Source organism: Amblyomma mixtum, chromosome 2, assembly GCF_055824585.1.
Source record: "Amblyomma mixtum isolate Tamu chromosome 2, ASM5582458v1, whole genome shotgun sequence".
NCBI classification, from domain to species: Eukaryota; Metazoa; Arthropoda; class Arachnida; order Ixodida; family Ixodidae; genus Amblyomma; species Amblyomma mixtum.
The window spans coordinates 180,069,916-180,142,004 of NC_143013.1; positions in this window are offsets into that span (position 1 = coordinate 180,069,916).

The window sequence follows — 72,089 nt, forward strand, 5'->3', positions numbered from 1 at the left end:
CCACAGCTACAGCCTCTAGGGCTTTGCCTTTTTCGTTACATTCGATATGCGCTTTCAAATGCTGGTCGCCGGTAGAGCTGCCGTTGAACGTGCATTGGAGCCGCAAGGGAAGAGGGAGAAAGGCTCGAGAGTGTCGCCAATGGCAGCTGTATGTAGGTGCACATGAAAATGAGGCGGTGGTCACGCCGTCCGAACGCTTCGCTGGGTCTTGTTAGAAGGGCGCCTACGCAGCTAACCTCAAGTTCGACCTATACGAGACACCGTGGCGCGGCAGGTGCGGAAAGGCAGCTGCGGCATTTGGTGAAAGACGTGCGGCGGCCATTCGCTTCCAGGTTTGCACAGGGCTTTGCATCTATGAAATCTCACCCTCGGCGAGAATTGAGTGGTGCAGTCCAGAGGGGCGTGCTCTCAGGCTAGTTGGTAATACATTAAGGAAAGAAACTAGCGCGTAGAACAAAGAAAAAGGACGACGGAGGAGCCACACGAGGCGATTAACGAGCCCTACTAACGAGCCTGCAATGAAGAGAATATAACGAAAAACCTGAGCATGCGCAAGGACGGTCAGCAGTGCAGGCACACACATCACGCGACCGTATTTTGAGGTGGCAAAAAGGAATTTCTATAAACGCACAGAATCATAAATCTGCAAAGAAGTGTAACTGGCGCAGCGATCAGATAGACGTTTGATAAGGAACGCCTCTAGAAGAAGCCGAGCCTCTTCACTGACACTCCTGACCCCAATCTTCGTGTTTTCAAATCAGTAATAGGACACCGCTGAAATATGTTCCAGTTTTCTGAAAAAAAGCGCAGTATCCGCAAGCGTTACGTAAAGGAAACGCACACGCTCCTGAGGTATGCCAGAAGGCAGTGTACTGGCACGCAATCATCACGCGACTTCTGTTTTCTCAAGTGCTCACATGGTTTTTTGAGCGTTTCGCTTGTAGCATGGGCCTGGTATTTTTTGCGTTAAACGTTCCTTGTCACACATTCTCTTTCTGCCCACCATTTTACTGGTATGCGGGCCACTGTCCATCCCCACAGTAGTGAAGCAGTTACATACTCACCTCGTTTCTATTTCCTGCCATCCAATTTTTTATTGCTTTAAAGCGCTCGATACACATTAGTCACTTTGAAAACACAATGACCGCGCACATATGCTGACAGCGCGCTGACAGCGTGACGTGCGTGAAGAAGACGTGCTGACAGCGTGGAGATTCCGAACAGACTAATTTTATTCTCCACCAAACAGGAGCCAATTCGAAAGGAGAGCTCCGAGGCAACGAGAGAGAGAAAGGGAGAGCAGCAACGAGACGTTTTCGTGATCCGGACCACTCAGCTGTGAGGCATCTCACGTTATCGACGAGCGGCGCGGATGCGCGAGGCATCTCGTGTGTCCAACCCATGGTGACGCCGGCGCGTCGCGTCGCCTCCTCTCCTCATGGTCCACATAACCGTGCGTGTTTGGGTGTTTCAAGATTAGAAGCGGGCAGAGGCGAAGGCTCGTTCGCCAGCCAAAAACCTTGGTCAATACGCGTGTGCAGTCGTCACTACACATGAGTCATCCAAAAATTCACTGCAGCTTTCCTGCTTTTTATTTCTATCTCGCACCTAATGTCGGCGAAAAGGTACAATACATTTTTTATGCTCCAGTTAGGAATATTTTCTTCTTCTATATTTTATTGCAGTGACGAACGTACGCATGTAGCACGCGTTTGTACAGAAGTTTATCAAAACAAATTTTCAAGGCTTTTTTAGACGCGTTAAAACAAGCTCTCTCGTATTTGGTCTTTGCTTTCGTATCAGTCTGCTGAAAAAACTGTACAACTCTTCCCGGTGCCCCTATCTAGAGATCAACCTTTCAGCCTTTCAGTAGCTCACATTTTGAAGAAGCGTAGCTTTATGGGCCAGTTCGTGCATGATTATGCGAAAAAGCTGCAGAAAAAGACGCGCACACAAGAGGAAGCAGTGACCGTCGTACTTTGTACGCCTTCCTCTTGTGTACGGGCCTTTTTCTACTCGCTCATATTTTCAATTTTATGATTTTTCTCTCTCTTTTCAAACTGTTTCTCAGTAAACTTAGGTGACTGCGCAAGAGTAACGAGACCGGGGAGAGATCATTTAGGGACATCCTCTACCGGATCGACCTTTGGGTACACTTCGTACCTATATACCTCAATGTTGCACCTCCTAACAGTCGATGCCGTCGCCTTCACGTCACTCCTCTTTTTCTTAGGCTACGAGAACGGTAATAGATGAGTTACTTGTCCTCAGACCCGTGCCTGAACTTTCGGAATAGCGTGTTTCCTGACAAGAACTTCTTTTAGCTTCGTGTTTCTGCCAGAAAGAAAACTTCACAGAGCAAAGGACATTTTCCCGTGCATGTTTTCTTTTTCCTTGATCCATTACCTCTCGGCTGTAAATTTTACCGGGTTGTGATGTACAGTGCGGAACGCTTACGATGGGCTACAGTTATAGGTTAGTTCCGTTAGCCTGGGCTGACATGGCTCATTAAAGAACATAGCCTAGGAAATAAGAAGGAGAGGTTTGAAATAATTTACTAAAAGGAATTTTGTCCTGAACCCTACGTAAACATAAAGATCCCAAGACTACGTAAGAAAAAAAATCAGTTTTCCTAGACGACGAACATCAGATCACAGGAAATGTTATTTTACGGAGGGCAAGGCTAGGGGAGATTGGACGTGACCAGAAGGAGTAGTCTGTGAATGCGCAGGAGTGTGAGTCAGTATACCGATGACGACAGGGTAGTCCTCGTCTGAAGTTCTTCGCTGAATTCCTTTGCACGAGTACGGTTTCTGCCTTGTGCTGTCTTTAATACGCAAGCGTCGCACGGAATATCGTTTTTAGCAGGAATAGTTTCTAAATATTTCAAATAAAGACAGAAGCAAGCAGGTATTTTTGACTCTTATAAAATCGCGAACAATAAAACAGTGTGAATCGTTAATGCGGAGCATACAGAAGCAAGAAGGACGATCCGCATCCAGTGCTGACAGTATTTTCGAGTGTCTGCACTTTCGTGATAATAACTTTATATAATTATATATTTCACTACAAGTGTGTCATAAATTTTAACATTTACAAGGTCGTCACTAGAATGCGCATCAACCGCCAAATCTGTCATAGATACAAAAAAAACAACCGGCAGCCTTTTTTTATATGCACTCATAATTGGCCGCACGGCATTTCATTTTAGTGAGAGAAAAACAGTGGCTTGCTCGCGACTCCTTTCAAGAAAACGGGAAGAAAAAAATGGGAGCTCAAAATAAGCCCAAGTCACGCTCCAGTTTCCCCAGCCTTAGGTCACGTTCAGACACAAAGCTAAATGTTTGAGAAGTAATCCGCGTCTGGACACAGAAAAAAAAAAAAAACGGGAGAGCATTATTTTTTTTAATCGTTTTTTACTTTCCCTGTGCATTGAACCCAGCAAAGCGTGTTTGAATAATCCAGGAGTCAAACGATCGGAAATGAGTACGCCGGGTTAAAAACAAAAAATCGGTTCGATTGAAGCTGGTAGATTTGACAATTGGGAACAAAGGAACCAGAGCGTTAACGCTGATGTCTCAAAGACATCAAAATATGTAAAATAGAGGCTTGAGATTTCAAAACAGGAAGGTCATACTCGGGCTGAGCAACTGATAACGCGGAATACCCGCCAGTCACGAAACGGCACTCGTAAAGGGAACGGAACAAAGGGGAAATAAGCAATAGACCCTAGCTCGTGAATACACGGCCGTCTAGAAGACTATTCGGCATGCAAAAAAAAAAACAAAAAAAAAGCTAGGGGCCTAGGGAAGAGTTGAGAAGTTCGAATCTTCATTTCGAAAACAAACAACGAAGGAGCGGGAAGGATGAGCCTTTTTTTTTTTGTAACTGTCACGACTTTGCAAACCCTACATTTAAGGCAAGAAAAACAAAGAGAAAGTTAGCAACGCAGAGTAATGAGCAAGTTCTTAAGAACGCTAGCACAGCGCACCCGAACCTGCAGCACTTTCTGGTCTCTTCTTCCCTAGTCATAGTGCCGGTCCACTGTTTTAGGCTTACGATTAATTATAAGCGGTACAACTGTTCACCAGAGCAGCTATCAGCCAACAAGTCAAAACTGGACTAACCTTTATAGGTGCAGCCGCGCCAATAAAAGACAGAAGGCTTTCGCCGAGGAAGATTATGAAAAAGGTCGACCTTAGCTTTACAACTACCGGGCATCAGTCCAGCAGTCCGTGTCAAGTACGAAAGATAGAAAGAGACCGAGTTCCTGTGGGACAACTGCACTTACACACTCTTTTCATTGTTCCATTTTTTTTTCTCTGTCTATTTCGTTCCCCATGTTTTCTACGCAAGGCACTGAGCTTCGCTGGAACGCCATGCTGCTACTTCAGCGTGAATGCTTTATGCGGACGATATATCAAAGTGGAAGAAATGAGAACGAGGGTAGGGAAATAGGGCGGAGGAAAAGTAAAAGATTACTTCAACTTGAGCAATGGACTTTTCCTCAACTTCAGCTTTCCCTACCCCGTCCCCGACAACGGTGTTTTCAGTCGGCTACGCTGCGCAAACGTCGCAGTGGAGCCCGTCGACGTAAATAAGGACAGGAAAACAGAAGGGCGCGAAAGTTGCAAACTCCAGTGCTCTGGAACGTGGAGAATTGACGCGTCACGCTCACAGAAAAAAAAGACTCGTCAATGGTTGTTGTTCTGCAATGTGATTGTTTTTGTTCATTCTTCCTTTCAGTTCTCTCTCACGCTCTTCGATACGACCGGAGGAAGTGACCTGAAAGAGCAACGCCACTCTCTTTAAGAGCACGAAATGCATTGTAGAAAAGTTTTTTCCTGGAACTGAGGCTAGTTTTTTTGTGTCCTTTCATTTCTTTTTAGGTTTTCTTGTTCCATCTCATATTTTCTAATTTTTGCTACGCCCCGGCACAGAGGAAGCCGACGACTCATTGTGTGATTGCAATGAATCTGTGTATTGGTGTATTCTTAGGAATGTAACGAAAAGGTGCCAACTGCGAGCCGTGCCTGCGGTGCCAGAATTTTTTTCTTCTTCTTCTTCACCCTCTTGGGGTGACACTGTTCCCTTTCTGCCTTATACTCTCAAGCACCATTCCTGAATGGCTGTCTTTCTTACAGTGCTGGCCGTGAAATTTTAACCTTCGTTTAGAAGGAATGCGTTCTTTATGAGCCATTGTTCGCGCTCCACTGTTATACTCGGGATGCAAAATGAATGAGACGCATTAGGAGAAGCACGTGCCGAACGAGCGCCTATTATGAAGTAGTAGCGTACATGAAAATCTCTTCTCTAAGGAAACTTCATTAATGATCTTGGCAGCGATTACCTATTACATTATTGTGCTCCTGATTTATTAAGAACATATTTCTGGGACTTCCCGAAAACTTGTAGAGTCGGCGACTTCTCCTGCAAGCTGCTCAATGCTCATCAAGCCACTTGAAATCACGAAGAAATGTCGTTGAATCAAAGGATGTTCCCAAGAGTTATGGGGCAACAATAGGTCTTGTAGCCAGATCTGGATCGCACTATGGTATGGGACTCTCTTATGGGTCTTCTCGTGACTTCTATATTGTCATTTTTTTTTCCTCCAGGAGAGAACAGATCACGCACAGACTTTAATTTTGGCATGTAAGGACCAAACTGCGAAATTTCCTGAATAGCGAGCCATATTTTGGGTTTTGTGTGTATTTTATCCCATTCATAAAATATTTTATGTAATAACTATTTGGTGACTAATGCGATGTTTGCTTCGTGACGTGAATAAAGGGGTCATTACAATATTGCTCCTTTATGACGATCTACAGCTTACTGCACTTCATTTATTTCATTATTTTCCTTATGGGAGTGGGCGGCACAGGCTCTGTTTTTCGTTTCTTCACACTAATAACAAAAGTTGCAATAATCTCGTTCCACTATTAGGACCTGGCGTCATCCCTGTAAACATCAGGGATTTACCTTCTAAAGTGAACGCATATCTTTCCACACGAGAGCCGTATTTCATCTTTTCCTTTTTCCAGATGAGTGTTTTGAACTCTCTAACTTCAGCTGCCTGTTTCTAGTATTTGCTTTCATAAAGCAAAACAAAAACGCATAATGGAGCGAAGGTTTAGGTTGCTCTTGCTGATGGAAATCAGTTGGTTCAGCCAGCGGCGCCTATTTAAGAAAAAAGTAAAAGAACTCGTTACCCTCTTCACTTCCCTTCGTTTGTAGAGGGACCGCGTAGAAAATGAATGTTATTAGCAGATACAAGATAAAATGAAAGGAGAAGATATTGTTAGATTAGGCGATCCATGCACTGATATGCACATAAGGAAGGAAGAAGAAGAAGCTCGTAGGTTTTGGAGAAGACGACAGTCGAGTAGTGTCGGCTGGTGCCTGCAGTTAACGCCTGTTGTTTGGAAGCCTTGTCTTCCGTGTCCGCTCTATGCAATCCCAAGCGGAACTACCCCGTAACACCGTAATAGCCACGGCAGCTGTCGTCGAAGATTGAAAAACGTGAGCTTCGGTTAGCGGAAATATATAGTATTGTGAGAGGACAGGAAGGGCGAGAAAAAAAGGCGGAGCGATGAAAGTAGAGGGCGCCAAGAAGAAACACTTCTAGCTATTGTCAGCACAAGTTACCGCTGGAGAAGCAGAAAAAAAAAACAGCGGAACCTTGCTCTTGATACATACAGTCGCTGCGGAAGGAAGCTTCTACTGAGCCACTTGGTAGCTCATCTCCCTAGAGAAGTTTGTTTGTTTGTTTGTTTATGGGGTTAACGTCCCAAAGCGACTAAGGGTATGAGAGACGCCGTAGTGGAGGGCTCCGGAAATTTCGACCACCTGGGGTTCTTTTACGTGCACTGACATCGCACAGTACACGGGCCTCTAGAATTTCTCCTCCAAAGAAATTCAACCGCCGCGGCCGGGATCGAACCCTAGAGAAGTGAGGCAGGACACTACTGTCACCTTCATATTATTGGCACCACAAAAGGAAATGGTGCAGTTCACCGCAAACACAGCACGAGAAAAACAGCAGAGACGCTTGGCATTCCGTCCTATGTTAACACTATTCGGCACGAGGCTACTCTTACATCGGGCATAAATATTTTTGCCTGAGAGATGTTTCTCTCCACCAGCTCTTACTCACTGAAATTTATGTGCTTATACTGGGCTTTGAATAAATCATGCAGCGAGGACAGAAAAAAAAATGAAGCAACATTGCAAAGCAATTCTGGCGCACGAAGAATTTGGGCTGCCAAATACACTCTATAATATAAGTCGGCACGCAGAGCTATACGTTGGGCCGTCTGAGGCAATTTTTTTTCCTCCCTTCAGTAACGGACTTCCACTACGAACTCGACGTAAAGGTTACAGCAGCGGGACACGAGTCGTTCAGCGAGCGTCGTCGGCGCATCTCTAATTTCCCACGAGAGGAGTTAAAAGGGGCCCCGGGGCAGTAAACTGGACTCCCACTACGAGAGGCAATAACTCGGGACTCCTTACGGGCAAGGGAACAGGTCGTGCTGACGACTGGCTTTGGCTTCCTGCTGAGTACAGGCAAATCCGATGTGCCGAGATATTGGTGGAACGAGCGTCTCTTTATTCTTTCCTATCTAAGCTTTCGTACTGAACGTTACAATAGTGTTCAACTTGAGTATATAACCCCTGCTGCATAGCTATGCTCAGCCGGCTCTCAGCACACCCAACAGTATCTTTTGGCCGCACATTGCTGTACGAATTTCAAGGCAGGTTCAACTGCTGTCGGACTGTCAAAGACATTTGTCTTCGAATGAAGATGGCCATGCCAGCTGAGCGTGTTAAGCAAAAAAAGAAATGTTGCGGTGGTGGGAGAGGGAAGCGGCCGACGGGGTTATTGTTTGGTATGTGCCCGGTGATCTACGGGCCGGGCAGATAACTAGAGCGCTACTGTTATCTCCCCGGCACCAGTTGTGTCCTATTTTCGTGCTTGTCAAGTGGGATATTAGTTCCGCGGGCTGAAACGGCGTTTCTATAGATACATTTGGCGCTTTGTAATTCTACTTCCGTGTTGGCAGGAATTAGCATATTCACATTTCCACTTATTTTCTAAAACATTACGATCTTATCATAGATGAATACCAAAACAAGCCCAGAGGTGTATTCGTGCAGCCAATAAAACTATATGCAATTAAGGATGGCGTAACTAGAGCGAAAATAAAGCAGAAATATTTGCATGTGTTAGAGAATTTATTCCGAAGTTTTTTGGATATTCTATGCCTGGTTCTTCTTCTTACCTACGCAAGACAGGTTCACGTCAAAAATATCGTCTCAGACAACAACACTAAAATTAGACCTTCTGATACAGTTTTCAAAGCGGTTTTTTGTTTCAATGACGCAAGAAATTTTATGCCTGCGTTGATATTTTGCAATAACGATACCATGCGTTACTTAACTGCAAAATATAATTCCAGTAATGAGATTTGTAAGTTACAACATGCGGCTGGCACTTGCAGAGGAAACAACGCTGCGCAGCTAAGTACCTTTATAACGTATATATAGCTGACCCAAAAACCAAGGCCTCGTAATGTTTCGAAAATAAAAAAAATATATTTTATGTAATTGATATGCGATATCCAAGCACAAGCATTTTTTTTCTCCTCAATGGTTATTTCTGTCGATGCTTTTCTGTATGCACTGTGTCTGTTTTCATGATCCCATGTCATACCGGCTCGCCGTCATGTATTTCAGGAAGCGTTGGACTTCATATTTCTCCTTTTCATCGTCGATGAAGCGCCTACCGGGCAAACGCACTTTTAACTTCGGGTACAGTTTGTAGTAACTAGGCGTCAAGTCCGCGCTGTACGGTGAGCGGGTGATGATGAACCATCCAAACTCTGGCATGAGACCTACGCTTTCACCGGCGACGTGGCGGCGGGTGTGGTCTTGGAGGAAGCTTACGCCCTTGCTGTTCTGTTCTACGGCTGTGAATCAGCCGTCCTATTTGCTTAATGTCTATCAATATCTGTCAACGTTTGCAGTGGTCCGAGGAGCCACGAAGGCGACCAGCAGTACCACCTTTCGATCGCAAAACACAGTCAGCATCACTGTGCCAGAAGGCTTTGAATTTTTCAATTTTCAGTGCATAGGCGAAGAAAGAAGCCACCACTCACATGATTGCTGTTTGGCCTGAGGCATGAAGTGAAACCCCACATTTCGCCAGCAGCAACAATGGCGCCCAAATTCTTATCCTTTTCGTGTCCATAGCGCAGAAGATACTCGCTGGAAAGGCGAACGCGTTGTTGTTGGTGGCCGGCTGTGACCGTTCGTGGAATGTGTCTTTCGCGCAACTTTCTTTATTCCGTTTCCGGTCAAAACCTTATGTATTTGGCTTTTTTTTCACTGCAGCTTCTCTTGGGCCATGCAAGTTATCCGTGAAATTCCTATCAATGGAGAGCACAAAGTTGGGCTAGTTGGTTGATATGCATACTGAAAACATTTCGCAGAAACACGAGGACAAAGCAGGGACAAGACAAGTACAAGCGCTCCCACCAATGGCGCTGGGAGAAACCTGTGCAACGGAAGTGCAGAGATCATCGAGAATAATTCTCCGACCTTGACGCAAGGTTTGTTCAACCCACGAGACTGTCTTGTCGAAAATCCATGTCCTCCTTTTTCTTTATTGGAGGCGCATTTCAGAGCGACCAGCAGAGAACTGCCTACACCACTTGCGGAAATTTCTGACGCCAACGCACGTCGCTGTACACAGGTTCAACAACTGTCAATTAGTTTATATTGGTTGAACGGACGGTGTTCAAACAAAGAACACCTGCAGAAACTTCTCAAGTAGCTGCAGCGGCGAGCAGGAGCTCCATCACAAACGGCTGCCGGCCCAAGACTGAGCGTGCTAGCAGGCTTAACGAAGGCGTGTTCGGGAGTGAGGGAAGTAACGAACAAAGTAGCGTGGGCAACAGCCGCGCCAATAGTTTTTTTTTTTTGGCCGGAGCGCTTTGGAAACCTTACATTCGGGATTTCTCCTTAATTACTGATCGCACTTTGCACCCATCCCCTAATTTTCGCTTGTTCTAATCTCACGTTAATGTTTTAGAAACAAATTCATTCTCAATTATTGCCGCCCCTTTTTGAAATAATAAGTTGAGAAAAAAATAGGCACTACGCTGTTGTACTCGCTAAATTTTTTCACTAATTTGAAAGCCCATAGAGACCTCTGCTTGTCGGTGTCTTAAGTGGAGTTAATACTACCTGTGGTATAAGACGGCCATTAAGTGCAGACAACTTTTCAATGGCCGAGGGTAATACCTGTAGTTGACCATTCTTAGTCAAATGTTTAGGCAAGTACCCCAAGGTAGTGCAGGTTTGTAATAGAGGAGTGATTACGCATTCCCATCCACCCACGAACGTCAAGTGGAAGATGTATAGCTTTATTATTGCCATCCACCCACGAACGTTCTGTGGGAGATGTATAGCTTGTTATTTAGCCATATAACTGCCCTTGCTTCGATTCCACTGAGCAATTAGTCCCTTACTGCACCGCTCTTAAAATGTGAGCCCTGATCGCTTTCTTAAATATGCCCGCTGCCTGCAGCTTCGTCTAGATACCTTTGACACGGTGCATAGTATCGTGACAGCGGAGGAATGCAAAGTAAGGGAGGGGTATGGGGCTGGTATCGGGGCGGCAAGTGCTCTCTAGACATTTGTTCTCCCTGGCGTACGTGCCACTGGTTGCACGCCTTTCTCTTGCATATGGGAATCGGAACCTGACCTCATAAGAATGCTTCTCTCCGGGTGCCAGTGCGGAAGCTCCCTAAGCAGGGAATTTTTGTGCGGTACCAACAATGATTTTCGCAACTCTTTGTCGAGTGGGCTTTCACCCCACTGGTTCTACCTTTAATAAAAGTTGCGACAATGATTATTCTGAAAATATGTTTGGTTTGGTTTGCATGGTAGAGAGAGGGTGTGGTAGATGGTCCTTGGCGATCACAAAATGAACAAGGGAGGGGAAAACCTCAGGTTGCTTGAGCCAACGTTTTGACAAGGGGACTTGTCTTCGTCTGGGCAAAGCGTTCATCATTGGCAGGGATTAAATAGGGCATTCGCTGCGAGGAGGAAGGCCCCAGGGGTGGGAAAGGAAAGTGGTGTGAGAGGGGATGCGTGTGTCACAAAATTCGGCGCATTTTTGAAGCAAACAAAGAAAAACAGCGCCGCGCGGACGCGTCTCGCCGGCACGAGACGAACGGGAGAGGAGGAAACCCCCGCGGAGCGCCTAGCCTGTGTGCGTGTGCTCTCTCTCTCCGCCACCACCGCTCACCGACGCGGCGTGCACCGAGGAAATGAGTCATCCGTGCGGAAGATTTCTCTAGAACATCCGAGTCGCTTCTCCGGCTGACCGGGGGAAGAGGGGGAAGCCTTGCGTGCGCTAAGACATGTCCCTCTCCTCTGCACTCGGACGTCGGCGACGCCGCCACGACGGCGCCACGCTAGAACACGTTGGAACCTTCGCGAAACGACTCCTGACTCTGACCAATGGGGACGCGCGGCCGGCGAGAGAAAGAAAGGGAAACTACACTGGAGATGCTGCGTGTATGTGCGCGCCTACTTTGGCGCGTAGAACAAACAGACGTGAGAGCGAGCCTATAAAAGAAGGACGCTGACAGCTATCAGTCAGTCCGGACCGCCGTTTAAGCTTCATCGAAGCGCGCCCGTTCGACTCCCGGGAAAACACCACTCGGCCAGCATCGGACCAACGAGGCAACGTTCGCCAGTCTGCGGGACGGCGTCGTCGTGGAACTCTGGTCGTCGGACTGCCGCAGTGCCCGGTGAACAAACTGTGTTTTGTTTGTTTACCTCTCTCTCTTGTGTTAGTGCACTTTAGGTGCAATATTGCCTTTGTATTGCATTCTCTCTCGAGTTTAACTTTGCACGAGCTGCATTGTTTCTGTTAATCACTTTGTATGTGTCTGTACTAGTGATTGTGAAATCCTCTGTATCGTCTCTTTGCTGTATAAACTTTGTTTTGTTTGTGAACCTTTGGCTCCGAACCATTCTCTGGCTTGCGACCAGCGAAAGCTGGGCACTGAACGCCCAAAAACCTCTTGTCACTTAGTAGCTGGTCTCCGCTGAGCTTGCCACGCTGAGTCGAGGGCATTTCCTTCGAGTCCGAGACCGCTACCCCCACACGCTCTAAGGGTGTCTGGGAACTTCCCACGTAAAAGTGCGCGAAGTCTGGGTGACAGCGTGTAAGGAAGGGGAGGGAGGTGAATCTTGATTCGTTAAGCTGAAATAGTGGAAAAAAATTATATCCGGGGGGTGTGTAATGAACAAAGGCTTTGAAGGGGCTGCGACGGGGGGGAGGCGCTGGGTGAACCTGTAAACCTCAGATAAGAGGATTACTTAGCGACTAAACAAACACATTTTCTTTTTTGTGGCTTTAAAAAATGCGGCTAAACCATAACTATTCCATTGATATGTAATAGCGAACAGAGTGGCTATTGAAATGGTCTGGAAAAAGGACGTTGTTGAAATATTATAGTGACTCTCTCGTTCTTACAGCAGGACCTACCTTGGAATTAATGAAAAGAAAAGTAATATGATGGCGGGAATGCATAACAGTCCAGGGCGCTCCGTGCATCACCAAGTTTTTGAAATGATTTTTATTATCGTAAAGCACGAGGTTAATGAGTATTTTCTGCGCTCGGTTATAAAAACCAATAAATGAAAGAGAACTCAAAGTCCGTGTTACTCCATTGTGCCTGAAGTGAATGACTCTCATCAAATTCTAAACAAGTTCTCTTGAAATCTGCAACCCAAGCAGTGGAATACCATAGAAAGCGAGCGCGCAAAAGCATACATTAGTTGAAATCTGATGGTCGTCTCTGCGCAGGAAATTTCTACTTCACCTGATGTGGGCAAGAACACCCGACCAGGTGGGCACCGTAACGATGTGGTTTCCGGTGATTTTCAGATGGCGCACTTTCCAGCTTTCCGATGGACGATGTACGCGGCGCACTAAACTTGAAAGGGTCTCTTGGAGCGGCGGCTTTTTCAGTTCATATATTTATTTGACGACAGAGTTTGAATACAGTCGCTTGCTGTGCTCTTTTTCAAAGTTGTTTTGTACATCTCGTCCCCGCGGGCATCTTCCTGGTATCAAAACACAAAGCGAGGGGAAACATTTTTTCCAGCAGCCGTCGTCGTATGGCCCAACGAATCACAGACGCTCTTGGATCATAGTAAAAGCGGCCGCCATTCATAAAGCAAAAGTCAAAGTGCTATTACCTGTCTGTCTTCGTCATTCTGACCTGCGGCTTTCCACTCAGTTCGCTTCTATTTCCTCGTTCGCACAACACACATAATGTCATATGTAGTGCGCCTCTCAAGAAACCTTGTTTATCTTTCTCCGCGTTCCCTTCCAGGTCATAGACGCAGCTCCTAAGAATAAAACTTGCCAAGATGGTTGTGATCGCTGGTATAGCAGCGCGGAAGATGAGGGCAAAGGACAAAGCAGCTATAGTGGTATCTGGTTCTTCGTCTGACCTCGTTTTATACGCCGTGATACTCTGCGGCTTCCCGTCGTCACTTGCACGCATGAATGGCAATGAGCCACGTACTCGCTCAGGCGCACCCTCGTTTGCGCCCTTCTGGAATGCGGTCGCCTTCCGCCAAAACAATTTTAATCGCTGTGTGTGCGTACTTTTCATAATAGTTTCATTTAAGATCGCGTAAGGCTGATCATTTCCGCTCGAAGTCCTCATGCCTTGTAAACGAAACTTTGCGCAACCGAATCTTCAAAGGTGATGTTTTCTCATCATTCCTTCAAATCGTTTTTTTTTCTTCCTTACTTCCTTCTTGCCTTCCTTCCTTCCTTTCTTCCTTCTTACCTTCATTCCATTCTTCCTTCTTCCTTTCTTTCCTTCTTTCTTTCTCGCTCTCTGTCTTTCTTCTTTTCATCTATCGTTCGCTCGTTCATTCTTTTTCCTCCTTTATTTATCCCTTTCGTTCTCCTTGTTCTTTGTTTCTTTCGTCAGCGCTTTCCTTCTTTCTCTCTCTCCCTCTCTTCTTGTTTAAACGAGGTTTATTGCCTCAGGGCATCAATGGTCGATAGTGTGATGAAGGATGCAGTATTGATTAAAGTAATTCTTCTTTCATGCCTTTCTTCCTTGATTCTTCCTTCAATTTAGAGCGCAGCTCTTTGGCGCACATTTCTGCGTTTCACGACGTAGCCATCGCCGTCGCCGTTGTCCGTTGTAACCAGCAGTGGACACCTTAGTCGCGCTTTGAGCTGCGAAACCAATGGAGCGGGAGCTTGCAAAGCAGAAGGAAGGCGCATATCTGCCCTCTTGGAACAGTGGGTACCTCACTCGTGCTTTAAGCAATGTGGCGGTAGTGACAGATGTGGGCTGCATGCGTTGCCATTGACAACGTTGTGCCAGAAACCCGGCGCTGAAGGCATCGGCCATCGGCGTTCATTGCCATTGGTGCTGACAACGTTTTACACTCCGGTAGTTTTAAGGAAGTGCGCATAAATGGCTCCCTGGGTCAATTCGGCTGCTTGCGTTCGCGCTGACAACGGTGAGTGAACTCTCGCGATCAACCATTAACTGCCGCCTGCCAGGGTTGCGGGGTGGCATGATGGGTGGGGACTTTAATGACATGAGTGAAAACTGCGCGAGAGAAGCACGAAGGCGAAACGAAGAAGGGACAGGAAAGCGCGCTGAACTGACAACTGAATTTTATTGAGCGAAACCCGTACAAGCCCTGGGCCTCGTCAAGCTTACAAAAGCAGCTTTTAGCCCAGGTGTCCCACCAGAATTTTCTTTTTTCTGGAAATAAACTGAAACTGAAACTGAAAACTGATATATAGGAAGGCAGTGGCAAAGATAATCAAGCATTCAACGTCACATGGTGTAAAGAGCCATAAAAGCGACAAAAACATAACAGGGTGAAAAAGCTAAAAGTCAACCGAGTCTCAGAAAGGAGGATAAAGAATGGAAAAAAAAGTACAGAACAAAACAGCTGATGAGCTGCGCTCAATTTTCGCATTGCAAAGTAACGTAATCGCGGGCGTTTTCTTTTTTCTTCTTCAATCTTGGATTTTCTGCCTTCCTGCCTTTCTTTTCTACCTCATTATTCCCTCTTCCTCTCTGAATTGATTACCTTTTTCCATTTTCATGTATGCCAGTGTGCACAGGAACGATGAGAGAGGCGATTGGCTATTAATTTCCCCAGACAAATACAGTTGCATTGATTAGTCATTGCTGATATTGTAATAAACAGTACACCGTGCAGTTGAAAACGCGTTCGGGAAATTCGCTGAAGAGTACCTCAGGAAAACCAAGTATACAAAAGAGGCGCTAAAACCTCTCTGCTTAAATGTAAGAAAAGGTCGCTTTCACTGCTCCGCATACATACAGCGCAATCTTATTGCTTTATGCTCCTATCTTCTTTTCATTAACACTCCTTTCGATGTCATCTGCAGACTCTGAGTTCTTAGGAACTGGATGTGAGCCAGGTTCGCAAAGAGGGAAGCCCTTGTGGTTCTTTTAAGCGCAACGGCAGGTCCAGTAGTTGTCAGCATAGGATCTTCTGCAAAGAACATGTGTGGTAATTTTGCCTTGTTTTCCTGCTGTTGCAAGGAATCCTCGGGTCCCCTCTTCATAAGCAACCTTTCTTGGCAGCTTGGCAGAAGTAATCTGTATCTGGCAGCGCTAAGGGTCATTGAAACGACTGACTTCAACAAAAGGAACATCCTCATTTTCCCAGTAATAAAAAATATGAAAAACTGCATGCTTTAAGAACACTATAATTTGCGTACGGCCAGGACACTTTACATGGGACAGTGTTTAGAGCTTTTTTTTTTCAGGCCCGTCAACACAGGGACCTCACGCATTTTGAGCAAGAAAAGTGTGGCACCGCTCCTGTTTTCAAACTGAGAAGGGTCGCGTGTCCTTGTGCATCGCTGTGCTATGGTCGTGCCATTCGATGTGGCATTAGAATCATCCTCATGTCAATGCAATGATTGTTGCGGTAATTCTACGTTTAGTGGGTTTTGGGTTTAATGGTAGGCATCGTATGACCACTGGAACTAGAGAATGAGTGTTTTATTTAAATACTGTTTATTTTGCTCGTGGTTTTACCCATCGATGAGCGACAAAGCGGCAAAGTGCCGACGTATTGCTTGAATGCTGCTTTTGCGCATAGTGGGATTTTTTATATTTCAGTTTCGCCTCCTTATATGTTCACTGTAATCACTGCACGACTACTGCCTCTGTCAGAAGTTTTTGATGTTACTACGCGCGCAACAAATGCCGCCATTTTTTAAATCTTTCTACTATTTGTTCATTTGTATTTAGGGCATTCATTGGGAAGATTAAACCACAAGCTTTCCATTGGAAGTGACAAGAGTGGCATCTATCTGGAAAACAAACGCAAATGTATAAAAATATAAAAAAAACTTAGGCCAGGTGATGGCGTCCGCTTTCATTATAGTTAAGTGTCCACTAGGCGGGATTTATTTAAGTTCATAAAGATATGTTTACTGAACCACATTTCTGTCCCGACTCAGACATGTCAAGGTAGAGAAATCGGTGAATTGAAGGAAAAAAAAACACCGTGTAGTGAGGTTTCGTTGCAATGGTTGAAAACCTAGCGTAGTTTCCGTGTACGCAAAATGCAGCAGGCGTCAAAGTAACCGAGGCATTTACTTTTGCAAGTGAAAACCCTTATTCTATTTGTTATTATTTTCATACATCAACGATGCTCGCCACGCACTTTAATAAATTTCTGCCGTTAAAACGCAAATTTTAAACAAACATGATTCGTATTTCACTTCAAAATTTCAGAACAATTAATCGGTAAAAGATTTCCAACTGCACACCGAATAATCGTTTCTAGTGACACCTGCCGCGAAACACCAGGAGACGTCGCCTTGAACTACGTTTTGGACTTCTCAATACACTTCCACAAAGAGCTCGGCTTTCTGTTCGAAGCATTTCCACTCCCGGGAGAAAGGCGACATGCATCTATTTACCGCGCAGAGATGCCACACCAATTTAAACAAAAAACTCTTTATTCTGGACGCTGCAAAAAAAAAAATGAAAAAGACGGTATCTAATTCTAGTAATATCAGGGCTGGCTGTGCAGGGAACCATACAGTGCACGACATCTAAGCTTTGCCCGTATTTGTCTCGTCCAAGCCCCTGCCTTAGCCCGTTTATATCATTCGAACCAAGCATCGTGCATGACAGCCTTCGAAGCCTGAAGAAACGCCGCCATCAGTACCTCATCCTTCGGTTCAAGAGCTCGCCGTTAGCGTTGACATTTTAAAGCGCAAAAACTAACTGGCAAGAGAAAAATGAATTGCCCGATATACAGCACGTTAGGACAAACGGAACGAGATTATGCGGAGACGGCCGCGTGGTCCAAGGCATCGGAGAACAAAGCCGATCCGTTGGAACCGAAGAGGTTCCAATTCCGCTCAGGTTTCACGCTTTTTTCTGGGAAACATTATTTGGGTCCAAAAGTTTAGAGATTTTCAGATAAATATGCACTTCGAATATTGGGACCGTACTGACGTATATACGGATGGATCAGTAACCTCTACTAGTTCTGCTTGCGCTGTGGTCGTTCCTGCGCGACAGCCTCAAATTCACCACCAAATTTCGCATCGCACTACCTCTACTGGAGCAGAGTTGGCCGCACTTCTTGCGGCGGTACAGTGTATCTCACAACAATCACCTCAAAAATGGGCTGTTTTCTGTGATTCAAAAGCTGCCCTCAGTGTCTTCAGTCTGCTTTGAGACATAGCGACCATGAGCAACTTGTAGCGGAGATACGATATCTGCACCACCAGGCAATCGAACAAGATCATGAAATCATCTTCCAGTGGGTACCAGGCCATAGCGGCATTGTTGGTAACGCCTTAGCTGACGATGCTGCTCGATCGGCTCACGATACAACCAACTCTGTCCGCATACCACTGACAAGAGCTGACGCAGCAAGTTACCTTCAACTGCTCGCCCGAAACCTGGCTGTAACGTCGTGGTCTGCCCCTGGAGGTCGGACACCCCGCTCGCATCACTTCAACCTCTTGCTCCAACATCATATACCATTCGGCCTCCCCCGCGGTGATACTACGCTGTTGTGCCGCCTGTGGCTGGGAGTGGCGGTCACAAACGCCTATTCCCATCTCATCGCAATATCAGACTCTCCAGCGTGTGACCAGTGCGGTTGTAACGAAACGATCAGCCACCTCCTCTGTGACTGCCCTCGTTTTGAGCGAGAGCGCGGTTTCCTAACTGCTTCTCTGCTCCGCTTAGACTCGCGTCCTTTAACAGAGTCCAACGTTCTGGGGCCTTGGACACAACCTTCCACACAACGGAAAGCGGTGAAAGCGCTCTTGAATTTCTTAAGGGACTCGGTGTTGCATTCCCGCCTATAATCTTTAAGTTTTCAGTGCGCGCCCTCTGTCCCGCTGACATAGTGGTCGCTGGACACTTAGAAAACTCATTTCCTTGCTGCTCTTTTTCCTTTTTTCCCCTTTGTTCGCCTCCACAAGTGTGGGGCAGCCAAATGGGCACTACCTGGTCAACCTCGCTGCCTTTCCGCTTTTTCTCTCTCTCTCTCCCTCTCTCAGATAAATATGGCATCGTGTTCAGGTTCGGCTTCATGTTCAGCCTTGGGTCTCCATAGTTTGCGGACGATTGCCGTCACTTCAGTTACCCGAGTATGCCAGCTATAAAATTTTTTGGATAATATTGTCGCATTCAAGAGGTAAATTTGTAATTGAGCACTGCAGTGCACCAGGCACCAATACACCACTGAGATGTAAATCGCACTTCCAACATCTCTGTGCTTTCTTTTTATGCACTTTAGAGAATTCTAATGCGGAAAGTAAATAACTTTAGAATGTCTTCATTTTGAGGCTTTTCCGATAACTTGAAAGGCAGAATACATATGAAAATCAAATGGAACTTTAATCATGTTTAGTGTCCACACATGAGCCCTAGATAGTAATGTTTTCTATTTGAGTCTTTATATGTTAAATTCGAGTATGCTAGCACTGGAATCACAACCCGCTAACAGGCAGTTTTTGGTTCGTGTTTGATACAAAAACATTTCCTCGCCGGCTGGTATTTGTAACAGGATAGTTAAGGCTTCCCATAAACAATGGCAAGCGTTCCAACGCTGCAGCCTCCGACAATCTCTGGTATTTTAGATAGGAAATTTCCTGCCCCCCCCCCCCCTTCCTCCCGAAAACAGAGAGAAAAAACTGCGAGCTTTTAGCAGTTCCAGATTGTTCAGCCTGTCCCCTTCACTTATCAGACGGCCTGGAAGTAGTTGCAGAATAATGTTCGGGGCGGTTTTGGGTAGCGAATCACGGATGTGGCAACAAGCTCGAAATGCTTGCGAGACTAACCAGCCCTGCAAAACATGCTCATAACGGCTTTCAGAATTGCTTTGATTCCTTTGTTTGCAGGATGAGATGATATACAGCAGCCGCTGGTGGGGTTAATCGAATAAGTGAAGTCGTGACTCCGTAGAGTTCGCAAAATTTTAGTCCTGAAGCTATTAGACAGAAAAATTGAGGAAGGAAGAGAAGGAATTATTCTTCTGGTTTGCTTCTAACCACTTATTTTCACATTCACTGCTTCACGTTTCAAAGATGTGGCTAGAATACTCACAACCTCGAGCAAAACATGATTTAAGAAGTTAAGGGCTAATTAATTCGCAGTCAATTAAGCTAAATTGCAGGACTAATTAGCCCCGCATACATTGTAACGTGCTCTGTTGCGCCAATACGTGCGCAAAAACTATGCATTTCATTTTTACATTTACTGCGGCTTCAACACTAGGCGAAAATTTCATTCATACCGAAGGAATAATACCTAGTGCGCTTTATTTGTAACCTCAATTATTCGTCAGGAAAGGGCTGATATATATGTTTTTGTTCACTTATTTCACGAAACTGGGCCTAACATACTGTGTGCGGAGCTCCCACCATTGCCTCAAGCGCATCAGCGCAGCGCACCATGTTACTAAAACAGGAAATCGAGAACTGAGCCCTCAACGGCGTATCTCACGTACAGCTTTTGCACCTTCAGACCTGGTTCATTGCAATGCAGTCTGGTAAAACAATGGCAGCCTCCCTTTCACTCCCACCCCACAAAAAGTAGGAAACAAACACCACTTATTGAGAGGACCTTGCGTAACGATAAAAGTGCAAATATGATGAACCAATAGTGCGCCATAAGAAGGACAGAATGAAAAGAGAGATTGTGCATTGGTCACATGTTTAGGGGAATCCGTCAAGGTGGAGTAGATTTGTAATAAGGGAGTAATTACTCATTGGCATCCACCCGAGAGCAGCCATACGGTTACAAAGGAAAGCTATACAGCTTTCTCAGAAACTTCGTAGTTAAAGAAAAATTCGTCCTGGTCGGGGGTTCGAACCCGCGACCACCGCTTCACCGGAGCAGTCGCTCCGGTGAAGCGGTTCTCAGAAACTACAAAGTTTCTGAGAAAGCTGTATAGCTTTCCTTTGTAGCCGTATGGCTGCGCTCGGGTGGATGTCAATGAGTAATTACTCCCTTGTTACAAACTACTCCACCTTGGGGGATTGCCCCAATCATGTGACCAATACAGTTCCCACTTCGAGTTATTGATCAATTCGCTTTCGCCCTATCTTAAGCTTACCATTCCGGTTAGCTCAGTTGGCTGCCCAATGTGACCGCTACTTTTCGCTCTGTACCTGGAGCCACTTTACCGAAATGCAATAAATAACAGCTGTATTCGTGGTTTCGAACTGGAAGCATGTGAAATTAAAGTATTGGCTTATGCCGATGATGTGGCAGTTTTCTGTAGCGACCACAGTAGCATAGAAAATGCGATGTCGGTTGTTCGTAGATTTTGTGATGTAACCAATAGCGTTGTTAACCTGGACAAGTGTGCGGGCCTTTGGCATGGGAATTGGGCATCAGCGCCTTTGTTTCATGCAGGTGTAAAATGGTCACATGTTCCTTCCAAATACCTAGGTGTACCTCTTGACAAGTATCGAAATAACGATGACTTTTGGAAGGAGAAAATTCAAGAACTCTCCACGCGTGCACAGAAATGGTCGGGAACGGAACTGTCTGTATTCACGCCCGCAAACATATGCAATGTATATCTGGTTTCAAAAGTGTGTTATTTGTTGCAGGTCCTTTCATACTCTAGACTTAGCATTCAAAAGTTTCATCATCTCTTCGCAGTTTTTGTTTGGCAGTCCTCATGAGAGAGGACTAAATGTGATAATTTATTTCTGCGTTTTAGAAATGGGGGTCTTTCCTTGCCACACTTGTACCTGAGGCAGGTGGTGTCAAGATTTCTGTTTCTTCGAGATCAACGCGACCCTTTTCTTCGGACGTTTATTCAAGTGAGGCTTTCTTCGGCTTTGCCAAACTATGTTATTTCCAGTGTGGACGGGATGAGATACAGTGCAAGTAGGTTTATGAAAGAAGTGGTCTTTGCTTTCCGGTTTCTTAATGCTCGCTTCAGTTTGGAATATCTTTCTAATGTCATGCGTAAGAAATTGTTAAAAGATTTGCTGGACTCTATCTTTCCGGAGCCAATCTATCGATCTCTGTATAGTGGAGGCCAAGCAGGAAATGTTTTAAAAAGAGTACAAAAAATGGTGGTGCCAGCGGGTGTGAAGACGTTTTTCTTCAAGTTACACACTGGGACGTTGCCGGTTAAAACATGGATGGAGGAGAAGGGATTGTTTCTACCATGGGGTGCTCACTGCTTGTTGTGTCATAAACCAGAGTCAATAGAACACGTGTTTATTGATTGCTGGGATGCGCTGCGCTTTTGGGACGTGTTCCAGCGTACAATTAAGAAAGATTTACCCTTGACGCCGTATGGGATACGATTCCTGGACGTTAAGCCGGATCTTTATAAATATGATGTAATTTTCCTGCTTGACCTGCACAGTATTTGGCGAAGCAGGATGGCTGTACGACACTGTGATGAAGATGCGCGTTCTGTCCGCGATTACTTCAAAGAAAACATATTTAAGCTACGTGAAGTGTACAAGGAGCTATGTTTTGGAGATGAAGTTATCGAGTTGATGGGAGAGTTGTGTTCCCTGATACAGTTTTGATTTTCTCACGCGAGTGAAATACATGTCCGCTCTTGATGGTTGAGAGTGCAGAGCGACTGCTCCGGTGAAGCGGTGGTCCCGTGTTCAAACCCCGGACCAGGACGAATTTTTCTTTAACTACGAAGTTTCTCAGAAAGCTGTATAGCTTTCCTTTGCAGCCGTATGGCTGCGCTCGGGTGGATGTCAATGAGTAATTACTCCCTTATTACAGATTGTGCATATTTCATAGATCGTCGATGGTAGAATATTTGCATTTGATTGTGTTTGTTTTTTCAGGCATATCATCTCATTTTTTGTTTCGAAACACTGAGCTCTCCTTGTGCAGGAATTTACTCCGGCGTTTTTTGATCATTCGGTTTGTGCATGATGCCGACAAAAAAATGAAAGGAGAGAAAAGACGCTTAAAATAAAATGCGGCGCTCTCAAGTCAAAAATAACATTTTGAGTTTACCTAGCGCAAATTATCGAACATAACGACCACCAATGAGCAACACAAAAATGCCAAATGCAGCTACAGCCTCATGCTAATCTGAACATGTATTTCAAGCGGATCACATGAAGGTCCGTATTCATATTAGTTTATACCCAGGGCATGTAACAAGAATGCCTTTGTGAGAGGGTAAAAAACCCTCACGAGTTTCTTCTTTCTTTTATTACAAAAATTACTGTTGAGTCACTTTCTCTGGGATAAGCTGAGCAGCGGTCGCCACTGTAATATGTAAAAGGTTCTAAGTCCAGCCTTGAACTGTGTGCCTTTGCATATTAGTAATGCCTTGAACACCCCCTCCTCTCTCCCTCCTGACAAACGATCATTCAGAAGTGTTACCAGCTGAGAGGGAGCCGCCAAAGAAGTGCAGTAGTCTGAGGAGGGCGGGGGAGGGGGGGGGGCGCTCTCATTAGAGAGAGACATCTGCAGCCAAGTGGCCTGTAGTGAGGTCACGTTGCTTGATGCTGTCTTGTTATAAATGTGGCTCCGGTCGGTACGTTTTCATTCTCATTTCTTCGGAACAGGGAATGCGGAAACTTTTCCGTCCTTTATTTTTATGAGCGGCGCACATTCCTTCTGAAAAGTGCTGGAAGAAACGAGTCCTCGTGCACTACAACGATTCCTTCTTATCTAATAGCCTAGCTTTGCTCCATGACCTGTTCCAGGATAGGCTGCTAAAGTTATATTTGCTAAAGGAATGAAGGTTCATGTGCTTATGGGGCCACTTCTGAAAGGGCAGCAGAAAAATTTCATCCGACATGAAAAATGAAATTATAATGCTCAGAATGTGCTCAATAGTCATTCCCAAAAAGGGGGATAAAGAAGGCCAAACAAGCGACATTAGGCTTGACGATGAAACTGGACGGGGTGTGCATAAGGCTACCTAAATGCTATTAGAAAGAATGGACAAGATTTGCATTTAAACTCATCGACAAGAACGATTGCATGCGGCACGTACAAAAAGTACTTCATATTCCAGCCCAGAGTTTCCGTCAAGAAATTTCATAACGGTAAAGTGCGTTCCTGGAGGGCTTACTACTGCAGTGTCATTCGTGCAGTGGCGAATGCACGAGCTGTTTTATCGTGACAGCATTTGGACACTGGCCTGCGCCTATGCTTGGCCATTCATCACAACGAATCACAAATGCCGAGGTTGAAGGTAAGTTTTTTTTTTGACAAAAATGTTTTTATGATTAGCTAGAGCCATCATTAGGTTCAGCAAAGCCATCGTTAGAGATACTATGCTGTTGCGCGTTGAGTGCAGTTGAGCAGAGTTACACCCGAAAGGGCGACGAAAGCTTGAGTGTGCGCGGACGCCAGCAGGTGGGCAAGGTGTTCCATGTATCGATGCCTGAAGAAGTCCACTTTTCCCAACACGGGCCAAGACCGATGCTCCTCGCCCCTAGATGCAGAATGTGGCGCCAACCCACGCGTGCCGCTCTGTGCCGGTTCGTGTCTTCGCAGTGGACTACTGAGCGGAGGATACCCGAGTTTCTTGCATTTCCTTGCATTCCTAACCAGATTTTCCTTTCACTTCTGTCTAACCTCCTCTCTGCACACGGCAGTGATAGTAGCGCAGTCGGTGCCAGCCGAGAGGGCAGTTCGCCTTTCTGTTCTCACAGCCACTTCCAGGAAGTACTGCTTGCTCCATTCTGCACCATTGGCCTAACAGTATTGCAAACAACGGACGGGAGGACCTTCTACGCTACGGCTTCCCAGAGGCCCTTATTACTGGTTGCACTTTTAGCCCACACAACGCTGCCATTCCTGTTACTGTTCATTGGGAGAGATTGTAAACCAAAGCCAGTATTGCCCAGGCAAATCAAAGCCTCGAGGGATGTGCGTACCAGAGCGTCAACGATCTTTTAATTTTTCCAAATTGGGTGACGTGATCTGTGTTGAAAGCGTTTCGGAGTGTACAAGGGGCTGGAAAAGAGGAAGCAGTACATCAATTTGAAAAAAAGCAGCGCACCCTTGAGACACCGAGTGAGCAAGTTAGGACGACACAGTGTTGTGTCGTCGTATCTTGCTCATTCGATGTCTTTAGGGTGCGCTGATTTTTTAATATGAACTACCAACTAGCCTGTTTGACCACTCTTGCTCGGTACAACTATCATTGCCGGTTTTTTCGCGCTGAGGCAGAGCGACAAGCTCAAAATTCTTTACTGCATCAAATTACTGTTACTTTCTCATGTCCGGCGACCCGACCTCCGCATCACCCGCGTCCGCTATATTTCTCCCTCCGTCCGCAGATGTAGGCCGGTCAGCTATTTAGCTGCGCCTATGTCAAACGCGAAGTACGTACCGAGGTTGCTTACGCAGGCAGCGCTTAATTGTAAGGTGCCATTGGGAGTCCACATAAGCAGCACATATGTAGCCCACCAGTGCTCTTCTATATAAGAGTACCCATATACGTATTTCGGAAACGCACATGATAACCTCAAAAATTGAGTGAACCTCAATGACAACACCACTAAGGATGCCCAGCAAGAAGGAACTCAACTCTTGGAATTATTACCCTTTTATATTTGATGCAGCAGTGTCTGAGAGCTTTTAATGCGAAGAGCACGTACCTATCATCCAGGTCCCTGCTACAATAATTCACTCAGACAAGACATGATTATGTGGCGTTCAGTGGTTTGAGTAACTGATGTAGCAGCTGAAAAACAGGCTTCACAATTTTCGCTCATTATATGGTAAACCAAAGCTTATTGAATGTAACGCATTCCTCTCTTGCCAAAAAGAATTGCGTAAAGAAAAAGAGACTCATAAAATAATTGTTCTCTTCGTACCCTGATATGTTTTGTTGCAGCTGACTTCTTGCAGTTAATATGAATAACACTGGTAAAAAAATTCCGTGAATATGCGCCGTTTAATTTGCAAAAGACAATTTTAACCGAGATTAATTGAGATCATAAGCCGCGCACGCTTTATAATTTCTCTTCGCGCAATTTTCTAACAAAGAGTAGTAAACTGTACTCGGCTCAGGTGCCAAAATTTTGCGCTAGTATATTGCGACCTTTGTGCACAGCATACAGATACGCTTAAGCAGCTAATACGTCAAGGACACTATTAAGTTAGTAAAAGCAAACAGTGCAGTGTAATGTTATCCTTCGAGGTATTCATATTTTCATTTCAACATGCGAACTCAAAAAATCCACACCGCTGACAGATGGGTTTCATAACGAGATCATGTCAGGATAGGAAGGTATTATAGAGGCCCTAGGAGGATCAAACATCAGCTAAATTCTAACCCAGAAATCTACTCATCAGCGAGAAAAAGAGAAAAGAACGATTGTAAAGAAAAAAAAAGCAATTTTGTCCCAAAGAAAATAGCACGCCTTAAAAATTATTCTCCTGTCAAACGCGGTGGTCTTACACGGAGATATGCCTGGAAAAATGTTCTCACAGCAACAAAAGCTGACGACAGTCGTGACACCGTAACGTGACCGGCTAATAACCCTCCCGAACGATGTTAGCGCTCTGGAGATAATAAATATTACAGGGGGGCGCGAAATTAGTTCATTATTGTTACAACATCCTAAAGAAAAAACTTAAATCAGGCAAAAAAAAAAACGAGATACAAAAAGGAAAGTCGCGTTTGATCTAAACTGAAAAACTCCTGGCTTACATCTTGCTGAGGAGAATGGCAATCCAAGAATAAGTCACCAAAAAAGATAAATACGCTGTTTTGTCTTCGGCTTGGAAAATTCTCTTGGGATGACAAAAATAAAGAGATTATTGCAGCGCAGTCAGTTTCACAAGAACGGGAAGAAACTCTTGCAAAAAAGACGAACGTAAAATAACAAACAACTGTAAAAGAAAGCTGTCTTACACGGGGCGAAACCAAAGAAGGAATAAGGTGCACTGCCTTTGCGCGAGGGCGCTGTGGGTCACGATGCGAATCGAAATGCGTATGGGGGTGCTTCGACGGGGCGTGGGGAGTGACACCGCTGATATATCCGAAATGAAATAAGGCGGGGAGCAGGAATGCTTTTGCGGTATCTATTCACTTCTTTTGCAGAGCTTACTACTCCAGGCACAGCGGATGCAGCACGGTCAAACAGCAATATTGGCGACGACTGAAATATCAGGCACGTCATGAGCCCCTCGTCACTGTACGAAAGCTTAAAATCGTGAGATTTAAAAATTGTTATTTTCTTCTTGAGCCGTGGCCGCCGTAGATGTTTTCGGCTGTTTCGTAGATGTTCGTAGATGTTTCGGACGTTTGCGGATGTCAATCGGCCTTTCAAAAGTTCACTTTTTAAGCAATATACGGAAATGCCTGTAAACGTCGTTTACCTAATAACACACCGCATTTCAATCATTCTATATTTTGTTCCTCTCAAAACAGCCGCACAGATTGTTGCAGTCCACTTTTCAGGCTGAGCACAGATGCAGGCTCTAATAAAGTTATGTCGTGAGGAAAAGCCACCTGCCTCGTATGCACTGCGTTTCGTAAAAAAAAAGACAATAAGTTATTCATGGCATTTACTGATTTAACTATCGGCAGCTTGATCTGTCATCGCGATGAGGTTTTCTTGCGTTGCGCTATTTACCCAGTGTTGATTCCTCTGACCAAAAGATCTGAGCTACCGAACTGACGCCAAACCCCGGGGCGATTTTTAATCCTTCGGAAATTCGTCGTTTAAGCCGGTGTCTCAAGCAAACAGGTCAAAATCGAGTTGTTCCAAGCATTCAGTAACGAAGGACAAAGTCCGCATCTAGTTTTCGTCATTTTCGTATTTCCGCATGGTTTTGTGTAAACAAATTAACAATAAATGCAGATAAGAGTAAATATCTAGTATTCCACTGGAGGAGCACAAACAATCGCAATGATGTGATTAACATGTCATTAAAAAACCGTAGGATTCAGCAGGTGTCTTCTTGCAAATAGCTCGGCGTCACCTTTAATCAACAACTGCAATGGCTAGAACACATCGAATAGGTGTGTAAAAAGGTAGCTTTCTTCTGCTTCGCACTGAGTAGCCAAAGCAGTATTTTTCGTACGACGTATTCCGTTCCTTGTACATTTCGCTATTTCACAGTCACATTAGCTACTGCTGCGAATCGTGGGGCCAAACATAAAAAACCTATTTAGTTCCTCTAGACAGGCTACAGAAGAGAGCATTGCAGGTTAAATCAAAATAAATAGCTTTCAGTAGCGGATGCTTACATTCCTTAAATATCACGCTTTGCTTTTGTGTTCTATAGCTCTCAATCTTGTTGGAAAGAAGTATGTATTGGATGTTTATAAATCACTCATTTTCTGTATTAGACATTCACGGCACTCCAGAAAACCAGTAAAGTTGGGCGAGTTGATACGTACTTCACATCGCTGCAATGGTGCATGAGGCGACGTAATAAATCAAAGGCACAGCAGAACGACATGCATAAACTACTGGAAAGGGGGCATTCTTATAATGCAGCTGCTGTAAACTGCATCAAAAAATGTTGTTTCATGAAAACAGAACATGCAACAACTGTCTCTTGGATATAAAAGGATTCACCAGTATCAAAGAATAGAAAAAAAATATCAAGCAAAAAGAAATTACTCAGTGCACCCTTATAGAGTCTTAGTACGATACATGTCTCAGACCCGCAAGAAACTGCTAATTTCTTGCTACTCGGCTGCTGTACGAAGAGGGAAGGATTCTCTATTTGACTTTCTATTTGCTTTGGCAGCATCGACTTGAGATTTGTCACAAGTTCATTCGCCCACAACTTTGGCTGGTGCACTGATTTGGAGACACGCGGAAGCGACCATTACCCAATCCTCATATCGGCTTTCCATGCGCAGAGGAACCCAAAGAAATTCCTTACAAAATCTACAGACTGGGACGCATACAAGGGCGCTGTAAGCAGAGGAATTACTGCGGCAACTCGCAATGAGGAATTAGCATCAACAATGGCGTATTGCCTGAGAGCGAGTACACAAATTACAACTAAAAATGATAGCCTACCTTCAAATGATGACACATTTCAAAGGCTCTGCGCTATACGCCGGTGAGCTGAAAGGAAAGCTCTGCGCACAAAAAGCCTCGATGACCTACGTGCATGCCGACGGGCACAACGTCACATTCGACGCTATATGGATAAACTCAGTCGGCAAAAGTGGCGTGACTTTTGTTCTACGCTGGATGTGCGCCAACCAGTAACCAATATTTGGCGGATAGTTACAGGTATGCGCACGCCACCTCAACAACTCCACCCCTTCGCTGCACTCTCCCTTCACGAACAAAAATCTATAAAAGAAGTCTCAGAAGAATACTGCAGGCTACTGTCGGCAGGGTCAGGGCATTCGACACTCTCCGCAAATGGTCAATCAGGCATCCCAAAGGCGGCAGTGCCAGCGTTAGACCTGCCTTTCACAATGGAAGAACTATCCACAGCTATCGCGGAGACAAATAGACACACGTCTCCGGGTCATGATGAAGTGACCTATGAAGCCATTGCAAAGCTACCCCACACCTCCCGTCTTCGACTCCTGGAGTATTACAATTCTTCCTGGATGACTGCTGAGGTCCCCACGGAATGGAAGCTGGCGAAAATTGTGCCTGTTTTGAAACCCTGTAAGCAGCCAACAAGCTACGCATCATTCCGGCCCATTGCCCTACTGAGCTGCGTAGGTAAGTTTATGGAGCGCATGATCTGCAAACGCATAACTTGGTTCCTAGAAAGCCGAAATGAGTTCCCCAAGAAATGAACGGGTTCCGTCAAAACAGGTCTGCGACTGACAATATCATCTCCCTCGTCTCATCAATTGAGGAGTACCTTCATGCTGGGTACATCCCGACAGCCGTTTTCCTAGACATCAAGGCCGCCTTTGACTCTGTCTTTCACCATGCAATACTCGCCGCCTTTGCCAGTCTTGGCCTTGGAGGAAAGGTATACAAATGGATTGGGCATTATTTGAAAGAACGGCAAATTTTATGACCACTCCAAACGGTCCAACACGCTTTCACGCAGTAGAGAGGGGCGTACCACAGGGAGCGGTGCTCAGCCCTATCCTGTTCAATATTGCCCTTATACACATAAGAAGAAACCTTCCGCGAGGGGTCCGTATAACAATGTATGCTGATGATATCTGCATCTGGACCGCATCACGTTCGCGCTATATCACCCAGCAACGTCTACAGAGAGCGCTATTGCATATTTCGATGTACCTGGCTTCCAGAGGTCTTCGTCTCTCGCCAGAAACGAGTGTTGCAATGGCGTTTACAAGAAAAACGATGACCCGATATCCGCTGCTCCTAGGCGGACGATCGCTACCATATGTACAATCTCAGCGATTCCTGGGTGTTGTAATGGACTATAATCTGTCATGGACACCTCAGATCAAAAACTCCGCGAGAGGATCACTGCAGCATCGCAAGTGTTTAGGTTCATGGCGGGAACAAGGTGGGGTAGCAACTGCCGATCAATGCTTCTGCTTGAGAAAGCCTACGTTGAAGGAACCTTGCGCTACTGTCTACCAGTGTTTCAAAGATTATCTACATCAAGCAATAAGTCTCTCGTTGCCGCACGGAACAACTGCCTGCGAATATGCCTTGGCCTCCCAAAGGGTTCCTCTGCATCAGGAACAGTAGCGGAGGCAGGATGTCTCCCACTAGAGGTGATTGCCGCCCAGGAAACTATGCGTGCCCATCTCCACCATGTTCTTCAAGGGAAGAAGCACTTCCTGCACCGTGTCCACCTAACTCACAGCAACTCTAGCTTTGGCCAGGCAGTGCAGCTCCTGCCCATCCCTACTATTAATCAGCCACAGAAACTACTACCTCTGACCTTTCCTCCATGGACACTCTCTCCTCTAAAGGTGAAGAATTTTGTTCCAGGTGTGAATGCAAAGAGCCGCATGCCACAGGCAGCTCTTCTGCAAACTACTCTCGCCTACTTAACGGAGGAATATAGGCAGCACACCCATATCTTCACCGATGGTTCAACTACTAAAGAAACCTCTTCATGTGGCCTTTATGTGCCCTCAATAGGCCATGCCCTTTCTTAACCGGCTGCAGCGGAGGACATCCTCTACGACAGCTGAGCTTCACGGCATTAAGGAAGCTGTTTCTTACATCCTGCGCCGAACCGCCGACCGTTGGGTTATCTTCACCGATTCGAAAGCATCTCTTCAGATCCTGGCCAACCTGCTGAAGAAAACGAATCACCAGCCAGTTTCCCTGGACATCGGATATCTACATCATTTAGCTATTGCCGCAGGCCACTGCATAACATTTCAGTGGGTACCTGCTCACTGTGGCATTCAGGCTAATGAAAAAGCAGATGAAGCGGCCCGTAAGGGCCACCAACATCGGAGATACATTAGAACTTTTTTTACGAAATCTGATGCGTCCCAGGTGGCCAAAAGTTTCGCTTCCGAAGAAATATATCGGCTTTGGAGTTTGCCGACATATCAGTACCAATTTCTTCACTCAATCGACCCACATCTTAGATCAAGACTCTCACCCAGAATTCCTCGACATCTGGAAACACTTTATCATCGACTTCGTCTTAATGCTGCATATACAAACGGCTTACGATACCGTTTTAGACAAATGGACAGTCCGCACTGTGACAACTGTGCCGCGATAGAAACTGTGGAGCATATCTTGCTTGAGTGCCCTGCATATGCCAACGAGCGTGCGTACTATGAACATTGCATGCAGAAGCTCTGCTCAGTGCCCCTTACAATGGACAACGTTTTAGGTCCCTTAGCCTGCCTTAGGCAACAGAGACTTGCAATGACTTTTCTGTTCACATATTTAAAAGACATTGGACATCTTGTAAAGCTTTAAACTCACTTGCACGTCACCTTCATGCATTCTTCATGCAGTGAACTTCGTCAGCCCATTTGACGGACTATGCACTCCATCACTCCATAGGTTACATCAATTCTCGCCATTGCATCCTTAGTACCCATTTCATGGCCGCATTTTATCTTCGTTTTTTTTTACCTCTTCCACTCTGCTCTCCTTCTGTCTTTATCTCCCAAATTCCCCTCCCTACGCAGAGTAGCATGCCAGCGATTTTTAAGCGCCGGCTAAATTCTCTGCTCTTCATTAAAGAGTCTCTCTCTCTCTCTCTCTCTCTATTTGACTTCCTAGTTTCAGTTTCAAAAAGTGCTGGCATCAGTATGTCCCCTCGGCTGTCTGGATAAATTCCAATCTACACAGCATGTTTTTATTTCCAAGAGAGATCTGAATATTTTCGCCTTGGAAGAATATATTCTGATCTGGAAGACGGCATTTTTGTCGAGGAATCTATCTGAATGGCAAAAATATCTTCGTTGTTGGTTGGACACGTCACTAGAGCATAGAAAGCTTTTCCCGAGGCGTCTGGATCTCGAATATAAAATCGAATGTTCCTGCAACGCTGCGATTTTGGTTCCTGCCAGAACCTTGGCAGATTTCTTTTTTTTTGCTTCTGTATTTATCCTCAAAAAAAGTGAAGCTGCGGTTAAAATGTGAAGTGGAGCTTCAAGTTGAACAAAATAAGCAGTGCCCTGATTCCCAAACACTGCGATATGCGAGGCACGCCGAAAGGCCGCCTGTAGACTAGAATGGGCAAACGCTGAATTAGCCGTAGGCACAGCGTGACGGCGTGGAGAAGGAAAGTAATTTCACGCGGCGTTAAACTTTTCCCTCCTAGGGATTGCGGGCGCTGCGAGGCGACATCGCACCCAAATAAAACAAAGGCACATAAAGATTGTTTTTTTTTTTCCTTTTTAGCAACTCACTGGCTTCTCGCCTGGCTTACGCTGCGCATTCAGAGGCCAGCAGCTTTGGAATCTTAAGCGTCGCTGTTTTTTATATTGACGCATGAAATTTGTGTTCCTTTCGATCTCATTTTATATAAAATGCAAGCCAAGCTACCCGAATATCATTGAGTTGCATTTTCAAAAATATGCCATTCGCCTGGGAACAGCAATCAGCGATAAGGTCGCGCCAGGGATCCTTCTTTTAACACTGAGTATTGAAACTTCGGGGAAGTGTGAAACCTGACAAAAAGGTGTCCGGGAGATTGTTTCTTTTTGGCAAAGTAGTGTCGAAGGCTAAAACATTAGCTTGTTTTTCTTCTGGAGGAAAAACGTTGTGCGAGTTGGTTCCATTCCATATTTCTAGAGCGTGAAAGGCGAACACAAAAGAAAACGAGGCCATACAGACGCGGCTTTTGTATCGCCTCGCATTGTTTTGTCTAGGTCTTTGACGCTGTATAAATATTGAACCGTTTTTCTTGCGCCTACACAAAGTAGGAGGGCGGGATTGGTGATGCACTGTGGAAAGACCTTCTAATGGTTATTTAGAGTCAACGCAAGCGAGTGTCTTCGATAATGAAAGTAATGATGAAAGGTTTGGTTTAGTTTGGTTTATGGGGTTTAACGTCCCAAAGCGACTAAGGCTATGAGAGACGCCGTAGTGGAGGGCTCCGGAAATTTCGACCGCCTGGGGTTCTTTAACGTGCACTGACATCGCACAGTACACGGGCCTCGAGAATTTCTCCTCCAAAGAAATTCTAGCCGCCGTGGCCGGGATCGAACCCGCGATGAAAGGAGCTACACGCTAGGTGTAAGTGGGGAAGTTAGGCAGAAAGCGAAAATAAATGTTCATGTGAAGTAGCATACAACTTATTACACACTATGGCATTATTAGGTATCTTTACTTAAAATCTCCGTAACGGAGCTTTTTGTTTAGAAGTTGTACTCGATAGAGAGCAATAAGTCAATTAGTCTGAGGTGTTATGAGGAACAGAAAGAAGAAAAGCAAAACTTAAAAAATTTTGTCGAAACAGTTGTGTAATAAGGAAGTAATTACTCATTGACATCCATCCATTGACAATTACCCATTGTATAACTTTTCTTTGTAGCCGTATGGCTGTGCTCGGGTGGATGTCAATGAGTAATTACTCCCTTATTACAAATCTACTCCACCTTGGGGGATTCCCCTAAACATTTGACCGAAACAGTTGTGCCTCACTGCAACCAAATAACAACGCACCATCAAATAGTTGCCCATGCATATAGACATACATACAGCCATAATCGCTAAATAATTGGAGATTCCGACAATCCCTTTCCTTTCCTCGGTCGCCGCGAAACGCCTTGCGTTGTCGTTGCGCGCTTCGTCAGTCGAGCAGAGCGTCGGGCATGTCCGCCTGGTACGCCACCGATAAGCGGATCGCTCGCCGCTGCAGCGCGCGCGGCGCTGGCTACGCCGCCGCCGATGCAGCATCACATAGTTGCCCAAGCATATAGACATAGATACGGTCATAATCGATAAATAATTTGTGATTCCGACAATGTGCTTCTATCATCCAGGAGCAAATAGCATGAGAAAAAAGGGGACGACAGCGGGTCTCCTAGTTCTCAAAAAGACACTATTTGACAATGTCTGCGAAAAAAGAATGGCTGACACTTGTGTAAAACGAAGCAAAGGAAATGATTACTGCAAAGGTTCAAGGTTCAAGGTTCGTTTATTGCATGCTTATAATACGAGAATAAAAAACTGCTGTGAGAACATTTATATAAATGAATATACAGACAGCAGATGCAAAAATTATAAATATGTTGGCATCAGTAAAGAGGAGTGAGCGAGATATGAGAAAGAATGCGAACACCTTTTTGAATGAAAAAAGATTACACACCTTAAAGCGTACAGAACAAAACAGAACCAAAATAATAGAATGATAAATGTCAAAACATGTACCGTTTACCATAAGATATACTATTAGGGGGATTGTAAAAATTGACTAAGAGCGCATTTTAAGGCACCGATATTTGATGATTGCTTAATGGTAACAGATAATGAGTTTCATAAAGTGCTAGCGGAGAAACAAACTGTATGTTTACTATAATTAGTGTTACGTTTAGGGACTAAGAAGTTATTGTGATTACCAAAATGTGCGTCATTGCGACGCGGAATTTGGTCACTGGTAGTTAGAAAAAAAGGAAGTAGCTCTCTAAGAGATTTGTACATAAGGGTGCATAATTTGTATTCGATTATTCTGGGCACAAACAAAATATTGGGTGATAGGAGCAGGCGAGACGCATTTACAGAGTAGTGACAGTAAGTGATAAAGCGAATTGCTTGGTTTTGGATAGTTTGCAGAGATGATACATGCGGATGGTATGTGTTTGGCCAAGATGAAATGCAATACTGAATGTGGGAGTGGATGAACGAATAATGGAGGGAAATGAGAAGGGGACATGGAAATACGGACGAACTTTAATTAGTCCTCTAATACTATACGCATTTTTTTGGAAATAGATGTAATGTGGGTCTGAAATTTAAGATATTTGTCCAGTACTACACCTAGAAAGGATACATGATCAGCTAAAAGTAACTAAATGTATCGACAAATTCGTGTGTGGATTATTATCATTGCGGCGAGAAAGACCATCTATCGTAGCGGTTCAAATATGACGTTAAGGAAAATATGTGCTGTATTACTGCCACTCTTATTGATGCACGCCATCCCCTAGACGGCCATGACCGAGAAGTGGAGCCGATACAACGGTAAAATCACGACCCTAGCATGACGGCAGCAGAGTGAAACCAAAGTAGAAAAATTGGCGACGACACTTTGACTCCGCCTTAAGGGTACAGCACTCATGGCGTCGTTTGCAGCGGTTAAGCGGTGCTCCACTCTCCAGCGATGGGAGGTGCTGCCAGTAGTGGGGCTTGCACGAAATGATTGCTTGTCCCGGGCAAGCTCTCGCGGCCAATCATTAATCTGCCACCGTGGGTTACTTCTCCGGGAGTTTTTCGTGGATTTATCGCTCACAGTGAACGACACGGACTCCGACTACGACATCGATGCCGATGACGATGACAACGCCTGCTTTTCTGTGGCACGATCTCTTTAAAGCAATCGCGTGAATAAAGCAAATAATCTGAGAAACACCGTTAGAAAACTTTAATGAGAACCACAGCGAAGGACGGACGAAGGAAGGATTTCAGGTTTCCCAGTAAAAGGAGCTCGATATATAATTCCTCCTTCCCCATGCATCCGTTTGCGGCTTCATTTCCTCAACTCAATACTTCTCACTGTCTGGACCGAATACTTTCTTTATTTCCTTCTTTCTTCTTTTCTTACCTTCTGCCCTTCTTTCATTTCCTTTTTTTTCGCTTCCATGCGTACTTTCCGTTTCCCTCCTAGTTTTTTCTCTCATTTCTATTCTCACGTTTCTAAATGTTTCCACTAGAATCAAAGATAAAGAAGCTTACTGGTTTTTTGAAGAAGGCTAAGGCTTTTCCTGACAAGCAAGATGTTCACTTTGTGTACTAGATAAAATTCTCAGCCATCGAAAATATTACAAAAGTTAAGTAAAGAAGAAAAGAATATAGGAAGACGTCTCTGATAGAGACAGACAACCTAATTCATGTTAGCACAAATCAGAACAAATACCTTGATAGTGAAATCGTGCACATGATATAATGTTATTACAGAAGGATATGAAGACCACGAAAAAAAACACTATCGAGGTCATTGTAGAGTATAGAATAACACATACCTACATATACCAGCTCGCATTACCCGCAGCCTGCTTGTTCTCGGAGCATCGGTCTGGGAAGCGTCTATTCAGCAATCAAAACTGGCCCGGCGCCGAATGTTCTGCGTTTCTGCGCATAGCCCAAGACCGGTTTAGTCGTCTTCCAGCCTCTGCACCAGTTAATTGCCTCCAAGGTCGCTTTTAAATCTCTCATCGAAAATCACATCGCGGTGAAAATGGCTCGGCCGTGTCCCCTCGTCCCAAGTTCCTCCCCTGCGCTTCACGTCTTCCGTGTGAAGTGAAATGAACCGTCTTCACGAGCGCTTCCTTCCGGAAGTACCTCAATAGAGAAGCTTGGTTTTTGAAGAACGTGAACCCACCGAGCTTCCCGATCTAATTAGGACTGCTTTCGCATCGGGGCGTTGTTTTAGACGCTCCAAGTATTATCGATTACTAGAGGAAAATCCGCGAGCAAACTAGTTATTGATATTTCTATTTTTGCACACTTCGCTCAACACTGTGTTCTTCTTTCTGCTTCCGCTTTTATGCATGTGTCCTTTGCTCTTGTTTTTGCAGCATTTTCAGCGTCTACAAATTTTCAACACCATGCGCTGCTTGCTAGTTCCCCAAAAATTTTTTTAAAGAGTAGTTTTTCCTTTGAATCGGCTGGAATTCTTTGTTTCATGATTTTCTTGGCCTACTCTTCGTTTCCTGGTGGAAAGGCAGCAAATGGTGATATAATGGCCACGATTACTTGATATTTGTGATTTTGTGTTCTTTGTTTATCGCTGCCGCCAAGCGGCTTTATTACTTCCTCTTGCTGCACGAGACGTCACGAGATCACTGTGGGACAATCAAGATTAAGGGTGACAACTTCTGCAATTTTCTAGATTGTTGTTGGTGGTAGACGTCGAAATTGCATTCAAGTGGTTCATAATATTGCCACGAATCATTGTAGCGTCCGTTCGTTCGCGCAAGGCCGCAGAAAGGGGGTGTTATCATTTTTGTTCCTGACGCGAGAAGCGACCGGACTAATCTCGATTGTTCACAGCCATCAACAGCTTCTCCTACGTGTTTCTAGATTACTCTAGATGATCTCGACATTTTATCTCGAAGTTTCCTAGCTGGCTTTAAATTGAACGATGCCACGAGCAGCGGGCATTCGTAGTTCGACGACCGCCGAGCACGCCTGTTGCTTACGCCGCCGCCGAGTGATTCAGTTCTTTTGAGGGCGCAAGTCAGCCCAAATAAAGAGCTTCGTTTGAAAGTCTTCCCTGCTGTCTTCCTGACCGCTGGACTGCCGTCACTACAACGTGACATCTGGTGGAGGTGCGGGGTAGCCTTTCATGTACCGGACACCCCTAGCAAGTCGCGACGCCAGCCCTTCGAGTCATTCATCGGAGGACTTGACTCCAGTCTACCACGCAGCCTCTTGGAGCCTCCAGCCATGACTTACGCCGCAGCAGTGCGCCGTCCTGCACCTTGACGACGGCACCTAAGCCCCTATCGCCATTAGCCAGCTGCGCTGGAGCGCCGCCCTCTCGCCCCAACTCGCCCGTCCTACGAGCGTCGTACACGGCCTAGGAAATGCGACGAGTGAAGAACACCCGACCAGCGCCGCCAACTATGCTTCCACTGCGGAGAAGCCGGTGACATTCTCCGGTACTGCTCATACAGGAGAATGGGCATCCGAGGATTTTCTTACGACGCCCCATGACCCCGACCTGGCCTGCGACCAGCCGCAATCGAAGAGTTCTTGCGTCGGGAAGAATACTCATCGCCGAGCCGCCTATCTCGTTCTCCGTCGCCATCGTCACCGCGCTATGTATCTCCTAGCCGAGGCTACGCAGTGCGTGGACGCTCCCCCGGCCCCGAGGGTCAAACTGAATAAAGCAGCCTCTGGAGGTGAGGTTGCTTCTGAGCGCAAGAACTAAGACCGTCCATCGACGAAAACACAAGACTATGCCTCAACTACGACGACGGCCCCTACGACGACGGCCCCTACGACGACGACCCCTACGACGACGACGACCCCTACGACGACGACGACCCCTACGACGACGACGACCCCTACGACGACGACGACCCCTACGACGACGACGACCCCTACGACGACGACGACCCCTACGACGACGACGACCCCTACGACGACGACGACCCCTACGACGACGACGACAACTACGACGACGACACAGCCAGACTTGAAGCTTTCGCGCTGCCCTTAAACCTTATTACGAACGCTAAAGGACTCGAAGTTCGCATTCTCTGTGTTTATTTTCATTTTAAAGCATCGAGACGATGCTTCTTTGCGAAGGGGGTAATGCCACGAATCATTGTAGCGTCCGTTCGTTCGCGCAAGGCCGCAGAAAGGGGGTGTTATCATTTTTGTTCCTGACGCGAGAAGCGACCGGACTAATCTCGATTGTTCACAGCCATCAACAGCTTCGCCTACGTGTTTCTAGATTACTCTAGATGATCTCGACCTTTTATCTCGAAGTTTCCTAGCTGGCTTTAAATTGAACGATGCCACGAGCAGCGGGCATTCGTAGTTCGACGACCGCCGAGCACGCCTGTTGCTTACGCCGCCGCCGAGTGATTCAGTTCTTTTGAGGGCGCAAGTCAGCCCAAATAAAGAGCTTCGTTTGAAAGTCTTCCCTGCTGTCTTCCTGACCGCTGGACTGCCGTCACTACAACGTGACAATATGCAGTCACACCTCTTCCACTGCATGTGAAGACTCCTGTAGTCTCATGTTATACAAGGTATATATGAATGAATGAATGAATGAATGAATGAATGAATGAATGAAAAACGTTATTGTTCGCCAAATGATAGGTTAGGGGGATGAGGATCTTCGGGAGGTGGTCACCATTGGCGGTGGGCGGCGGGAGGTGGTCACCAGGTGGTCCAGTAGCTCTTTGGCCGCCAATGAAGCTTGAATACTCTATTGTACGCTCGTAGTTTGATGGCTGTTTGTGCTCTTGCATTGGAAAAAGATGTCAGAGACTTGTGACGGAAAACGGCAATTACTTTTTTTTGTCTAACTGTTTATTTGCTCTCCCTTCATACTCTCTAAAACCCACAAATATCATTTCGACAAGTACAAAACGTTCAGCGAAGTCTTACAGGAATCGTGGCATTTTGAATTCGACGCGCATGAGATGCGCAAACAGTGAATCAAATTCTCAGTACCATAACTCATATGTCTCCCTTAAGGCGAGAGGAAAGTAATGCAAAAAATCATCACATACTTTAGGAAGCAAAGCAAAAGACTTCCTGAGTGAGAAGTGTGGAGCCAAACATGCTCACAAGCAACTCCCCGGTCGCCACGGAATGCTGAACGGAGAGAATTTAGGCAGTAATAGTTGGCTGTCTGGGCACTCCGAAGACAAAAAAGAGGTCAGCAAATCGCTAAATAGATAATGGTCCACCAAATCCTCCTCCCCCTCCCCCCCCCAAAAAAAAGAAATCATAGGAGCTACAGTGGCTGTTTTTCTGTCATATAGAAGAAAAATATAGATAACGTGATATTATTCTTGCCTATTATTTAAATAACTTAATTAACAAAATATTGCCAGCCTGGCACGAGCTCTAGTAAAATTAGTGAAAAAGGAGGAAAAGTGTAAAGCATAAATATCCCACCGAATTAAATTTACTCTTTTGCAGTGTAAATAAAGTATTGTTAACTCGGCACATTTACGCACCAATTGCACGCAGCAGCATTAACAACAATGCAAAAGGAAAAACTGTATATAAAGATGTGCTGGCATTAAACAAAAGGAGAATAATAAAAAGAAAATGGATTTCGCTGTTAATTCCTGGTTTTTGAAACAGGCCTGTCTCTTATTCTGCAAGATGGACTGCAGCCGTCTCGGAAGCCATTACTCTCTGATAAAGTTCAAGATTCAAGTCAGTATTTTAATTCATTTGCCCTGGCAAAGGAAGATATTAAATGAAGCTAATGAGTATCTCGTGTCTGCTTTGTAATGAGCGGCGTTCATTACGGACAGGGGTCAAAAGCTAGTTTGTTGTTAAATAAAAGGTAGAAAAGGTAGTTTATGCGTAGAAACTTGCCCCTGGATTTTAAAATATGCACTTTTTTGAAAGCCATAAAAGCATATATGGAATCGGTGAGACCGTACCTCGACGGAATGGTTTAACAGAGCGCACAAAGAAAACACTCACCAACATGCCTTCCATGTACAGCGTTTGCGCAAAGTAATCGAGCAGCCACGCCAACTGCCGGAGCATAGTTGCATCAGTGCGTAGGTGAAGCATTGTCGGGAATCGGGCAATCCTCTGCGGCTGCGAGTCTCAACTGGCGGACTACAGCCTCAGCCTCACTGAGTATGACAGCGTTCCCAGCGCGCGGAACAACTCGCCGCACGTGCCACCTGCTGACTTGTTATAATCGAAGGAACTACAGCGAGGACAATGGACTAATTCATTTAGTTTACACATACATTCGGGCAGCAGAAGGCAGTGCCTGGGGCCGCAGCGGCCAAGCGGCGGCATCATGGCTACTTTGTTACTCTTGGAAAAGACGGTACGTCAGCTCTAACCAAAAGAACTGGGACTGTGCTCTGCCGCTCAGCGCATGCGCACCCAGCACCGCCAGACATGACACCACATGCTGCAGTAAATTCTTCATCTGTTATGAGCAGTACCCCCGGCACACTGTCGACACCATCCTCTTATTCTTCGCCGACGACGATCCGTGGATAGTGGAGACTTCCCGCCGGTTGAAGAGGCGCGCAGGCCTGCCTGTTTGAAGGCTATACTGTATTGCTTCCAAAATTCGCTCTAAAGCTCCACAGGACGGCCACCATCGCCATATCATCTACCTCTGTAGTGAATCAATCGTGCTAAAGCAGCCAATCAGAAAGCGTGAATCATTGATAAAGGACCATGCAATGCATCACTTATATAGGAAGGGCGTAGGGTAAAATTCGACGCAATGCGTTTCAATCAGTTGTAGTACATCGGGCTTTGCGCGAATGCGTGCATAGCGGAATAGCGGGTCCTGAGTGCGCATGTGGGGAACGCTAACACGGAAATAGCGCTGGCGTACGCAAGTCACTTTCTGAACTTAGCTTTGCGGCGGCAGAGGCTTCTGCGCACTAAGCGTGAAAACAGGGCGGCGTCCTTCCAAGCGAGAGCCGCCCGCTTGAGACGAATAAGGAGACCTTGCCGTTCTGGTTGGCACCTTGCGGGTAGCTACTGGCGTTACTGCCTTTCGCAATGACGAACCTTGGTTCGACGATAAAGCTAAAGCGGCAATTCAGTCCAGTTTTAGAGGTACAGTCTCGGTTCTGCTGCGCTCAAGCTTAATGGGGCTTCCCGCTGCGCTGCAACCGTGTCACATCAACCGGAATGGAACATAAATACATTTGAAGCTGTTTGCACGGTGCTTTATGTGTTTTAATAATTTAACACAGCAAATATTAGTAAATTTTCATGAGCATTTCAAGCATTGTATGTCATCTAATAGAAAATATTCTTGGTCGTGTGGTTTGTAGTTCGTATATCCCTAACTGAATGGCGCCCCATAGCCTTTCTTTTTTCACATATTCTTATTCGCCGAGACCAATTCATGCGCAGGCGGAAATGATCATTACTGTATAGATAGGCTGTTACAGACTCCGATATATATTCTTATGGATAATTATAGGTTGTGGCAACTATTTGAAAAGCGCCTCCTGTCTCCATGTAATGTACAGCTCGTCTAGCCTTTTCTGTAGGCTAGGCTATAACTCTCAGTGGGCATAAGTAACTTACAGCACGATAAAGTAATTTTCCTTACCTCCACTATCACGGCAACGTTATACCACCACTCGATTTTGCTTTCTTCTCTTGGGTTATTTTTTCAGGGAGATTCTGGGTGCTATTACAGCGGTTGGTCGGCTGTATGCGCTGTGGGCAGCTGCTGTTTACAGTCGTGGTCTGAGTGTCCGTGAGCACTGCGCCTAGAAGCTGCTGCTTTGTGGTGCCTACACGCCGTGCTTTCGACAGTGAATTGAACATTTGTACCACGGTCACAGCTTAGTCTTTTACGGTTTTTTTGATTTGTGAAGGCGCTGCCTTAGAAGATAAGCTGCCTGCATTGCTTCAGTATTTGTGAAAAAAAAAATGCGCGAAAGCTTTGAAAATAGAAAAAGACATTAATAAGTGAAGACACACAGCACAAGTTACCACAAGATGGGTCTAAATTTGACAACGATTATCCTAGTGCTTGGCATCATTTTTCATGGCAACTGCCTTTCCTTTTTTTTGGCAGGGAAATGGTACGAACAGTAAAGAGAAATTTGTTGCTCACAATCACAAGAATCAGAGCGCTGTCTTTACTTGTCAAGCTTAGTTAATACATTAGACTGCATTTAAGAGGCATTTATTATCAAGTTCTATTCACACATTCTTGTTTCTTTGTCTACACCGGCACTTGAAGGAGATGACCCTTAAGAAGTGAAGCGAATGGCTGAACGAAAGAGTTGGACAAAAGTACATTAGTATACAATGGGAGGAGCTAATATATAGTAAGAAATCAGAGGTGGCCGAAATAAAGGTCGAAAAAAGAAATTTAAAAAAGAAGAAACTGCACTGCCAAGCAAAGAGGAAAAGAATATCACTCAAAATCATAAAGCACGCAAAATCATAACAAGTAGCCGCTCCTGCTGAATTCTTCACTGCGTCAATTAAGCAGTATTTTCGAAATTCTGTACCAAGGAAATTACATGCTCTGGAGCCGGAAAAAAGAAAAAATAAAGCGCGCAGTAATGCAGGCAGAAATTTTGGCCGCGATGCTGCGGATACATCAAGAGCAAATATGGGTAGGCCATGCGAGGCAGTGATTCCCTCTCTATCAATATAGCAGAAATATGCTCCCATTATATCTGCGTACGTTTGTATTCTGCACAAAATAATCAAGCGAGAAGAGCAAGGCATCGAAAAGGGAAGAAATAATAATCAGTGGAGGCAAAAATTAATTGTAAAATCTAAAGCTTGTGCTGCAATACCTACGCGTCTCTCGACAGCATTTACAGTTAAAGGAAGAGAGAAAACAAACTACTGATGAGAACTGATGACTTTCTAAGGTAGGTAAAGTGGTGTGGTGACATCTTTAAGGGAACTATTTTCAAGGCCACTCTTTCCGAAGTGTCTGGCGTTAAACTCGTTCCGGTATGGATGCGAACAAATTACTTGGATTGCTGTCGTGAATAGCCGAAAAGTAAGAAAACAATGCGTATTTTTGTATTTTGTAAACTGCTTTTTTTTCAGCGGATAATGCCCCGGACAGATTTTCATATTAATTACAAGAGTAGCGACAGAATTCACTCTTGTTCTGGCTTCTTTCATTTTGGAGTACCTGTAGGCACTTGAATATATGATATGTGTCCCCGAGCATTCTCTGGGCCCTCTTTGGCCAGAAGGTTATGTGCCTTTATGCATGCTCGGCACCCTTATTGCGATCGCGTGCAGCCACGTATTGCTGCACTTTCCCAGCATCCGGTCACTTCGTGATAGGACATCAAACCCACGTCGAATTCCGTTTTGCGGATACGTTTCGCGAAGTCTGAATAATATCGCTGCAGTGCTACTGTCGTGAACCACATGTAGGTGGTTCATGTGTACAACTATCGTGAAAGTTTAAACCAGAGCGCACGCAGCCTCCAGTCGCTTGCCGAGAAGAATCAGGCGTACGTGATAGACTTTTTTTTCTCTCTCTTAGATAAGGCTATGTCTTCTTCTTTCAGGATGATCGAAAACACACGACCGCTACATAACAGCGTTTCCAGCAGGTGCATATTTCAGGTGTGTACTATACTGAAACACCACACTCAACCACTTCCTCCTGTTCTTTTTTTCACTTTTTCGCACCTCGACCGCTTGGCGCGTCACAGTGCGCCCAAGGATGCATGCCAGTTTTCTTGTTCTTCCGTATTTCATGCCGCGAGTGCTATGAAACACTTGGGTTTTGCGCTCAGAGGGCCGACTTGCGTTTCCAATAGCCCTTGCGACTACAGCGGTAGAAAGAAAAAAAAACACCTAGCATGGTAAAGTCAGCAAGTGCCAGGTCACTCGTAGCCGACATCTCCGACCAATACGGCGATGGCGAAATTTGCGTCAAGCTCCCAGTGAGCCTCGTTTCCTGCGTATACACATTATCGTCCTCCTTCGTAAGAATTTTGTTTCGTTAGTTGCTTCACTTTTTACTATTTCATTGGATTCACGGACGCCGGTGCGGTGGAAAAGTAAACCGTCCAGAAATCTTCACAGAATGGATGGCAAACGAACGCTACTTTCACTGGCAGAAAATGATGTGGAAGGGCAAGCGAATCTCTAAGAATGTTTTCACTCCGTTGACTGACACCAGAGCGGCATGATGCGAACATAAAATTAAAGCGGAAAATTTTAAGCACAAAGTGTCAACGACGCCACGCTTGGAACGGGAAGAGGTGGCGATCCGCTGTGCCAGAGGTGTTGCGCGGCATTTTTGTGTTGAGGTTCTGAGCTTCCCCTTTTTTTTGTCACTTCTACTATTCTTTTCGTGAGAACGATTCCCGTCGCCTCGGTTCTTAGCTCCAATAAAAAAAAATAAAGAAAACTGCGCTTGCCAATCGAGCGGCAGTGGGCGCAGAGGACTTCGCTTCCTACGAATAAGGTTTACTGCTCTGTGCTCCTATGTTGTTTCTTGCTTTTTAAAGCCTCGCAAACAACAGCTTAGGTTAATCTTCTGATCACAGTGCTATCAAGACGTAACCGAAAGCGACGGGGGAAAATGCAAGTTCGGAACGAGAGATGTAGTCTTTCACCTATCTTTGCTTTTGATTGGGTTAATCTGACTTTGTGCATCGAAAAGGAGAACGTCATGTTTGAAACTATCGAATGGAAGAGTGCAGGACACTTGTCCGTACACCACCGGGAGCTACTCTCGCTGAGACGGTATGTGAAGATGCATAACTTGTTGGGCTAGTTCGAAAGCATGCTTTCAGAGGAACCAGCGCAAAAAAAATAACAGCAGACGGGAAAGAAGAACGACGAAACGCACAGAGGCGCTGATACAGAGGCGCTGAAGTGTTCCCTCTTGGCCGTTCTTCGTCACATTGCTTCATATATTTCCTTGATATGTAATAGGAAACAGCTGGGTAGTTTATGCACGCTTGTTGCCATACTTTTTATATCTTCAGTCACTGACCTTTTAAAAAAATGGTGTTGCGCTTCTCATGCATTATTGTAGCTGACAAAAAACTGTATATATACCTTCGAACAGTTTTGCCACAACAAAGTTTTAATATCAACGCCTCTGTCCGTGTCGTCCTTCTTCTTTCTTGTCCGTGCTCCTTTTTTGCGCTGGTTCCTCATAAAGCATGTAAAGATGGGTCCGCATAAAAGAAGAAGAAACGTTCTATTCAGACAGGAAGGAAATATTTCGAGCCAAACGCGCGAAGCGGAGGGAGAAACACCTGAGGGGGAAAAGAAAAGTGTTCATTAAAGAGTTCAGGTAGGGGCTATGGTGCAGCGGATCAGGTGGCGCAGCGAGTAGTCGGCATAGTGCGGTTCCGAGCTCACACGGAGGCTTGCCTGCACACTAACACTAAGTAGAGGAATAACGCATCATCCTCATCATCAACCTGACTAGGCCCACTACAGGGCAAGGACCTCTTCCATGTCTCTCCAATTAACCCTGTCATTCGGCAGCTGCGGCCACTATATCCCCGCAAACTTCTTCAACTCATCTGCCCACCTAACTTTCTGCCGCCCCCTGTTACACTTGCCTTCTCTTGGAATCGACTGCGTTACCCTTAAGGACAAGTGGTTATGTTTCCTTCGTATTACACGTCCTTCCCAAACACATTTCTTCCTCTTGATTTCTACTACAATGTCCTTATCGCGCATTTGTTCCCTCGCCCACCCTGCTAGCTCCCGGTCTCTTAACGTTACTCCTATCATTTTTTATTTACACAGCTCGCTGCGTGGTCCTTAATTTAAGCTGAACCCTGTTCGTTAGCCTCCATGTTTCTGCCCGATGAGTGATTACCGGTAAGGTACAGGTGTTCTATATTTTTCCCTTGACGGATATTGAGAAATTGCAACTCATTATTTGAAAGAACCTGCCATATGCGATCCACTCCATTCTTATTCTACTTATTTTCTCTCACAATCCGGATCAGTGGTCACTACATACCCTAAGTAGACTTCTTCCCTTACCACTTCCAGCACCTCGCTACGAGCTGCGAACTGCTGTTCATTACTATGGTCACTTAGTTTTCTGCATGTTAATTTTTAGCCCCACCGTTCTGCTCTGCCCGCCTAACTCAGTGATCATGCTTTGCAGTTTATGTCCCGAGTGATTTAGCAAGGCAATGTCATCACCGAATCGCAAATTACTTAAGTGGTCCATGAACTCTTATCCCCCTCTATTCCCATTTCAGGCCCCGGAATACCTCCTGCAAATAGGCGGTGAATAGCATTGGCGAGATCGCGTCTCCCAGCCTGACGCCCTTCCTTATTGGAATTTGATTGCTGACTGTATGGAGGACTATGGTAGTTGTGCAGCGCCTATAGATATCTCCCAGTATTTTCAGATAACGCCCTGGTAAACCACGATTCCGCAATTCTCCATGAGTGCTGTGGTTTCTACTGAGTCAAATGCTATCTCATAATCAGTGAATGCTCTAAACAGGGATTTCTTGTATTCTGCGGTTTCTATATCACCTCACTGATATGTAAACCTGTTATATTGTGGAATATCCTTTACGAAAGCCTGCCTGATTGTTTGGTTGATTGAAGTGTCAGGTGACCGTAGCTCTATTAGCGATTAACTTAGTAAAAACCTTGCAGGCAACGGACAGTAAGCTGATCGCTGCGCAATTTTTCAAGTCCTTCTCGTCCACTTTCTTTCGAATTAGGATAATCTTAGCAATCTTTCAAGATACAGGTACGCTTGGCGTTATAAAGGGTTGCGTGTGCGGGGTGGCTATTTTTTCTAACACAATCTCCCCTTCGTCCTTCAGCAATCGGCTCTTACCTGATCCTCACCAGCTGCGTTTCCCCATTGCATTGCTCCTAAGGCTTTCTTTGCTCACTCTTTCGCTATTGATGGGATGACGCATTGCTGTGCTCTAGGGTCTCTCATTAAATTTGTGATTACATTGGCTTCTGTATAGATTTGTGTAGAACTCGTCGGCAACCGTAATTATCTTATCCATATTAATAATGACATTGCACTCCTGCTCTCTTAACGCATGTACATCTGGCTTTTACCTATGCCTAGCTTCCTCTTCACCGCTTTTAGCTACCTCCGTTCTTTAGAGCATGGTCGATTCTCTCATATTAGACTTCCTTATGTCGGCTGCCTTGCTCTTATTTATCAAAGTCGATAGCTCTGCTAGTCCTATTCCGTCAGCAGCGTTAGAAGCCCTCATGAATTCGCGTTTCTTAATCAGACTTTTCGTCTCCTGGTATATCGTGCTGGTTCGCTGTCGGACCATCCTACCGACTACTTCTGCGGAGCGCGCCGTAATGATAGCCATGAGATTATCGTTCAATGCTTGAACATTAAGATCGTCTGCCTCACTGAAAGCCGAATATCTATTTTGTAGCGAGATCAAGAATTCCTGTACATTCCCACTTACAGCTAACTACTTAATGCGCTTCCGCTTCACTAGTTTCTTCCGCTCCCTCTTCAAATCTAGGCTAATTCGAGACCTTACAATTCTGTTGTCGCTACAATGAGCCTTTCTGAGGAGCTCCACATACTGCACGCTGCCAGGGAAAGCGCATAGTGTGATGTTTAGTTCATTTTCAGTACCACCATTGGGGCTCCGTAGTGTGATTTTGTTTTGTTCATTGTCGATTCCACGTCTGATTAGAAGGTTTAAACAATCTGGTCATCGTGGCAGGATGTAGGCGCGTAGGCCTGCATCACCTTCAGCTTATGCCTCCTATTGAGCCTAATTACAATAGCTGCCACCCTCTCGTTAAAGCTATACAACTCCTGTATGTTGCCAGCTATATTGTGATTAATGAAATATCCTACACCTAATTCTCGTCCGTCTGCTAATCCGTGATAGCGCTGTGTGTGCACAGGACACGTGGTAGGGGTGACAATGCGTTCATTCGCCACTAACTCGTTAGGGTTCCACATGCAGTTCGTCACTTTGCTGGACACGTCTCCCGTGCGAAGCTACAGCGGTGTCACCGGTGAAGTATTTATCGGCATCGACTTTCGACCATGGTGGCGTGTGCTATTTTCTCTGCATGGATAGCGAAGTCCCTACAATGAGCGAATGGCCAGCGGCATCGTCACCGCCAGTCCCATCAGGAGACTAGAAAAGCGCTGTGCTTCGTTCCCTTTTCTGTCCGTCCTTGTTTCGTGTGCGCTGCTAACACCTACATCATGAAAAACCAACTAGCCCAAGAAAAGATGAAATGACAAAGTCACACATAAAGTCTAATACAGTGTGTTCAAAGAGAAGTATGATTTTTTATATTCTTACACATTTGTGGCGCCATTTATGAAAGCCTTTACTAGCGTCCAGAAAGAAGGCGTCCAGAAAGAAGGCCAATCTACGGACACCTAGGCATATTGCCGACTGACTGCCGGCCTAGCCATCGAGCTCGACCTAGCTCGTCACCTCTCCGCCGGGAACTGAGCTCCCAGGGACCTGCAAAGATGGAGTAGGCCGTGGAAGGCGAGAAAATATCAGCGTCGGAGCTCGAGGACGGAAAATGGGAAACCATTCTTCGGTACCGCGACCGACAACGAGGCCTGAAGAATAAAGGGCCCGCATCAACCGACGACGAGCCTGCGCAGGGGCACGGCCAAGGCAAGTCTAATTCCAATTTTCCATCGCGAAAGAACGGGAAAAAGCTACTTGCACTCAGCAAGAAAGCACTTCTCCCGCGCTTACCGACCGATGACTACAAAACCGTCTGCCGACCACAAGGTTGGAATCTGAGGGGCTTTGCGCCCGGACTACTACTCTTCTGCGCCTGCGAGGTGGCCAGGCTGCCGTATGATACGGTGAAGAATGAAGACATTATCAGAGTCAATACGGCCAACAACACTTTCACGCTATGCACGCCCGATCGTCAACGGGCGACTGCATACGCCAAGATTGAAAAATTGAACCTCCAAGGTCAAACCTACAACGTTACGTCGTACGTGGCGGCGCCCGAAGACTCGGTAAAAGGGGTCATTTACAACGCCTACGCGGGAGACTCGCCCGAAGTGGTTCGCCAAGGCTTCGGAAACAGAAACGAAGGAATAGAAGTTGTGGATGCCCGAAGGATCGGACAGTCCAGAACAATACAAATCACCTTTTTTGGAAAGAAGCTACCCAGCCAAGTAATCTATCAGTGCGGCGTCTTTCGGGTCCACCCCTTCAGGGAGCAACATGAAGTATGCTACAACTGCAGGAGGGTAGGACACCGGGCCGACGTCTGCTGCAAACCTACAACGAACCTTTGCCGCCGCTGCGGAGAAAATCACTCGCCTCCACCCGAGGGAGAACAGCCAACCTGCCAACCCGTCTGCATCGTCTGCAACGGGGGCCACAACTCAGGCAGCCGGAACTGTAAATTCCGGCTGATAAACAAGAACAAACAAGGAACGCCCCATGGCAACCAGGCACCCAAGCAAGGGGACAACAACTCATCACTACACGGACACCAATCTAGGCCCAGGAAGAAGGAACAGGGTGCTACCGGAAAAGGAGGCAGCCACAGCCGGAACAACTCCAGCTCCTTCCCGCCCCTGGGGAACCCTGCAGGGAACGACAAGAGAAGCTCGAGCCGCGGACGCAGCGATAGCCGCTCCAACAAAAAGGTGAGCTGGCCAGCAGAGGCCTCCCAATCTATTGACGCTCGAGAGAAGGAGTTTCAGATACACCTACAATCCCGAGACAGAGAAATTGCCAGCCTTAAAAAAGAGTTGGCTGACATTAAACGCCTGTTACAAGCGCATCAGGTACAGAATGCCACTGCGGCTAGAACGCCACCCACCGCGTCCCAGGCTTCGACCAATAATGCGATGGAAACAGACGCCATTTGCCACACTCCCTCCACCGCGTCCCAGTCTTCGGCCCATAACGCGACGGACACAGACGCCAGAATAGCAACTAAAAGAGCGCTTCCTACAAAAGAAGGCGAGGAATCCAAACGAAAGGCCGAGGCTTCAGAAGCCGACACCCCGCAGCCGTCGAAAGCGCCTACCAAACTCAGGGCAGACATCAATACTCTGTCAGAGAGAACTAGCGCTATATCAACAGAACAAGCAACCTTCCAAGGCCTCGTTACTACCAAATTTGCAGAGATAGATATTCGCTTTGCAACACTAGAGGGACAGGTATCCCAAATAGCCACGTGCATGCAGCAAATAATGGATAGGCTTACAACTATCGAGGCCCGCCTACCCCCCATCTTGGATCTGTCCACGATGCCACAACCATCTATAACCCAACATGGCACCACGCGAAAAATTTGAAATTTGGCAATGGAACTGCAGAGGCTTCCGCCGCAAGCGGGCCCACATGCAGCTCCACATCCAACAAGCACCGTCTGTTACAACCCCAGACGTGATTGCATTGCAAGAAGCTAGCGGCAGGGATACACTGCCAGGCTATAAAGCATATCTGCCACCTCATTATGATACTAGTAACGCAGCCGGCTCCTTCACAGCCACTCTGGTGCATAGAAATATCACCGCAATTCAACATTTTATAAATGATTCGGAAGAAGATTACACCCTACTTGAAATAGTACCAAGGCAAAAAGGAGACTCAAATCTCTTCATCCTTAATGTATACAACCCACCCAGAAACAAAGGCAATGGACTCCCACACTTGTTGATAAACACAGTAAAGCTGGCTGCTAGGGCTCAACTAATAATTGTGGGAGACTTCAACGCTCAACACCCAGCATGGGGATATACCAAAGCAACTCCGAAAGGGAACCTGCTCTGGCAAATCATACAGTCACTAGGGCTCACAACGCTAAACAACCCGAGCGACCACACACGCATGGGTAACAGTGTATGTGTCGACACATCTCCAGACTTATCCCTCTCTAAAAACGTCAAGGACGCAAAGTGGGTCAACACCGGGCAAAACCTTGGTAGTGATCACTTCATCCTTAGCATCACCTTCCCCACGACAAAACATAAAAACAAAGCAAAAGAAATACGAACCACGGATTGGGACAAGTTCAGGCAACTTCGCGACAAAACAGCTCCAAAGGAGATCTCTAACCTTAGCGACTGGGTTATCTCCCTGAATGAGGATGTCAGCTCCACTAGCGTTGTGGTGCCAGTTGAGAACGAGGATCAGATTGCAGACTCAAAACTGTTACACCTGTGGCAGGCACAAAAAGGCCTCCAAAAACGCTGGAAGAAGCAAAAACACAACAAGCGACTACGCAAAAAGATCGCTGAAATCGAGAGGCGAATCGAGGAACATACACTTACTCTCCAAAAACAACAATGGAACCAAATATGTGAAAGCGTCAAGGGGCAGCTCGGAAATAAGAAGACATGGCATCTTCTAAGACACCTGCTCGACCCAGAACAAACACGTCCCGTGCAACAAAGTCAACTGTGCAGACTCATACATAAATATGAGGGTACAACTGAAGCCCTAATCAAAGAGCTAGCAGAACGTTATCTAAACACGGATGATGGTACCACTCAACCAGACTACCGGGGGACTCCTAATCCAAATTTAGACGCAGACATCACAGACGCAGAGGTCTGGTACGCAATTGGAAAACTGCGGACAACATCTGCGGCAGGACCAGACAAAGTAACAAAATAAGACTGTCAGGAACTTAGACGCAACGTCGATCGCGGCGGTTACAGACCTTATGAACAAATACTGGCATGCAGGCAACATACCACCAGAGTGGAAACACGCGAAAACCACTTTTATTCCTAAAGCGGGTAAGAAACTCAGCACTGAGAATCTACGCCCAATTTCATTAACATCATGCCTAGGCAAACTCATGGAGCATGTCATCCTCAATAGGCTCCAAAACTATGCGGAGGACATGAACCTCCTATCTGAAACAATGTTAGGATTCAGGGCCCAACTATCTACCCAGGACATACTCTTGCAGCTTAACAAGGACATAATTGAAGCTGACGAGGGAACAGGAACGAAAGCAATATTGGGTTTAGACCTTGTTAAAGCTTTCGACAACGTCACCCACAAAGCCATTTTGACAAACTTGTCAGAAATCAACCCCGGAGAAAGGACGTACAACTACATCCGATCCTTCCTCACTAACAGAACAGCAGTAATAACGGTCGGAACAATAGAGTCGTCCCCAATCACACTAGGAAGTAAAGGAACGCCACAGGGCTCCGTCCTGTCCCCTTTCCTTTTTAACCTCTCCCTCATCAAAATTCCCCCCAAACTGGCACAAATACCAGACCTACATCACACGTTCTATGCAGATGACATCACACTTTGGGTAACCAAAGGATGCGAAGGCTACATAGAAGACACACTCCAAGCAGCAGTGGACATCATTGAGGCATGCGCATGGGAATCCGGCCTCACTTGTTCTGAGCAAAAATCTGAACTCTTCGTGATCCGTCGTAAACAAAGAGGTAGGCGTACCACGACATCCCCCCCGCAAATAAACGTCTATGTTAATGGACGATCTGTCAAAGAGGTACAGACCATGAGAATACTGGGGTTGTATTTACAAACAAATGGAAAGAATACTGACACACTCACTAAGCTAAAACGTACGGTAGAAGCGACGGCGCGATTAATCCGCCGCATAGCTAACCGCAGACAAGGGGTGAGGGAAAGAGATTTATGCCGACTAGTGCAGGCCTTTGCGCTAAGCAGGATACTATATGCCACCCCTTATCTCAAATTTTCGAAAGCAGAAAAGGACAAATTGGATAGTATGATACGGCAGGCCTATAAGGCTGCGTTAGGACTCCCACTAAATGCCTCAACTGAAAGGCGTATGAGGTTAGGAATACATAACACCTACAATGAACTGAAAGAAGCCCATTTAATGGCTCAAACAGCGCGATTAGCCAATTCCAGAACTGGCAGGAGTATTCTTACCAGGCTTGGAATTAACTTTCAACCTACCAATAACGATGCTAAAGTAGACTTACCCCGCGACTATAGGACGGCCCTACTAATCAAACCACTCCCCAAAAACATGCACCCCTTACACCATGAGGGTAGAAGACAAGCAAGAGCCAAAGCTTTACATAACAAATACAGACAGTGCGCTGGAACACTGTATGTAGATGCGGCAGAATACAAAAATACCAATGCCTTTGCAATTGTGGTTGTGAACGAGAATGGTGACCACATCGTCTCGGCGACAATCAAAACGAAATCCTCTGAAACGGCAGAAGAGGCGGCTATAGCCCTCGCCCTAGCGCATACCCAAGGGAGCATCATCTTCAGCGATTCCAAAATGGGTATCAATAATTTCGCTAAAGGGCGAATTACAAACACCTCCCTTAGAATCCTTAACGCAACCAAATTCTCACCAAATTATTCCGAGTTGATATGGGTCCCAGCCCATTCGGGGAATCCGGGGAACGAGGCAGCCCACAATAAAGCCCGAGGTTTCGTCGACCGGGCAGTGGATGAGTCTGGCTCCCTGAATTTCACGAAGGACTCCATGATCACATATCATGATCTCACCAATCATTTTAAATTAGAGAGGAGAATTTTCCCCCCTCCAGACAAAAGACTTACTAAAGAATAAGAGGTTATGTGGCGCCGTCTACAGACGAGATCGATACGCACCCCATCACTCCTCGCGCACATTTATCCAGATCTTTACAACCCAAACTGCAAACACTGTGGCCAACGTGCTACCTACGATCACATCCTGTGGGACTGCAAAATAGAGCCACCTCCGGGTGATCTAGTTACAGCTCCTTCTCTCGAGCGGTGGGAGACCGTGCTGGCTAGCTCTGACCCCAGAACGCAAGTTTTGGCGGTGGAGTGGGCTGACAAAGTCGTCGAGGGCTATGTACTCTCGACCACTTAACGCGACCTCTTGCCAAGCTCTTCCCGGCGAAAAAATGTTTTACAATCAAAAAGAAGGCATCGTCCGGAGTTTAAGTAGCCATGGTTCACCAGGAAAATACTGGCGACATCATAAATCCTTGCACCCGTGTATCAAACATAGGAATAGATGATAGTTGTCAAAGGTGCCGAGATTATTGGAAATTACTTCACAAAATATTTTCAGTCTGCCTTCATCCCCGAGCCAGCCACAAGTCTTTTAGCTTTGCCCTCTTAAAAAAGATACTGACTTCAATCTTAAATGCCGAGAACATAACAATTTTGTGGCAAGCCTTATTCCCAGAAAACGATCCCAGCCGGTTCGCTCGAGATATAGCCATGTCTGGAAGGGAAATGTCAGATGCATCGACAGTTTGCCCCGAACTCAAGTTTCCGAGTCTGCCTAAGTTTCTAGCATTATCAGAGACTCCGTGAAAGAGCAGGCTATCCTTTCTTAATCAATCTTCGAGGTCGTCAAGGCGGTAAATAAGGACACTATCCTCATTTCTGTCTGCTTCCTAGACTGCTCCCTCGATTTGAGCCGTAGGTGGACATTGCTAAAAATTATAAATGAAAGATTCTACCTTGGTAAATTTTGTCATCAAATCAGACTCGGTTTGAGCGAGCGCCTCTGTATTTCTTTAAGATCACCTAAAGCACTCGTAACTTCTGCGTGTTTCGCGTCAAATATGGATGATAGGTTGTTTACGGTTGCAAGCATTTCGTTATACTCAGTGTTGGAATAATTGGGAGGTCCCGGATTCACCTCAACATCGCCACAAACCTGTAATGGTTTCTGGACTAGTACACGAAAGCAGCAAAAGATAAGCAGAAAGCAAAGACTGTTCGATCACTCGAGAAAAAGTGACGCTTGTTTGCCAAGCTGCATGGAGCAAAGAAACCGGTATGTGAGGGATGAACGCACTCTCGTCGCTACCTGGTGCACTGAAGGCGGAATCCGTATCCTTGGTGCGTTTCTAGTTTCATTTCAATTATCTCCCGTTATGTCGGGCGGGCAACAGAGAGCTGTTCAGGGTTTGCTTCTATTATAACTAATATTACCGCTCATCCTGCCAAGCCAGCTGAAATATTGGGTTATGCGCAGATTACAGAGTGATTTACCCCTCTATTCAAAATATATCAAATTTCTCTGGTTTTCACTCTAACCTTCATCCCGTCGAAGCCGGGCGGAAAATATGGCTATTATATTCAAATACTAGGAAATCATATCTTGTCTCTTTTCTTCGCAGGAAGTATTGCCAGATCATAAAGTACACTTTTTGGCTCTGGCATCCTTTCCGCAACCACTAGCAGACACTCGGGAATGAACTTGTAGCGACCCGCGCGGACGACAGTGGAAGTGGCCGAAGACGAAGAAGAGGGGCCAGCACGCGCTGGAGAAAGCTGGCTCTGGCTGGCTCGCGTAAGAGAGAATGCTTGGACCTCAGCCTCGGCCGGACGCTGCCACCGGCGCTCTGCCGCTGTCATCTCTTCGGCAGCCGTAAATAAACGTGGCCGCGGTCGCCTCCTGGGCAACCTCCACGTCGACCTCTAGAACGTAGTGACCCGGAGAACCGCCCCTTCTACACCTGCGGCTTTCTATGATGGCGTACTGGCATGACCCAGGCTTTCACCCGCCGCTTCCAGCGTTCCGGTCCCAGGACGCTGGCGGGTGGTTCGCTCAGTACGAGGCTGCACTGTACACGAACGGCGTCACTATCCAGCCGTTCAAACACGCAGTCCTCTGCGATATCATCCTGCCCGGCCTTCTGCGGCGACTCGCCTGCTCTGCCTTGAGCTGCCGGCCATATGGTGAACTGCATGCGGCCGTCTTGGCGGTCGTACGACGCAGAGGACCCACTTTCTCCGCCTCCAGCCTTCGGCCCTGAACCGGCCTTGCTAGCGCCCACGCAGCCTTCATCAGAACTCGATGCGCCACAGCAGCCCCTCGCCGCCTCGCTGCCACTCCTGCCCAGCGTCTCCGGCCTGGCCGTCCGTGTCGACAATACACCAGGTGGGCTCAACACAGGCTTTGGAGCCCGTCCTGCCCCACAGTTATCGTCTGCGCACGCGTCTTTGAACCTGCCTCCTTGCACTTGTTCCTTGCCGCCTGCGACACCGTCGAACGATTCCCCTGCTGCGGCTCAGTGCAAGAGTTTCAACCCAGACACAAATTGTGCCTAATCACCACGACATCGCCCTTCATTGACATCGTCGACACAGCCACCTGCAGCCAAGCAAGACTCCGCGGCAGCAGCCGTGTCGTGGCTTCCGGCACCACCGTCTCCCTCTTCACTGCCACCAACTGCTCCACAGGCCTCTGCAGCAGCGTCGACGCCGCTGCCTCCTGATTCTAAAGAGCTCTCATCAAAGACCAATCCTGCTAGCCACCACACCAGCCCCTACAAAGGTGGGCACCACACTGGACATCCCACGAAAGAGCATACGACGGCCAAACCGGTAACAGCAGCCCCATGCCTGGCAATTGTTGCTGGCGCTACTTTTCCTGAAACGGATCCTGAACCGGCGCCAGCGCCTGACCTCAAGCACGACCAGACCACAGATATGGGCCCTTCTCGCTCCCCACCGGTGTTAGCATCTCTACAGAAGCCTGACAACACTGGCTCGGCCAGCACCCCGCACCCTCTCGCCCGCAGCAACTTCAGTTTCCACCTACGCTGCAGCTTGATCAGCCGCTATCTTGGGGATTTCTAGGCTGACCAGGCCAGCTCATGTGCCCCCGGTTGCTGCCACGGAGCGGAGGGCGCCTTGGACTGCCGCTACCTCGCCGGCGTTCCCTTTCATGAACAGATCAGCGCCTGTGGCAAGGGCGCAACTCGTGCGGCCGTCCGTCACGTTAACGCCAATCAGTGAACGGCTGTCTGTGAGCCTATCCCAGCAGCCACTTGCAGTCCACCACAGCCATTCATCCACCTTGTACCTCGCTGCGCCTCCCGTGGCCGCCCACCTTGGTACCGGGCAGCTTCGCCCAGCAACAGTTGTGCGATTATCACAACCCGCAGGACGCCTCGTTCCTTCTGCTGCGCCGTCCATAACGCGCCAGCCATTTATTGCTGCCCCACGACCAGCGACGCTGGGTCCACATGGCAGGCCTTCCCAGAAACCTCACCTGCCACTACGTGCCCCTCGCCGCCCTCCGAAAGTTGGGCCGCTGCGCCTCAGCCTGGGCCTTTCACCTGAGCCACTTCTTCGGACCCCAGATGCTCTGCACGATTATTTTGACGCATTGGGCAGTAGTTTGAGGCAACCCCTTCCTACATCACTGATGAGCATACCTGTTTTCCATACCGACTTATCGTCTAGTGGGGGAGTCCAGTAGAGAGCCGCGCGGCCGACAGTGGAAAAATGACGAAGAGGAAGAAGAGTGGCCAGCACGCTCAGGAGAACGCTTGCACGCGCAGAAGGGAACACTTGGACCTCGGTCTCGGCCGGACGCCGCCGCCGCTGCTCTGCCCTTATCGTCTCTTCGGCAGCCTTCAAATAAACGTGGCCACGGTCGCCTCCTGGGCGACCTCCACATAGACCTCTACAAACTCTGCTTGCAACTCTACAAACCTCTACACCGATGGACCATCCACGCAACTAATCAGACCCGTTATGCCAGCCACATTGTCGGTTATTCTTGCCGCAACGTTCAATGAGCCCATCCTTCCGTAGAATTGCAATCCTACTGCGCCTTTCTTCCAACGAAACTCTACCATGCATGTGCTGAAGAGACACAGAAAGAGACAGACAGACAAACGCTCTTCAATGTGTCTCTTCCTGTGTCCGTTTACAATTTTAGCGCTTGAGAAATGGTGCGTGCTCTAGCGGAAACCCCAAAATGCTGATCACATTAACCATTATAAACACTTATTCAAATGCGTACGGACCTTTCCTCTTGTTTAATTACTCATTCCTATTAGTACGTGTCAAATCTAAGCCCAAGCGGACGTCTCCAACCTTTATATCGACTAAATTTGTCCGTCTGTTGATTTTCCGAAAATGGACATTGACTCCGCTCATAGCTCCACTTATTTTGCCAGTCTAACGCCCTCCTGCAACGTCATAGATAACGCGATCACACACCTACCTTCGGCCTGGTCGTCGGCTCATTTTCTCATTTTTGCACGAAACGCGTCCGAATGAAATGAGCTTTACGTTGCTGCTCCCATTCATCGCAACCCTAACCACTTCAAGTGCTTCACTGAACAATTGTTCTATCATTTGAGACTCTGACCCCTTATTTAAAGATCCTTCAGATGGGCACTCCATGAAGTGAAAATAAAAAGCTTACAAAGTAAAGAAATTTGTTCGCTTCTTTTGTTTTGTTGATCTAATATAAGCAAAATAATGGCCTCCTTGCGCGTACGCACCTGTATGCCTGAGCTAACTGTGTCAGGGGTTCTAAAAAAATTTCAACTGCTTTTCTGCCCATAGTTGTGGAATAATCAATCCAAGATTAAATGATGGAACACAATACTCATCGACAGTCGGAATTGCACACGATGGGATGGAGGTATACAAACAAGTGCCAGTTTGACAAATCTCAATACCTACAACAGTCACTGAGACAAGACCCTTCTTGCATGTCAGACCCGCCGCGGTGGCTCAGTGGTTACGGCGCTCGGCTGCTGACCCGAAAGACGCGGGTTCGATCCCGGCCGCGGCAGCTGAATTTCTTGAAGGCGAAATTCTAGAGGCCCGTGTGCTGTGCGATGTCAGTGCACGTTAAAAAACCCCAGGTGGTCGAAATTTCCGGAGCCCTTCACTACGGCGTCTCTCATAGCCTCAGTCGCTTTGGGACATTAAACCCCACTAAACCAAACCAAACCAAACCTTCTTGCATGTTACTAGATAACTTAATTCCCTTATTTCCCTGTACTGTCAAAGTGTGCTCTTTCCGTGTGTCTGAAAACTGCAAACCGAAAAACGCTTTATCATGTAGCGCTGACAACATGCCATACTAAAGAGGCCGAAGAAACACGCCAATAATGAAATCCTTGTTTAAGGTTGTACCGGATCGTATCGGCGTTATGCATTACAGGGTTTTTTTTCTTCTCTTTGCATCGCAGGAACTATGAACACTTCCGTTTTTTTTTTTATTGAGAAAACTGCAATCTACGAGGCGCTTGGCTGCACGGATGATTGAATTTGTGAAAAATGAAGAAAAGGTACTTTTTCTCGCATCCAACAAATCCGATGATGATTAATAGCACGCACGTTGACAAAAGATTTAGAGCCTAAGAGACTGGAGTGCCTGAGAACTCACTTGAATACATGTACACAGGATAAATTGGTACTTATATTTCACGAGAATCGATCATTTTACCTCCTGATCTAAACTACCGCCTTGTATTATATCCGAAAGTTGGCAGTAAGCTCACGAGAGGCTTCTAAATCACTTCCGAATGGCCTAGGAAGAACCTGACTGATTGATGGTGCGGTGTTCTGGAAAAGCTTTTCTTCCGGATACTGCTGTTTTTGAGTGTGATGCGTAAAAAGTATAGACTAGGTTTCAATATTAGCCGCCGCTTTATGTCATCACTGTCGAAAAGGCTTCAGAAAGGATCATTCTCGAAGTCACGTGGCTCGGCTTGCTTTCAAGTTGAAACCACAGGTTTTTAAGGGTATACATTCCGAAAACGCCGCATACAGCAAGTTACCTCGGCCGAGAAAGTTATTATTTTTTTTTGTCAGGAGGAAGCTGGCGCTCGCAGTCACTTTGGGCACTGACTCTGCTCCCGAGCAGTCTATTTTAGAAATGAAGCTAAAAAATTATTAAATTTAAAGACCTAGAAGTTATTAAAGAGCATTATAAGTGTGAAGCAATAATAAAGATAGCAACCCGCAGAATATATTAGACTTGCATCTTTGAACTAATGAACATTATCATCTAAAAAAATGCCGCGAAAATTTTTCATGAGCCGCCAAATCCATGGCGCATCTTGGTGTCCGAGTAACATTGTGATAAGAGCAACACAATAATTTTCCACGTTTCAAGCTCAAAAAGCGGATGAGGAAATATTTGCAAGTTTCAGATAAAAAAGTTGAGTTAAAATTGGTATGCTGAAGGTTGACAACTTTGAGAGCAACTTTAGTGCATTTTTGTTGCTTCTGGAACATAACCGAAATAACTTGCCTACATCTACAACATGTAATAAACTGTTGAAAAGCTTTTACAACACTCACACATGCTATTGTGAAATCTAATTATTAGCAGAAAATTTAGCATACATGAAAGCGCTGTTTTTCGTCATCCAACGCTCAGTCATCCACCTCGGGTTACGCGGGACAGTGAAGAAAGAAAGGAGAAGTAGGAGCGAGGATAGAGTGCAGTGACGGAAGTGTTTGGTGATGTAACGGAAGCCCACTAGGATATTCGAAGTTCTGTGAAAACTTCGGCGTTAGTTTCAAGAGCAGTGGTGTTGGGCTTCATTGCCAAATATATTTAAATTAATTCATACGCTCTATTCCTTTGGTATGGTACAGTCATAAAAAGAGACATTGTTTATTAGCCCTCTTCCTCTGCACTAGAGAAAAGCTGTAATTCTCTATGATCCTGCAAATTTCACATTTTTTTTAATGTAACAGCAAGAGAATGGCCATCAAAGCGAAAACTGGATTACCCTCTTTCTGCATACCAGCTACCAAACGTCCTCATTTCCCCCTCCCCCTCTAACTATAGGGCAAAACAGGAAGACGCCGGAGGATGAATAATTTATTATTTTAAAATGAGTATGAAAAAATGACCCAGACAACTGCAGGCCTACATGCAAGGTAGCTTCGGAAGAACTACTGGGCGAAATGAGGCTTGTGGGAGCTACTGCTTCTCGAAACCTCGGGAAGAGAAACGTGAGTCGCATGCGCCTTACTTTGACTCCGTTTGAAAAAGCCGCCTATTGACACAGTGCCGCATTGTTTAACCGCTGCGCCATTGATCCAGTACTGGCCCAAAATTGGTCACGATCTATTAATGTGACACATTTTATGTAGTTTGGAAGTCGGTAATGGCATAAAATCGGAATTGGAATGGCTAGGGGAATGAAAGTCATTGAGAATTGAATTTGAATAGAGTTTAATTTGAAATACATGAGTGAGCGCAAAAAAGTCTATCCAATTTCTCCGCATAAACCTAATTGATTGTCCCTAAAATATCTTAGCCGCCGCGGTGGCTTAGTGGTTATGTCACCCGGCTGCTGACCCGCAAGACGCAGGTTCGGTCCCGGCCGCGTCGGTCGAATTTCTGTGGGGGCGAAACTCTAGAGGCCCGTGTGCTATGCGATATCAGTGCATGTTAAAGAACCCCAGGTGGTCGAAATTTCCGCAGCCCTCCACTACGGCGTCCCTCATAGCCTGAGTCGCTTTGGGACGTTAAACCCCCATAAACGATAAATTTAAACTTTCTTAATATTATCCTTTCTCTCGATGTACCTAGTGCTCACCCGCGATACAGTAGTGGTGCGGGAGAGGCCTATTTTCTTATTCATTTAATACGCCTCCATCTACTAGTTGTACCTAGTGCTCAGACAAAGCCAGACACATGGTGCAAAAGTGTACATGAAATTTACGCTTTTTTATATCTTGTTTAAGGTGTACAGTGCCATTTGAAATTTTGTAAAATATTCCGCTAACTCTCAGGTCATTGCATATTTGATAGACTGGAAACTGTGCTGGTGAGGTACCAGGGACACAACTTTTTCTTTTTGTTCCCTGCCATGAGAGACAATTGTTCGAGCGTTCGCTTACTCCAAAATTTCTTCTCATGCATGACTGAAGGGTTCCTCTGAAAAGGACAGAATGGCGCCAAATTTTCTTGACAGGCCGCGTATCTCAAAAGGGATTCCTAACATTAAATTTAGGATAATATGCAAAATTCGATAGAAATCGTGGAGCCGACCGCTCTAAACTGTAAGCAGAGATGTTCTATATACTACATTACTTTTTTCCAGCAAAATAACGATGTAGTTGCAGTGTGAGCATCGTACACTTCGATTTCCTAATGGTTTCTTTGGTAGCCGTTGCACCCGAGTTCACCTCTAAATTACATTATGTGCAACTGACTAGGCGCGAACATTCCACCAATTCAAATCTGATGTCCCCCATTGTTCTCCTGGAGAGTCAGGGTGGAAACATTAATAAAGAGAAAAAAAGAATCTAAGCTGCCGTGGGTGGCTCTGTTACAAAAGCCCACAGTTACCTGTAATTTTGAGTGCACAGCGAACAAGAATAATTTGGTGCCCGGGCAAAGGGAGGGAGAGGCGGTGGTCCCACGACTCCCATGGGGAGTCGCGGATGCGCCGTTCCCAGCCAACGACAACAGCGTGTCTTTCCCCGTCGTCATTTCACCCTATAACCAAAATATTTTAGCCTTTCATGAAAATCCGGGAACGTGTAAACGCCAGCCCCATCCCCTCCCCATAAAAGAAAAAGTAATGTAAGACATATAAAGTGTTCTATTGTTATTTCTCGGCTTTACTCTACGTGTTTATTAAATAGACCCGAGAGCAGAGCACAGTAGTTATGCGTCGGTACAAGGCCTGACAGTAACAACCTCTAAATAAGCCTATATACTGAAATGACCGCTGCGTTAAAGTGCTGGACTATCTGTATACAATAAGTATCCATTCCTGATTCTTCTGACTAAATGATCGCTTGCTGTAAGCGATCGCCTTGCAAACGCCCAGACAACGAATGCTGCCCCTTCGTTGGAAACGTGAACGCGAGTATCTGTTGAAACTGTAAGAGGCAGGCAAACACAGATTTCCTTAGTATTCGCAATACACATGGCCTCTATTCTCTTCTTTTCCCAATCCCTACCATTATTTCCTATGTAGCTTGCAATTGGTACGCTGACCCCCGCCCTTCTTCCTACACGCACACACAGACGTCCTAAAAACCCTCCCTACTTTGATCCGGGTCCAGCGAACTTCATTGCAAGCTTTTCTAACCTTCCCTCGCTGTCCTTCGGCAGCCCCTATCAAGTGCCCCCCGAAAGGTTTCCCTCAAGGAAGGCCGGTGGGTGGTGGAAGTACTGTTTACACTCCGTTCGCTTCGCTCGCACCACGACGCCCGGCTGCCGGTCACCGCCTGGGGGGGATTCCCGACGGAGATGGTATCGAAATGGAGCCTGCTTAGAGTCGCGGCTTTCCAAGCTTGCCGAACACCACTGAAGACGAAGATTGAACAAATGCTCGACTGATTATATCGCTCGTAGAAACACAGACTCCTATTTTCCTGAGCGATTCAGTGCTAGATTCGTATCGTATTTCTATTGAAGGCATCTTAAAATCCTTCGAGATTTTCATCCCGACTTTTCGTGTAGACAGCCCTCTAGTTTATTGGAGCGTGATAGAGCTTTGAGAAAAGAGCGCTGCAGGTTCAGTCATAGTACCATTACTAACCCACTCTGATCGCAGACCGTTTAAAATCAGGGAGCATAAAATCTACGTGTCCAGGATCTCCCAGTGAACAATGAACACCCCTGTTGAAGGCTGATGGGCGACTAGAGTAAACTGGACCAGTAAATAGATTCTCCTTTCCTATGTAGCAAAATAAACCTCAGTGAGCATGGTCGGCCAGTAGCACACAGATCAACGGCAAAAGGTAGGTCCTGTCTTTTATTAGGGCCAATGCAACTCCAAGGAAGGTGGATGACGGGTCCAAAATGAGAGTTTGGGAAGTTCAAGTTTTAATTCTCAGTTTCATCGTGCATGAAAGTGAAGGAAACTAAAGGATCCCAAACAAGAATGCCGCCTTTACTTGTTAGCCATCGCTTGAACGGACGTCTTTATTCTGAGAACAACCGGGCACGGAGCGGCTGCTCCCGGGAACAGAGGCGATAGATTACCGTGATTCATATGTGCAGAATAAAGAGGCGACATTTCGATCCCTCTGCTCGCAATACATGGGAATACCGATCTTCATCCATTGTTTTTTATCCTCGAGGACTTCAAAATGCCGACTCCTTGAGCCGAGCACTGAGTCCAGCATTGATTTCTACGTTCAGGCTTAGTAGGGAGATTCAGCGCTGCAGCTACGTAGGTGTGCAATATCTGGCAAGCACGCACAAGGACCCGACATTCAGACCTGGCAACAATGCGCCGAGAGTCTTCCGCCACATATCTTTACGGTGCACAGTCGTGAGGCCAAGAGGGCGTTGTTATGTCGCTCGGCAGCTGACGACGACGAGGATGCTGCAGCTAGTGCTTGGGGTGACTTGGTTTTGGTGCGCCTTCTGACTGCGGCCTGTCGCGCCTGCTGCTGAGCTAACTCTCCCGTAATTTACAAGATGGGGAAAATCAAAATTCACGCTTGATTTTTTCTTGCAAGGATGCTGAGAAAGCAACCTCGATAAGTTGGAAGAGCAATAGCTAATATACAAAGGCACCTAGCGGTCTCGGTTGCAGCCGGTGAAGTTGAAATTTTCTGCCCCCGTGAACCTGTAAAGGAAATAAGACGTACTCAGCAAAGCAGAAGACGACCGAGAGGGCGAAACCCGTCGCAAGTGAACTCGAAATGGGTGGCGCGCTTTGTATCTTTTGTATAGAATAAACGAGGCTTGCCACTGGGTAATAGCAGAATACAACAATTCTAGCTTCGGTTGCATTGATAGTGCTGAAATTATAACCAGTAAAAAATTTGCTAAATATGTCACTATTTCGCACTCACTTCTCATAGGTGTGTTCCTTCAAGCATGACTTGAACGCGCAGCCTGCCTCCTGCGATGCAAGTTCAGTGGGTCAAAAGCGCGCAAACCAATGTGAACGATAACAATATGAAAAGATATAGGACGCAATAAGGGGCCATCTATAAAGTAGCTGAGGCTTCTCGAAGAGAATGAGATTCTATGATACTATGTTTTTATACATGTGGTGATATCGGTATATTTATATGGTACATATTATCCAGGGCTATGTCAAAGCGAAAGATGATAAAGAAAACAAGCTGCAAAAACGAAAAGAAACGGGCAATACGCAATAGGAAAATAAAAATGGTTTAATACCCAAGTACGAATAAGCCAAACAATAACAAGTTTTCAGCTCAAAACCTGCAGAGGGAATACATGACTGGAACCGCGCAAGAGAAGCGTACACAAATAGTGAGACATTTTAAGGCGGTAATTTGAGAAAAAAAAAAGAACTTCCGCAACTGCATTACACATTACAATATAAGAACACCAGTACTAATCACGGCTCTCTCGAATTCACAATTTATTATGCGTGAAATTTCACTTCTATATAAAAATGTCACAATTACGACAGGACGTAGCCTGCGGTCCTAATTATCAATGCTCCAAGCTTAAACTGTGCAAAAAGCGCCATATACTGACCGTTGCCCCCTAGTATAGTTATCCAACGCCGATTCCGTAAATCAGAGGGAGGAAGCAATCAGCAGTTATTCACGCTCACATTGTCCGCAGGGCCAAAGATTGCGCCAGGAAAGCAGTCGTCGGTGTTTAAACAAAGTATCCGTTATCGGTTAAATGTTTGCCCATTGCGTACCACATAAAACGCGTTCTTCTTTACAAAATGGTAAAATGGCTCCGACTCGTTTCGCTTTATACGCAGTATTTTTTAAACTAGACGCAAGGAACTGGTTTTACGCACCTCAGCGGCACGATGACTGTAGAGAATGAATTAGGTGATGTTTGCGGCAGGCTTTGTCTTGCATTCTCTTTTTTTTTATGCTCTCACTTGCTGCCACAACAGAAACAAAATACGGCGTGAAGGGTGGGGGAAAACACTGGAAGGGACACTTAAGCTCCGTCTAAATTCTGCGACGCAATAGCTTCAGTGGATGAATGCGCATATTTGCACGATTGGTTATTCCCTGCTTTATATTCACAGATCACTAGAAGCCTTCATACCAATCCTGGCGCAATCGTGCTGCGGTTAAGCGTTGCGCCACTATCCTGCGTTGAGAGGCGCTGCCATCGGTCGGTGGGGCACAAGCCCCACCTGTTGGACTTTCACCCATGCCACGGCCTATTTTTCGCTCACAACGCCGACGACGTCAATGACGGCGGTGTTTCTCTGGAACGGGTGCCTAAACGCTATCGCGTTAGTTAGAGTGCCGAATTCCTACCCTTGCGAAATGAGTGAGTGAGTGAGTGAGAGAAAGAGAGAGTGAGTGAGTGAGTGAGTGAGTGAGTGTGGTAGCGAGTGAGAGATTGAGTGAGTGAGTGAGTGAGTGAGAGATTGAGAGATTGAGTGAGTGAGAGATTGTGTGAGTGAGAGATTGAGAGATTGAGTGAGTGAGAGATTGAGTGAGTGAGAGATTGAGTGAGTGAGAGATTGAATGAGTGAGTGAGTAAGTGAGTGAGTGAGTGAGTGAGGTAGTGAGTGAGAGATTGAGTGAGTGAGTGAGTGAGTGAGAGATTGAGGGAGTGAGAGATTGAGAGATTGAGTGAGTGAGTGAGAGATTGAGTGAGTGAGTGAGTGAGTGAGTGAGTGAGTGAGTGAGTGAGTGAGTGAGTGAGTGAGTGAGTGAGTGAGTGAGTGAGTGAAATGGCAGCACGTTCGGCAATGTCTAACTGACGCCTTGTTTTCTAGTTTGCGGATAGATAGTTTTTACTCAAAAGTGAATTTATGTTAGATCCCCGATTCATATTCTAAGGCGCCATTCTTAATGCGATACCAGAATCTTAGGCAGATAAATTGATAAGGTATAAATAATTCTATGAATGAACCAGAAAGTCAATCAGTGAATTAATAAGCCCCTTTGTCTGGGCGCTCGGTCCATAACAGCAGTTAAAGGAATAAATTTGCGCAAAGGGATTGAAGAAGAAAAAACGAAGGAGACGTGAGGACCGAACAGAGCGTAAACTTCCAACTGGTTTTTATGCCTGAGACAACCGCTGCTTATATACCAATGCGAAATCTGTTGTCACAGGCAAGACAGGTAAACACGTGCGCGCTCAACCAGCAAAAACCGCTTCCAAGTAATGAGGAAAAATTGCCCCTGTGTCGTCTTATCCAGCAAATCAAACAAAAAAAAATCCGGTGCACCAGGACGGCTGCAGAAAAAAGAAGTGAGGCCAAGCCAACGAACAGATACACACACATGCGAAACTGTGCGTGCGTAGACCGCTCAACACACACTTACACAGAGACACGCAGACGTAAAAACGTATCCCATGAGAAAGACAGGTGATATCTAAAACCATAACAACAAAGAAAAGAAAGCAACTAAAGCCGATAAAAACATCGAAAAGGCTACACAGATGAAATGGTTTCCCTGGGCAAAAATCGGATCAGTCGGAAAAGCAGTTAACATGCAGATCTAAAACAGGCAATGCGGCAAGTCAGATATGTCCTTCTATAAAGGCTCTTTCTTTACTGAGTAGTTTAGTTTAGTTTAGTTTATGGGGTTTAACGTCCCAAAGCGACTAAGGCTATGAGAGACGCCGTAGTGGAGGGCTCCGGAAATTTCGACCACCTGGGGTTCTTTAACGTGCACTGACATCGCACAGTACACGGGCCTCGAATTTCTCCTCCAAAGAAATTCAACCGCCACGGTCGGGATCGAACCCGCGTCTTTCGGGACAGCAGCCGAGCACCATAGCCACTGAGCCACCGCGGCGGCCGCTTTACTTTACTGAGTAGTGTCAAGGATGTTGAAATAACACATTTTTCACCAGATTACGCTATAAGAAATGCCTCTACTATTTCCGTCTGCATTTTCGGTTTGGCACATGCAAGAATAGTACTGCCCCCGCACACAGGTTTGCATTTCTGGGACACTATATGGTCATTCAGTTTTCCATTCTTGTAGTTTTCCGCATTACACCTGTGTTCAATGATTCGATCATTGACACATTTACCTGTCTGTCTAATGTATGTGCACCCACAATTGTGTCGGAAACGGGTACATGGCAGGACGCAGGGAGCGAGTTCCTGCAGCACCAGCCGAAGTGCCTGCCACTGGAGGATTCCTTCCTGGTGAGAAGTTCTAATTAAGCAGTAGAAGCTCTCAAAAGCATCTCTTCAGCAAATACAGGCTTTTCTGTGGACGTGTCAGATCTTTGTTACTCTGATCCGTAAGGGCAGCTCCGAGAACCCGTCCGACAGAAGATTGAGCACGCCAAAGAAATTTGCTTCCAGAGCTCCTCAGGTGTAAGCCCCGTTAACTTCATCACCCTCCTAGAGTTCTACTTAAACTCCACGGCTATATTTTTCAATAAGAAACACTGTCCAAAAATAAGAGATTTGATAGGATCCTCTCTGGCACCTGTTCTATGTGACCTCTACTTGACCGCCATGGACAAGCAAGTCTCCGACCACCTTACAGCACTGGGTGTTCTGAAGTCCTGAGGTGCGTCAATGACGGCCTTCTCATACTTCAAGTGATGCCTGGCTGCGACTTTAATGCTCTTGTATCCAGCATTGTGGATATGTTTACTGCCGAAGCAAAAGTTTACATGGGAGATACCACAGAATCAAGAGATTCCGTTCCCCGATTTATTAATCACCTTCAGTTAATCCGGTTGCTGCCCTTGCTAGAAATTTAATCCACGCAGGAGGAAAAGCCTTACGGATTATCAAAGCACTCACTGATTATCGAACCTGGAATTATTACGGGTCTTTTTCAAGGCGCACTCGCCAGGAGCAGTTCGCACAACATGAAGAACAGCTGTCTATAGCAGATTAATTGTCTCGAAAAAGCATTATTTCCCTCCACCGTCATCAAGAGTGTTACAGCAAGTCTACAGCAAAAAGCAAAAAAAAAATGGCAGTAAGAAAGCGTCAAGTGTGCCTCGGCCAAGACAGCAGGTTCAAGGGATTCCTTATCTGCACAAAATCAAGCATAAGCCAAAGAATATTGCCAACAGTATTGACGTGAAGGTGTTCTTCTCCGCACCTACTAAACTCTCAAGCATATGCACAGTGCTAATCAAGAAACGTGGAGAATGTGCAAAGGACCATGGAACTAGGTTCATCGCAAGTTCCGCCAACGTGGTGTACAGCCTGCCTCTCACTTGTGGGTGCACATATATTGGAGAGACGGGTCGATGTATCAATGGTCGAATCATTGAATACAGGCGGAATGCGGATAAATACAAGAGTGGTAAACTTTGTGACCATATAGTGTCTCAGAAATGCAAAACTGTGAACTGTTCAAATGAAGCCCATTGTAGTTGCAACTCTTACTTGGCTTATCTTACTTTCAGTACAGCTGGGGAACTAAGCCAAGCCAAAAAAGAATGATCGTGCCAAGCCAAGAGAGAGAAAGAAGAAGATGAGAAACAAAAAAAAAAGATGTACAAGAGAGGATGAAGACAGATCAAGAGCAGATAAAGAACAGAAGATGAGCGGAAGAAAATGGAGGAAGGCCGTGGTGTAGAGAGCAATGGAAAGAAGAGAAAGGAGACAAGGAGAAGAAGCGGAGAAAAGGAAAGGGAAGGAAGTGGGGGGACACGACGGCCCCTTCTGTCTTCCCGCGTTGACACGAAATTTAACACATCCTTGATCACTTCATGAAGTACGTTACAGCTCAGTAGGCGAAAAGGCTGCACCTTAATTCCCCAGTGAAATATCTCCGTCGTACGGTTGCAGTGTCACCTCTACTTTGCCGTGCGTTCCTTATCTTACCACGGTACGCATTTTGAAAGTAATTGCCTGCATATTTTAGGCATATTTCAAAAGCGCAATTATGTTTGGCCATGTTAACTACCAACTAGCCCAATTTGAAACCCTCTTAATATTTTAGCCGCAACGGAAGACCAGAACAGGGGCATCTTGCTGTTGGAAATATATTTATTATCAAGGCGAAAAGAAAGGCCAATAGTTACGGAAGTCTAGATTTGTACTCAATGGATATCAGCTCATTCAAGATGTCAAACATATCAGGCCTCTGACGTCACGTCTCGATGCCTTGGAAGTTGTTCCAACATTTTCTTTACTTCCGGGTCTGAAACGCGCTGGGAGCGAGTATACATGAGAGCTCATCTGAGAAGTCCAAGCAATATTCAAGACGGCATACTGTGAGTATACTGTAAACAATGAATGGAAAGTATGAGAAGCATTTTTTCTAATTGCCATGCACAGTCTGCGCAATTTCAATTCATGCTCAAAGTACACACAAAAATCAATTTGGGTGGTAACGTTGATGCAACTACTTTTTTTATACTGCTTGTAGTTGCTCTTGCAATCCGTCGTTTTTTTCAGCTTCGCACTGGAGAAGGAAAAAATACATCTGATAAAGCGGTTGCATCAGGAACTTTTAATGCCTGAAGTCTGCTTAACATGCATATTTCATAATCTTGTTGAACGTGCCACGGCACCGATGATTTACCAAGGAGTTTTTTTTCCTTATCCGGATCTAAAAGATGAAACGGCCTGCATTTGGCATGGTGCTTATAAGGCTGGGCATTCTACAGCTGACAACTGAATCCCCGCAAAGGGCAATGAAGCTATTTCGAAGGCTTTCTTTGCAACAGCGGATTCTCCGATAATAAAGTAAAATGAAGGGGTGGATTTCGATATTTTTATAAGAGCTTTGGTGTTTCCACACATCCTTTTCCTTCCCGCAGAAAGCAGCGCTCACAGAGGAAATCTACGCTAGTCAGTTTTTAGCAAAAAGATACTTCAGAAAGGCAAATAAAACACACTTACCTCAGCGGTCGCGTCCGGCGCAGGTTTATAGGGAGACGCGTGTTACGACTCCCGAAGGTAAGGCCCATGGCTGGACGATTTACCGCTTGGGAAGGAGAGCCCGAAGCTAATCCCTTCCTTTTGGTCAGTGGCCCGAAAAAAAAAAAAACTGTAAGAAAAGGGACAACGGTATCCGATGATATCGCCTTGGAATGAGCGTTCGAATCCTTGTGGGAGGCAGACACAAAAAAGAAACACAAGCTGGACGCCGTAAGTCTTTATTTGCGGCGAGCCAACGGCTCCTTTTCCGGTGTAAAGAAGCCAATGCGACGCTCCACGGGCGTGGAAAAACGAAGCTCGGGTGCGTGGAGGTGTGGAACGCATCACGACATCCAACAGAGAGGAGAGCGGGAGAAAAAATATCGTGCGAAAAAGGGACTGTGTGGGAGACATCCTGAAAGCGATCTGTCTTTGTTAAGCAGAACAGCGTGAAATGGTGGGCAGAGGCTATTATGTGGTGTCTAACCCTCTTTTTTTTTTCCTTTACCGTACCAGAAAATGTCTAGTGCTTCACTGGCGGGATGCTCTGTTTGGAGGTTCTTCACTTTAATGCTACGACTACTTTGCTAAGCAGTGTAGTTTTAGTATGCTTCGCTCTATTCCTGACGTGTGAAGCGAGCGGCTAGAAATTGCACGATATTGGAGGCGATTGTTCCGCTGCGAAAAGAGCAATACAAAAGCGCGCAGAAACTTTATTTTTGCATGCTGGCGCACTTCTGCCATTACGCTAAGAAAGAAGAATGAATGTTGCAGCATTAACCTAAACAGTATTTCTTAAGTTTCATAACTTTTATTTCACCTCCCCTTTAATGTACAGCCTAGTAGGGCGGTAAAGCTATTCTTAAATGATCAAATGGGATATTTGCATCTCGAATCTCCCAATTGTATTCTATCTACTCTTTTTATGTTATTACTTTTCTGCCGTTAATACGTCTGTACTGTGTTTTTGCTTCACTCGAGTAAGGAATGCAAGACATGAAGTATCTTAACAAATCATCTAGCGCCGTAAAGAAGCACGTAAACTCACGGCAGGAAGCAGATTCATAATGTGCAGCTGATGTTCTTGGTCAGCTGCTTATATGATATGACAACATTTTTAATAAACGCCAAAAATACAGTGATTCACACACCAATTCAATATGCACTGCGACTTTTTTCTGCCACCGACGAAAAAAATAACAGCCAGACTTTTTGGCCGCAGGTAATAAAGGAGGTACGCTGGCACACACATCATAGCTTTTTATATATATATCTTCAGCCAAAACGGCATTAAATTGA